This window comes from Anabrus simplex, chromosome 1, assembly GCF_040414725.1.
Source record: "Anabrus simplex isolate iqAnaSimp1 chromosome 1, ASM4041472v1, whole genome shotgun sequence".
NCBI classification, from domain to species: Eukaryota; Metazoa; Arthropoda; class Insecta; order Orthoptera; family Tettigoniidae; genus Anabrus; species Anabrus simplex.
In genome coordinates this window covers 1077451869-1077523957 of record NC_090265.1, presented here as the reverse complement: position 1 = coordinate 1077523957, position 72089 = coordinate 1077451869, and the positions used below count along the sequence as shown (strand labels likewise).

Sequence of the window (72089 nt, the reverse complement as noted above, 5' to 3'; positions counted from 1 at the left end):
CATATCACTTGTGTACTCCTCCTTCGCTGGTACTTTGGGTTCGTTTAGAGAGTATTGTATCAATGTTTAGCACTATCATTTTTTACTGGCAAGTCGCAAAGCACATTTCAAGATTTCATCGGTGAGCCGACTTCTGTGTCTAGATTTAAAAATCTGCATTAATAAGTTGATGCGAATATACTTAAAATATGTGAATTAAATGGGTGCAATCTAGGAAACCTCTCTCGTGGAAAACAAACATAAAATTCAGTCAAACTGTTTGTGTTTGTAAACTTACTTTTCATTTGAGTATCGCACTGTAAGTCAATCAGCTCTAGCTGCAGTTCTGGTCTAACAGTTTGCACATCCACTGAGAAGGACATAGCGAACACCTGCAGATCATTTTTTGATGCCTGAATATCGCGAAACCTACTCTCAAATTCGTTATATAGTGACATTAAAACCTCTTTATATTCTTCTAATGTTTTACCGGAATAGTTTGGAGCTGGACACAATTCAACGGTCAAAGTCAGAAAATGCGTTGCCTTTATTCACGAACTGACTTTCCCACAGTAGTACTTTTCGCTTAAAACCTTTAATATTGCATCCGGGAGATAGTGGGTTCGAACCCCACTGTCGGCAGCCCTGAAGATAACGGAAGATCTCTTAAGGTATGTATAATTAACAACGTGGAAACGTCGAAACGGATTACTCAAACGAATGGCGTATTGCAGGGGAACCCTATCAGTCCTTCACTATTTAATATCTACTCAGCACACATCTTGAAAATCATAAAGGAGAGCTCGAATACAACTATAATCCTTTATCCAGATGACATGGTGATCGGGTCTTCCATCAGGACAGAAGTACAAGAAGCAAATAAAGCTGGAGAATTCGGAAAACGATGTCACTCTAAACCAAGATAAAACTGCACAGATGACTTTTAGGAAAGGTGGAAAAGCAGCTGCAATCGATAAAATAGTATTTTCAGGCACTCCACTAGAGAGAGTTAACAAATTCAAATACCATGGGGTTACACTGCAAACAACAGCATTATCATATAGCTTTTACACAGAAGAAAGAACAGTGGCAGCAATCAGGACAATGTACTATATTAAAAATATTAGGAATCTGTCTATCAGCACGGCGATGGCACTGTTTAGAAGTGCAATAGCCCCGATCATAACCTACGGGATACATATTGTTGTATGTCCGGCGCTCCCTTCTCGCTCCGCCAGCCAGCTACACGCGCGCCAAGTGTCATTCTTCTAGCCTCGACGCGCAGCCCTCAGTGCGCGTGCCTGAACCATCGTATGTGTACTATAAAGAGGAACTCCCAGCCTGTCCTGATGCCCACTTGCCCCGGTGTCCAGCTCCAGAATACACCCTACGTCGAGCACGGAGGCTACTCCTCTTGAAAATGTGCTTCGACCAGGTGGACTGAATTTCTGGCAGTACGAGGTCTCACCTCTGGTCACCGCTCCTCTTCCGCTGCCCATATCCAGTCATACTATTACATACCGTTATATTTCCCTAATTAATGCAAGCTCCCTTGGTTTCGCCAAGTAAGAATTCTTCCAACATTAAACTTGCCTTTATGAACTCAACAAGGAAGGACTTTCCAAAACATTTATGTCAGTACTTCTGATAGTTTTCGACTATCGACTTTTCATATCAAGGACTATCTTTTCGAGATAGAAGTGGATGTAAATACTATAAACTTGTATATAGTGTACAAAAGATAGACTCTTTCTCAAGATTCCTAATTCATTTGCTTCAAGTTAAATTTCATTTTTATTTGTGTAAATAGGGTATTTTGCATTTGAAGCGAATAATAAAGTTGTGTTTTGTAAATCTCAACCTTGGTCACAACACAACTCTATGGCGACGAGGTAAAAAAAAAGGAACGCAACAAACACTCCAATTCATCGGCCCCAGTCACCAACTCTGTGGCGACAAGATCATAACTTGCTATTCATCCACTCCTTCACAACGAGGTACAGCAAACTCAGTGCCCTCATACACTTAGACATTGGCGACGAAGTCAATCAGTGCCCAGTGTGTCGCCCACTCAACAGACATTCCACAGCTCTCTGACGTGCGCTCCACCTGTGTGGCACGCTCCAGCGTGTTTGCTTGCTCTCTCTCTCACTCCCAGCATATACCGGTCAAGGTCGCGCCTACAACCAGTTCTGACACACAGCTCTCCTTGCTCTTTATTGCACGCATCTCGCAATGGCTACAGCTGAGCAACTCGCTACGGTATTCCAAGCCTTACAGCAGCAACAACAACAGTTTATGTAACAACAACAGGCAGCCTTAATTCAGGCTATTCAAGCTATTTCTGTCACTACACAGCCATCAGCTATTCCTCCGTTCTCTGCTTTTGATCCGGCTAAGGAAGAATGGTCAGTTTATTTAGCACGCTTACAACAGCATTTCATCTGCCATTCTGTCACAGATGATCAACGCCGCCGAGCACTATTTCTTAGTTCAGTTGGCAATGCTACGTGTGAATTACTACGTAAATTAGGTCCAGAAGAAAACCTTTCTGAGGTACCATTCGCACAGCTCCTGGCCCGTCTCACTGAACATTATGCCAAAGCTCCTCACATAGTGGCTGCTCGCTATAATTTTTTTCAGAGCAGAAAGCAACCCCATCAGACACATACTGAATGGATAACTGAATTGCGTGGTCTAGCTAAACCCTGCCAGTTCATATGCTCCAAGGACGGTTGTGGTTCACCCTACACTGATTCTTTCATTCGGGACATGGTAATTTTACATACTCCTGAGGACAAGATACGTTCTGACGCTGTCCAGCAGAGTAACCCTTCTTTAGAAGACGTCCAGCGTATTGCTACGGTTTATGAGCTTACTACCAAGACTGCCGCAGCCATAGCTTCTCCACACGAAGTTGCTCAAGTCTCGACTCAGGCCCGCAAGTCCTCTGCTACAGTGAACCGTCCAGATAAGGCGCTCTCTACCAAGCATTCTCGCCAGGTTCCCTCTCGTAATGCTACAAGGAAGCCCAATTCTAAAAGCACCTCGAAACTCCTGCCTTCCTGCCGAGGCTGTTTCAAGCATCATGAACGTCGTGACTGTCGTTTTTTCAAAGCCACTTGTGAACGATGTAATAAACTTGGACACATTAAGACTGTATGTCGGAGTTCGCTCCGCCCTGCTAAGACTCCTGCAGCACGCCCGAAGCATATACAGCCCCGCCAAGACATGGAAGTTGATCAGATCAATCTTATTCTTCCCACAAGGAATTCTCACAAGATCATCGTTCCTCTCTCATTCTCTACTCGATCTGTCGATTTTCAATTAGACACTGGATCACCTGTCTCTATTATTAATCTGGCTACCTACCATGACTTAGGTTCCCCTTCATGCTCTCCAGCTGACATCCAGCTTGTGACGTTTAACAGAAAGAAAATTGACATTAAAGGTCAAATCCAGCTTCAGGCTAGTTATAAAGGAATTCAGAAGGCCATTCCTCTTCTCGTAGTTAACAACTACACTGCATCCAACATTATGGGCATGGATCTATTTAACTTATTTGGTTTCCAGATACATGACAACATTAACGTTGTATCCACATTGCATCCTACTTCTGACGTTACCGATCTCCTAAAGCAGTTTCCTGAAGTCTTCGACTCTCAGCTCGGAACAGCCAAAGACTATACAGCTCACATACAGCTGAAATCCGGAGCTAAGCCTCGCTTCCTCAAAGCACGTCCAGTACCCCTAGCACTTCAAGACCTGGTCACGAAAGAATTAGACAGATGGATACAAACTGGAATTGTGGTACCGGTTACTTCTAGTCAATGGGCTACTCCACTAGTGGTAATCAAGAAACCTGATGGTAATGTTCGACTTTGTGGCGATTTTAGATCTACAGTCAACGCACAACTCGACACAGATATCTTTCCTATTCCACGTCCAGAAGACTTATTCCGTCGTCTCGCTGGTGGACAATTCTTCTCTCGAGTTGATCTTAAAGAAGCATATCTCCAGCTACTTTTAGACGAAGACTCTAAGAAATTTCTAACACTCAACACTCCTCTCGGACTGCTCCAGCTCCAGCGGCTCCCATTTGGTGTTTCATCCTCAGCGGCTATTTTTCAGCGCTATTTAGCTCAACTCACTGCCTCCATTCCCGGTTGTGCTAACTACCTGGATGATATTATTGTTACGGGAAAAGATCATCAGGAACATCTAAACAATCTACGCCTCCTTCTCCAGAAATTGAAAGACAATGGCCTACGAGCGAATCTCGCTAAATGTACATTCTTTCAGCCTCAAGTTCACTACCTAGGACATATACCTGATAAGACTGGAATTCGCCCTAGTGCACAGAATGTCTCAGCTATCGTCAACATGCCAGCACCTCAGAACCTCAAGCAGCTCCAGTCCTTCATAGGCAAAGCGAACTACTATAACAAGTTCATTCCCCGCTTCTCTACAGTGGCAGCTCCATTAAACGCTCTACGTAAAAAAGGTGTTAAATTTCAATGGACTCCGCAATGCCAACAGGCATGGAAAACCATCAACAACGCCTTAATTCAAGCTATACAACTCACTCATTTTCAGCCCGACAAGCTCCTCACGCTAGCTGCTGACGCTTCAGACTACGGTGTCGGTGCCGTTCTCTCCCAGAAGGATCGTCATGGACGGGAACGCCCCATCGCTTTCGCTTCGAAAACACTTAATGACCATCAACGTCGATACTCACAGATAGAGAAAGAAGCTTTAGCCATCATCTTTGGTATTCGCCGTTTCAATGAATATCTCTATGGCAACCATTTCCTGATCATTACTGATCATAAGCCCCTCGTACACTTATTCCATCCTGGTAATAAGATCCCTGAGAATTCCCTCAGAAAGCTTCAAAGATGGTCCATGTTCCTTTCTGATTATTCCTATCAGATTGTCTATCGAGCCACATCCCAGCATTGTAATGCTGATGCCCTCTCACGCTTACCAGTTGGTCCTGATACTGCCTTCGATTCTCAAGAATCTGAATGTCTTCAGTTGGACATAGAACTTGAAGATACTGTCTCCAGTTTTCCTATTGATGCTACCTGCATAGCTAAAGCTACGGATAAGGACAGTACACTTGCTACTGTGCGTACTTACATCCGCACCGGTTGGCCTCTTCAGAGCAATCTTCCCGCCCACCTTGCACCTTATCATCGTATGCAGCATCGTCTCACGACTCGTGCTGGAGTCGTACTCCTAGAAGCAGGCACCATCTTCCGAGTGGTTATCCCACTTAGCCTACAGAAACAAGTCCTCGAATTATTACACCAAAGCCATTGGGGTATATCCCGAACGAAGCAACTAGCACGTCAACACTGCTACTGGCCCGGTATTGATGCCGCCATCGAAAAGCTCATCCGTCATTGTGAACAATGTCAACTGAATCAGAACGCCCCGTCTTCTGATCTAGCTTCATGGCCTCCTGCTACTACTCCATGGGAACGAGTTCACATCGATTTCGCAGGTCCTTTCCTCAATTCCATGTGGTTAATAGTCATCGATTCACTATCGCACTTTCCATATGTAGTGGATATGCATTCGACTACTACGACCGAAGCTACCATTCGTGCTCTACAGAAGATATTTACTACAGAAGGCTTACCTCAAGTACTCATTTCGGACAACGGACCTCAATTTACAGCTACTGCTTTTAAGAAATTTTGTACATATAATGGCATTCGTCATATCCTAGCACCGCCTTTTCACCCTCAATCTAATGGTGAAGCTGAACGCTTTGTACAAACATTTAAGAGAAGTATGAAAAAAGCTGTCTCTTCAGGCTTAACTGAAGACCAAGCATTGCTCCAACTCTTAAGCAACTACAGAACTCTGCCCGGCGCTGATAATATCACTCCTGCACAGAAGCTCCATGGACGACCTCACAGAACTTTGCTTTCTCTGTTGCAGCCTCTTCCGGCCCAGTCTCAGATCTCACCAACGAAGTTCTCAGTCAACGACAAGGTCTACACCCGGACATTCAGGTCAAACCCACTCTGGATACCTGGAGTCATCTGCAGATCTTTGGGTCATCGTCTCTACGAAATACAGACTACGGAGAAACGTATCTGCCGCCATCAAGACCAGATACGTCTGCGCTACCGCCCATGTCCAGCTATTGATTCTATTGCTCAGCCAGATAAATCTATTGCTGAACGAGCTTTAGACCATTTAATAACAATGGGTTCCTTTCAGGACGAGACAGCGCCACTCCGCCCGGTCCCAGCTCCGGACAATCCAACAGAGACATCAGCAGCTCCGGCACAGCATCGCAGCCGCCGCCAGCGCCGCCGCCGTTTCACGCCGTACCGGCGTATTTAGGAGGGGAGGGTGTTGTATGTCCGGCGCTCCCTTCTCGCTCCGCCAGCCAGCTACACGCGCGCCAAGTGTCATTCTTCTAGCCTCGACGCGCAGCCCTCAGTGCGCGTGCCTGAACCATCGTATGTGTACTATAAAGAGGAACTCCCAGCCTGTCCTGATGCCCACTTGCCCCGGTGTCCAGCTCCAGAATACACCCTACGTCGAGCACGGAGGCTACTCCTCTTGAAAATGTGCTTCGACCAGGTGGACTGAATTTCTGGCAGTACGAGGTCTCACCTCTGGTCACCGCTCCTCTTCCGCTGCCCATATCCAGTCATACTATTACATACCGTTATATTTCCCTAATTAATGCAAGCTCCCTTGGTTTCGCCAAGTAAGAATTCTTCCAACATTAAACTTGCCTTTATGAACTCAACAAGGAAGGACTTTCCAAAACATTTATGTCAGTACTTCTGATAGTTTTCGACTATCGACTTTTCATATCAAGGACTATCTTTTCGAGATAGAAGTGGATGTAAATACTATAAACTTGTATATAGTGTACAAAAGATAGACTCTTTCTCAAGATTCCTAATTCATTTGCTTCAAGTTAAATTTCATTTTTATTTGTGTAAATAGTGTATTTTGCATTTGAAGCGAATAATAAAGTTGTGTTTTGTAAATCTCAACCTTGGTTACAACACATATCATCTGGTAAAAGTTAAAAATACCGTAGGTGAATTATCAAGAATTGAAAAGGTATAAGCGATGTATATGAAAAGTGCAGTTGGAGTAGGGAAGACAGTCCCATCACGACTTCTATACGAGATGATGGGAGAAATCTACTTCATAGAGGACATCAGGATCCAACACCACCTACCTTCAACAGGACCATATCAAGAGCTACTAAGGAACCGAAATAAGAAGAGAGAGACTTGTCTAACCGAATTGTGCAATCCGCTTTCGCATAACATTTAATTGCCCTAGAGAGTGAACAGCAACTACCACTGAGAGACGGAGAAGCATTAAAATGCTGGTGTGAAGAAGAGAACAGATATTTTCAGTCTTTTACGACAAAAAAGTGAGTCCATTCAATGTGATTGCTAAAGGTTATACTGTTTTCAAGACCTTCTGTAGATATTCCATTAATATGAAAGTGACGAGTGACCTAGAAGTGCTAGTATATTTTAAAATTAATGCCTTACCAGCAGAAAAAATAAAGTTAATATTAGGATGTTAAGGATAAGACGACCTGAAATGTGACAAATAGAGAATATGTGAAATTCTGGTAAGTTACGTTGGTAGTTATGAATAGACTAGTATTGAAATGAGTGACAAAGTCTTTATTTTGGGGAACTTTCTGAGAAAATAAAGCTCTTGTTTCAGTCTTTGAAAGTAACATAAATAATTCACTTGATGTGTGAAAGTATGATGTTCCTTTGACAAAAATTATAAAGGAGTGTGTAAAATTTCTGGCCACTATTTTTATCAACTATTATACCACCTCAAATGAAAAGAAAATATCAAATGAAGTTGCCAAGAAACTTCAAAATAAGGGAACCAAGAGGAATTGTTGGATGTATGTAGTGCTAGTTTTACTCAGCTTCAATATTTTGGTGAATGATGCACAATAGGATAATGGGCGTGCTGTCAAAATGTTAATAACTGAAAACTAATTATTTGTTTGGTGTTGTATCGATTTTTTCTTAAGTCCGTATTCATGTTTTAAATGAAGTGAAAATTGTTAGGTGTTGATAACTTTATGTTAGCCGTGAGGTTAGGGTCGCAGAGCTATGAGCTTGCAGTAGAGAGATAGTGGGTTCGAAACACACTGTCGGCAGTCCTGAAGATGGTTTCCCATTATAAAACCAGACAAATGCTGCAGGTGTACCTTAATTAAAGCCAAGGCCGCTACCTTCCCAATCCTAGCCCTTTCCCATCCTTCCGTCGCCGAAACTTTCCAAAAAAGCTCTCCTAGACAAAGAGCTCGTAAAATTACTATTTCGCTTTTACGTATCAAATGCTAAGTTTTGAAAACGTTCGATAAACATTCTCAAACTACAGCATTCTCACGACTATTATTAAGTTATTCCTCGCCATGTCAGCTTTGGCCCGATACATCAGCCATGTTTTTCTGTATTGTGGTCTGAGTGTTGTAGTTGGTCTTGGCCCATACACACAGACACATGTCTGAAGAGACTGGTTTGCGCAGACTTAACTCCGACGTTGCTCACGGTAAAATTTTCTGTAAAATATTTGACAAAACTTTTGTACGACAAAACACTTTGCGCAAACGTATTGAACCGTACTGTTCATGATAAGCGATATTTAACGCAATTGTAATATTGCTCAACATGACGCCAAGTATATGGGCGTGAAGCTGTATAGCTTGGAGGGGGTTCCCTAGGAAGGGTGTGACCATGCATGAGTGAAATAGAAGATGTGTTGGAGAAAGAAAGAGAGATAAGAATTTTATTTTGGGAAGTACCATGCCACCTTAACAGCATTAAAAGCGGTAAGAGACAGGTTTACCACGTCACGGGAACTGAGTGATATCTCATCTCCCTGAGGGTTTTTCGGGTAATAAAACGATGAAAATTATCCCCAGAATTTTGTTTATTATGTTTCTCCCTGTCAGCTGCGAGTAACGTATAGAATGTGACCGAGTTTTCTGAGCTAAAGCCGATTGTATCTTCTCTAATTTTACTCCAAGACTATATTAATTAATTGTATAGGTATATCCCCTAGTATATTACGGACGATTTTCAGCGTTTAAGCCTTAAACAGCTGCAACATGAGCTACGGACCAGAACCGCTAAAACTAGCGGGAGGAAGGAAGAGTTAGTACAGCGGTAATTAGAAAATTCTAACACGCTTTATTATCCAACTAATGAATAGGAGTCAGCATGCCTTTGAGTACTGCGCATTGATAAATACATGTACATCCACAAGACTTAAATCATAAATAGATATTTAAACACGCACTTGCTCCCCTTGCTTATAAACTTCGATTCATGTACTTTTTTAAGGTTGATGGCTTACATGAAACTGTAGATACAGCCTTTGTCCACCACCAAAAGCATGTGAATATTCTTGAGTTTCCCAGTGCCGGTTCCTTTGAATATTTGACCATCAGCCATAAGGTGAAGATCACTATCACAAATTTCCATCTGATGGATTATTTCGTATTTAGAAAATCAGAAATAGATGGAGCATCTGTTTCCAACTACAAATCATTGTGTTATGCTGGATACAGACTTTTCAGTGAAAAGTTTGTTTTGTTTATAAAAGGTTAATTTCAGTCGGGTGAAATTCTAAAATGCAGTGCTGTGAAATCCGAGTACACAAAACATAAGACCTATAATGTGAAGCTTATTTTAGGAGTACCTGGTGACATTACAGGAGGTAATGTGAACATTTTGCTGGAGCAGGCCCCAAGGCATGTTATACGCACATTGCTGCTGTAAACTACGCATTAGAGCACTTCCCCAAGACTGGTATTATTCAGTGTTCAAAAACATGCAGCCAAAATTTATAAACTTATCAGCATCCCCTACCAAACGGTTGAGGCCAGTTAGCCCTATGAAAGTGGAATGTTTGCCCTTGGAACAAGTTTTGCTATTATAATCTCAGTTGCACCAGTTATAACTCTAGTCGAGGGGTATTTCTATCTGAAAGCAAGGGGGCTGTTTTCAAGGGCATTTTCTCTATCAGGCTAGATGTTCAATTCTTTAAATTGGCAGTACATGAAATTGATCCAAAGATTAAATATTCTCCCAACAGTAGTTTTATGGATTCCGAAGTTAAGGCCTAGTTCTTTGTCAGATTTGTTGGTCCTTAGCTTCATAACTGTCAAGAAGAAACACAGTCTGGGTTCAAGAGGGAATATCTGTAAATTGTATCTGTTTTCTCCCAGAACAGCAAACACCAAATTACAATGTTGGACGTCTACAAATCCTGTATAAAGCAGTATGGCATCAGGATTACGCATTTTTTGCTCAACAACCAAATTACCTGTAGTATTTTTTGAGTGCTGATGTCTTTGAAAATGAGAGCCACAAAAATGTAACATTCACTTCTTCCGGTATATTTACGATTTCTTCCCGTACTTCAAAGGAGGTGATTTCTGCATATTCCGATATTGTAGGCTTATCGTGGTAATCCAGCAATTTTCTGGTGAATGGCCCCTTTCCTTGTTTTTGTTCTGTTCGTGGTCCACGGAAAAAGCGATGGAACGGCGCCCGGTTTTAATCTTGATCTCTCACCTTTAAATAGAAACGCATAAATTCGGTGGTTGTTATCAAAATGCCTAATCAGTTTGTAGGTAGAACATATGAATTATTCCCCTTCGTAAATTGCACTTACCCAACAAAGTTTTCGTGAAGTCACCGGGTTGAAAATAATGGGAACACACTTTAATATTTTCGGTCAAATTCTTCTCACCGAAATTTTTCCTTCTAATAGCATGTAACCATTCCTTCCTCATTTCTTTATTTTGTGGAAACTGGTGAAACGAAAATGAGCTTCCCTGATTTTTTCGAAGAGGAACACTGAAATAGCTCGACATAGTCACGAAAATAACAATTTAAGCAACTTAAATTCGTGGGTATTTAGCGGCATGAGTACACAGAAGCCAAATGAAGAGCGCATTGCGCTTACACAGTACAACAGCAGTGCGCTCTATCGGTGCTAGTTCTATACGTCCCTATTATATAAATGCTGGTTAGTAATCCCTTTAGGGCCGATGACCTTCGATGTTAGGCCCCTTTAAACAACAAGCATCATCATCATCAGTAATCCCCTTTGGCAAATAAGGTAAGATTAAAGTCATGTCGTATTAGCCCATCAGGCCATTTGTTAAGATGATTTTGAAGTTATTGATGTTCATAAAGTATACAATGAATTATTTAGAGTACTTGTACAGTTTGTTATAGTACATTGCGGGTGATAAGGGAACTAGGAGTAACTTAAGGTTGTTTCTGTTTAGCGTTATGTCAGAATTTTCCTTAGGCATGGTCACATAAATTTTTGCTGCAAATAGAAATCATCAGAACGAAAGCTTGTCATTCTCAGACATCGGGAAGGATAGAAAGATTAAATTAATGTAGAATCTGCATGAGGCATGCGCATGATTTATCTGCATGTTCACTATGATTAAGGCCTGTTGAGGAGACTAGTATCACGTTGCAAGTAATGTGGTCAAAATTTCTGACCGAGTTTCACACTACCAAGAACTAGACTCGAACCGGTGTCTTGAGTGCATGATGATGCGCCATATGTGTAGAACGCTGTATTTTTATGAGAAGATAATACGTGATAGTATTTTGGATTAAATGAATTAGACCCAAGAATTGATCTGGTAAATGAGCCTGATATTTTGAAAGGGAATTGGTTCCTTGCTTGTTGCAAGAAGTGTGTGAAGGCTCAAATGTTCGTCATGATGAGACGAAAGTGTAAGCCCTTGTTTGGTTTCGAGAGCAGAGAGGCGGCTGAGATTAGATCAGAGTCGGGGTTTGTTTACTATTTTTTGTTAGTATGGGAGCTCTCTCACCCTCCTGCCGGCTAGGTCATTGACATAGTTACTATCAGAAATAAATTTGGGCACAACTCTCAATAATTGATTAGAAAAGTTTATAAAAAACTTTCAGTCGCAACTCAACTCTACACTGAACAACACACTGTGCATTCACTCAGAACAAAAACCAAAAGAAACCTAGTTTCAGTCATAGAGTAAATATAAATTTAGCGCGGTTGTGGTGCGAGAAGGTTGGCAACACAATCTCTGGATAAAACAATTGAATAGTCAAAAACACTACCATAGATATGAAAAATACTACAGACACTACGAACTATATTTTCACATTGTGTCAAATTTTTTATGACACTAAATACAGAAGAAAAATTATTAATTCCAATACCTCCCCTTGTCATAAAAATTTGACCGCAAACACAAATAAAAAATAAGCATCACACGTAGATAAACATGTGGACGCTAATCAACAAGTCCTAAAAAGTTCCTAAATTTAGAGGTTCCCTCCCCTGACAATGCCTTTGTGAAAACGTCTGCCACATTTTCATCTGATGATACATACACAAACTTTACCAATCCCTTGGCCACAATGTCCTTTACAAATAAATAGTGAACATCCATATGTTTAGTTTTCTCAGACACAACATGAGTTGAGCTCACATGCATAGCAAATAGATTATCACCAAACATTTGAATCGGCACTTTAACGTAATTACAATCATCAAACTCATTGAATTGAAAAAGTTACGCAACCATAACATTTCCTTTGTGCACACCACCATTGATACAAACTCAGCCTCCACAGTTGACGTAGCAAGAATCTATTGTTTCTTGCTAGACCATACAACTGGACAACCAGCAAATTTGCACACATACCCAGAAATAGATTTCCTGTCCTCAGAGCATAATCAGCATCGCAATAAACACTCACTGAATCATCACTAGCTTTGTAGCAAAACTTCACATCTCTTGTTTTCTTCAGATATCTAAACACCTTCTTTATTCTTTGCCAATCTTTTACATTAGGGTTTTGAGAATACTAGCTCAGTTTGCAGGCCGCAAAGGATATGTCCGATCTTGTATTGTTGGCTATATAAAGTAGATTGCCAACAGCCATTTGATACAAAGTCTGATTACAACTATCAGCCTCTCTTGAAATCCTCTTGTCCCCTACATCCAACGGAGCAACACATCCTTTGGGATTTTCTAAGTTATACTCATGTATCAGATTATCAATCTGATCAACATACACTGTCTCATTGGTTACAGTCATAGATATCGATAAAAAACTCTTAATTTGACGAAGATCCTTGAAGTCTGGCTAGCGACACAACTCTGACTTAAACCACTCCAAAACTTCAACACTACCAATAGCTATCATATCATCAACATACACTCCAAATAGCATATTTTTACCGAAGTGCACAAACAGATCTTTTAAGACCGATTGACTTCAAGACACCATCAAAACAAATGTTCCAGTATTTTGAACTTTGGTGTAAACCATACATGCTTTTCCTTAACTTGTAGATACAGTTGGGTCTTCTTTCAAAACCACTTGGTTGCTCCACAAACACTTCCTCCTAAATGTTACTCTTTAGAAATGCCGTATCTACATAATAATGTTGAATATTCCAACCTTTGACAACCGCAAGAGCAGTCAAGATTCCGACAGTCTGACGCCTCAAAACAGGACTATAAGTTTACTTTAAGATTTTTTATCACTCAACTCACCAACACAATCTCATTTCGCAATATCTTTCTCACCATTTAATTGAAAATCACTCCCACTATTCTCGTTGTCGGGCATGACCCGCCGCGTGAGTGCTAAGGGTTAAGACCGATTGACTTCAAGACACCATCAAAACAAATGTTCCAGTCCTTTGAACTTTGGTGTAAACCATACATGCTTTTCCTTAACTTGTAGACACAGTTGGGTTGTTCTCATTACAATCAAGTCCTTCTTTGATTCTGAACACCCATTTTGACCCAATAATATTCTTTCCTTTTGGTCTCTCTACCAATTCCCAACACTCATTTTCCTCAAAATTACTTAGCTCCTTCTCCATTGCTGATTTCCATTTTTCACATTCAGGACCAGTCAAAGCTTCCTTGGCACTCTTTGGTAAACTGTCAGTTACAGCAGACATAACATGCAAGTTACATCCAATGCAATCCACACACTCTCGTCTGTTTCTGATTCTCTGTGACCTACGTAGTTCAAGAATTATGGGTTCTTCCTTCACTTCAGCGTTGATGTTATTCGCACTGCTTTCAGGACCTCTATCTGGCTCATTTATTACTTGCCCATCAATTCTTCGTACCAAGTCAGATTCATTATCAGAGTTAAATAAAATCTACGACCAATGGTTTCTCACAAAACTTAACAGGCAAGACACTAGCAGATCCTTTCTTAGTTTTCATGGGAAACACTCTCTCCTCAAATACTACATTTCTGGACAGAACAACACACTTGTTTTCCAAGTGCCACCGCCTATAACCTCTTCTATTGTCAGGATAGCCCAAAAGAACACATTCCTTTGCTCTAGACTCTACAGTAATTTCTCAGCTTTGTTATGTTCCTCATATGCCCAGGCACACCATCCAAATTCTCTCATTCTACAAATTTCCTCATCAGACAATTTTTTGTTAAACCACAACTCATAGGGTATATTGTTTTCAATAGCAGATTCCTTACACGTATTCTTAATGTAACAGGCATTATAAATCGCCTCGCCCCAAAATTTCAAAGGCACGCCTGCATTCAATAATATGCTGTTGATTCAGCCTATCTACCACTCCCATTTGCTAGTGTTCCTCTGGTAAAGACAGCCTGCAAACAATACCATTGTCAACAAAGAACTGTTTCAAGTCATTATTACAATATTCTCCTCCCCCATCTGTTTGAATACTTTTCAGTTTTTTATCTTCGATATTCTCAGCCCTTTTCTTGAATGTAATTATTTTTTCACAAGCCTCATTTTTGTGCTTTAACGCACTCACTTCACTGTATGTGGTGTAGTCATCTGTCAAGGTTAGGAAATATTTCCCCCCTGCAAAGGTTTCAGGATTTACATAACAAACATCAGAGTAAACAAGATCTAAGGGAGCTGGTGATTTTACTAGTCTATCTGGGAAAGGAGCAATTTTAGCTTTGCCTTACATGCACACTTCACACTTCTCACTACCTTTTTGCTTGCTAATCAAATCACTGTCTGGCAAATTTTCAGCGTACCCAAAACAGTCATGCCATATTTCTCTTGTGACCATTTTGCAAGCAACTGAACACACAGATTCCTGTTCACCATCACTATCCCGACAGTCAGACTTCTCTAGTTCATATCAATCACAGTTGATGGTATACATGTCATCTTCTTCTCTTGCATAGGCAGTGAACAATTCTTCATCTCCATTCCATTTCTCATAAGAAGACAGCTTTCCATTGTCTATCTCAAAACGCACATTAGTTTTCTCAAGTTGCCTCACCGACAAAATATTATCAGATTCATCAGGAGCCCACAGCCCTTTGGTTAGTTTCAAAGTCCATCTACCACAGTGATCACTTATTTTCAGCACTGCCTTTCACATCACATACGACACTTTTCTTTCCAACCTGCACTGAACCTGACACATTTCTTGTAAAGTTGTTCTGCAACTCACGGTGAGGTGTAATGCGATGGTTACAACCATTGTCCACAATCCAAGTATTTGCAACACTTGATTTTTCGTCCTGTTTACATTCTTTGTCCTCGGGTACTCTCATCAAATGCACAGGATTTTTCACTTTCATAGTACTATTTTCGATCTTCTTTTCTTCTGTTTCCGGTTCTTTCTTCTCTTCATAAGTGGCAACTTTATTTTTGAATTCTCTCTGTGGCTTCTTGTTGTTATGGGAATTCCCATCTGAGCCCCTATTGTCACTTGGGTTGCCGGACAATTGCGGTCACGGACATTTGCGGTCGCCGGACATTTGCGGTCACTGAGATAAACTTGTGCCCACTCACAGAAATTCCCCAGTTGTCACAGGACATTTGCGGTCACTGCAGCAGGGGATGGCTCTCATTAGCTTAATCTCGGGGTATCCCCGCGAACCTGCCTGAGCAACTGCTCGCTCCTTGCAGATCAACATTTTTAATTGAGTGAGATTGTGTTTGTGTATTTCCTAAATTTCTCATTAAGCTTGAAAAGCGACTTAAGTATGATTATCTTGTACAAAGGAACTAAATTATAACGACGCTTACCTAAAAGCGACAAAAATAATTGACGAAGCTTTAGTTCAGTTGATTTTAAACACGCCAAAATTATTTCAATACAATAATTATGCCAATCTAAAGCCTGGATAAAGTGTGATGGGAATCAGCATTTTAAAACATATAATTTACTGTCGACCAAATTATTGTATGTACCAGTACTCGAATTTGGAGGTTGTGCCCCTCTGTGGGTCGGGGACGCAAACGAAGAATACATCCACGGTATCCCTTGCCTATCGTAAAAGGCGACTAAATGGGGCCACGGGCGCTCACAACTTGAGAGCGTGGGATGGCAGGATCGAACCTGCCAGTTGTGACCAGAAGACCAGCGCCTCAACCGTGTGAGTCACTGAGTCTAATTCTTTCCCATCGCATTTTCTCCGAAAAATATGTTAGCATGACGTTAGACTACCAGAAATAAATAAATACATAAATCAGTAAATAGATAAATGAAAATCCACAGCCTGATTCCAGTCATTTGACCGGGTCAGGGATGGAATGAATGAAGCTCCCATCTAGCAGCGAGGATAGGAATTGTGCCGGCTGCCGAAGCCTGTCGCACTCCCCTCGGGTAATGATTAATGACTGACAGATGAAATGAAATTATATTGGGGAGTGTTGCTGGAATGAAACATGACAGGGAAATCCGGAGTACCCGGAGAAAAACCTGTCCCGCCTCCATTCGTCCAGAACAAACCTCACTCGGAGTGACCGGGATTTGAACCACGGAACCCAGCGGTGAAAGTCCGGTGCGCTGCCACCTAGCCATGGAGGCCAGTAAATAAATAAATAAATAAATAAATAAAAAAAAAATAAATAAATAAATAAATAAATAAATAAATAAATAAATAAATAAATAAATAAATAAATAAATCCATTTAATTAATTAATGATGAATTAACTTTTGTTTTTCTAAAATGAAGGACTGGTGCGGAATAAAACAGTGTTTTTTTACCTTGGCCTACCTTTAATTATTCCACGATAAATAAATAAGAAACTTATTTTTTGAATTAGCCTCTGATGTTTGTATATAAAAATTCATCAAATATATCAAATGTACGAGCTTGTGAAAAATTACAAAGCCTTGGAACAAAATCTTTAGGCCTGCAAATAAAATTATTATTTTCTGTGTGTACTTCAATTTTTTTACTCATATTTCGTTTTTATATTAGCTAAATGATTGGCGTCAAGGTATTCGAATAATAGGTTCTGGGTTCGATTCAAGGACGGGTCGGGGATTTTAATCGCATCTGGTTAACGCACTACACTAACAAATACCGCAGAAAATCACCATAGTGAATGCATCCCTCCACACAGGGTTGAAATCAGGACGGGTCTCCACACAGGGTTGAAACTGGGAAGGGTATCCGGGCAAAAAACAGGGCCAAGTCAACATGTGTACAACACCGTTCACACCGCCGGCGATAGGAGAACAACAGATTGGGAATCTGCCACCTGGGCACTAAATGCAGATCAGTATTGATTGATTGATTGATTGATTGATTGATTGATTGATTGATTGATTGATTGATGATTTCGTTTTCGTGATGGTGGTGATTACTGCTTTTGTGAGAAATTAGAACGGTGCCACCATCCTCCTTTAAAAATAAACAGAAAAATTCGAATAGGTCCGACTCCCTTTTAGGGGAAAAAAGAAGGGAAAAGCCACGAAGGACGTGAAAATGAAAGACTGCCTGGGCTTGCTAAACAACGTACCGTGGGATCGGAAGAGAACAAGAGTTGACCAAGAGAGGCCGGATATGAAATATAATATATTTATTTATCATCTACAGAATTGTATATTACCAAAAAGATGACATGACTTGTTCTTCTCCTCCAGACACACCCATGTGACGATTTCATGTTGACCTTCCCTATACTTTCTGTACATACAACCAGTTGCCTTATTAGTGAATGACAAATCCATTACAGCACACACCAGTAAATACTTACACCAGGAAGTTTAGATATAGAATTGTGTTTGTGTCTGAAGGTATAATTCTCTAAACAATGGCGGCGAGAGAAAAATGTTGATCTGCAAGGAGGGAGCAGTACATAGCTCAGGCAGGTTAGTGGGGATACCCGGAGAGTAAGCTAATGAGGACCCCACTGCTGCAGTGACCGCAAATGTGCTGTGACAACTGGGGAATTTCTGTGAGTGGGCACAAGTTTATCTCAGTGACCGCAAATGTCCGTGATTTTGTGATGACCGCAATTGTCCGTGACCGCAAATGTCTGGACACCGTCACTTGTACTAGCTTCAGAGTTTCTACACTTAAACGAAGGATGTCCCTCCTTGCCACAAGTGTAACAAATTACATTTCTTCTTGACTTGGCTTCTCTTACTTTTGGACACTCTCTTGCAAAATGCCCAAGTTAACCACAGCAGTGACAGGAGCTATCAGAAGAGCTGAATTTTTCATCAAAAAAGTTGTGTTTCTTCTCAAAACCACCGAATTTTCCTTTGTTCTTTGTAACATAGCTTCTCAATTCATTTTTCTTCTCACGTTCATCCTTCTCTCTCTATGGTCTATCTTCTTCAAGCAGCAATTTACTCTTTATATTTTCTGATGATAGTTTTTCTTCATTTAACTCCATCACACGGGCAATGTGTTTGTAATTTTCTTGCTTCAAACCTCTCAGCATGTAGGCCGCCAGGTCTTGATTATTGATGTTGGATCCATGATTTCTCAGTTTTTCCACTAATTGCTCAACCCGATTCAGATATTCCAAAACAGGTTCATCATGTTTCTTGATGCAGCTTGCCAATTCGTCCATGGTACTAAAAAATTGAAAAGGAGAAATCTTGAAATGGATTGCCTTAAGTCTGTTTCAGGCATGCTTTGCTCGTTCATGTCTGGTTACATCATTCAAGTAACAGTCCTCCACCAACTCCGTCAAGTAACTAAGTGTAGTGGCATTTAGGTCCTCTTCGTCTTCAATTAAATCTTCATCATGGTCGTAACCGGAATCGATAGCAGCCCAGCATTTCTTTCTTGTTAGGAAAGCCTTTACTCGCTTGCACCACACCACATAGTTTTTCGGCCCAAGTCTCTCAATCTTAGGCGTATCCACAATTGATGCCATTTTTACTCACGACTTACTGGCGCACTGAGCCCATACCCTATCAGAAATTTGGGCACAACTCTCAATAGTTGATTAGGAAAGATTATTAAAAATTTTCAGTCTCAACTCAACTCTACACTCAACAGCACATTGCGCATTTACTCAGAGAAAAAACAAAAAGAATCATAGTTTCAGTCATAGAGTAGACATAAATTTAGCGTGGTTCCGGTGTCCCTGTGTATACAGGAAAGGGTGATAGACATAAAGCTGAAAATTACAGGCCAGTCAGTATGACATGCGTTGCATGTAAGCATTGGGAAAGCATTATTTCTGATTATATTAGACATGTTTGCGAAATTAATAACTGGTTTGACAGAAGGCAGTTTGGGTTTAGGAAGGGTTATTCCACTGAAGCTCAGCTTGTAGAATTTCAGCAAGATATAGCAGATAACCTGGATTCAGGAGGCTAAATGGACTGCATTGCGATTGACCTATCTAAGGCATTTGATAGGGTAGGTCATGGAAGACTACTGGCAAAAATGAGTGCTATTGGACTAGAAAAAAGAGTGACTGAATGGGTGGCAATATTTCTAGAAAATAGAACTCAGAGAATTAGAGTAGGCGAAGCTTTATCTGACCCTGTAATAATTAAGAGGAGAAATCCTCAAAGCAGTACTATTGGACCTTTATGTTTTCTTATTTATATCCATGATATGTGTAAAGAAGTGAATCAGAGATAAGGCTATTTGCAGATGATGTTATTCTGTACAGAGTAATAAATAAGTTACAAGATTGTGAGCAACTGCAAAATGACCTCGATAATGTTGTGAGATGGACAGTAAGCAATGATAAACGGGGTTAAAAGTCAGGTTGTGAGTTTCACAAATAGGAAAAGTCCTCTCACTTTTAATTACTGCGTTGATGGGGTGAAATTTCCTTTTGGGGATCATTGTAAGTACCTAGGTGTTAATATAAGAAAAGACGTTCATTGGGGTAATCACATAAATATGATTGTTAATAAAGGGTTCAGATTTCTGCACATGGTTATGAGGGTATTTGGAGGTTGTAGTAAAGATGTAAAGGAGAGGGCGTATAAATCTATGTTGCAGGGTGCGAAATCAGAAAGAAATGGTGGGGGAAAAAGGAACATAGGGCTGGTGTTTATTTCAGGTAGTATCCGGCGGAGGATGGGGTATAAAATTCCCCTGTAAATAAAATACCTCCTCGCTCAGAAAAATGTAAATTGTAGATCTTTTTGTTTGAATTTTGTTGTGGTAACGAGAACGATAAATATTAGAAAGTTATTCCAACCAGCTGAGAAGTTTATGATAGACTGTCCCCTTCTTATGAAAGGCCAGACGAGGCGCGATTTGTCCTGACTTATGGCTTTTTTTAGCGGAACCTTCGTCTACCAGGGCTAAGTGCTGAGGGAACAAATTTGTTGGTGTGTACACACCTTAAGTGAATATTGTTCTATTGATACCTATCGGAAACACACCCTCTCCAAGAAGTACAGGAGTGGTGTAAGCTCGAATTACTTACAGCAACGACAAGGGAGGAGAGCTTCAAGTAATTTACATTTTTGCCCGCGTTTCAGACGGACTTCTCAGAATGAAACATGAACAATAGGCTGCAGATGCGGATTGCCACTGCTGCGTTTTCTTGCTCAAGGTCTGGCAGTCATTTGATTTATTGCTGATGTTTCTATGAAAATATGCACAGTAAAAATCATTAATTTCAGTAATAAACTATACGTGTTCTACATTTTCCTCATTGTTGTATAATGAAAGAATCCCCCCGGGGAATTTGAGATAAAATCGTCGGTGGGGGGAAATCCCTCCCTTCCCCCCCCCCCGCGATTTCGCACCCTGCTATGTTAAGACCCCAACTAGAGTATGGTTCCAGTGTATGGGACCCTCACCAGGATCACTTGATTCAAGAACGGGAAAAATCCAAAGGAAAGCAGCTCGATTTGTTCCGGGTGACTTCCGACAAAAGAGTAGCGTTACAAAAATGTTGCAAAGTTTGGGTTGGGAAGACTTGGGAGAAAGAAGACGAGCTGCTCGATTAAGTGGTATGTTCCGAGCTGTCAGTGGCGAGATGGCGTGGAAGGACATCAGTAGACGAATAAGTTTGAGTGGTTTCTTTAAAAGTAGGAAAGATCGCAATATGAAGATAAAGTTGGAATTCAACAGGACAAATTGGGGCAAATATTCGTTTATAAGAAGGGGAGTTAGGGATTAGAATAACTTACCAAGGGAGATGTTCAATAAATATCCAGTGTCATTGAAATCATTTAAGAAAAGGCTAGGAAAACAATAGATAGGGAATCTGCCACCTGGGCGACTGCCCTAAGTGCAGATCAGTAGTGATTGATTGATTGATTGATTGATTGATTGATTGATTGATTGATAGATAGAAGGTTGGCAACACAATCTCTGGATAAAACAATTGAATAATCAAACAACACTACCATAGATATGAAAAAACTACAGACACTACGAACTATTTTTCACATCTTGTCAAATTTTTAACGACACTAAATACAGAAAAAAATATTAATTCTAATAGTTACTACACCCCAGGGTGTGAACGCCCATTTTTAAAATCGCATGCAATACTTTGTTCCTTTCCAGCTGAAATTTGTTTATATGACAGTGGTTTCTCTTGTCTTTTGTCTGCCTATATTTGTGTGTACATAGTGTGTGATATCCTTGTGTATTTGATTTTATATTTGATCATTAGATTGTTTGGTAACCGTGATGATTACCCAGGGGTTGTGAGTTGACGCTCATCCAATTTAGTAGAATCGTGCCACAAGTAACTTCTGTGCCTTTTTGGTTGGGATTTAACTTTGTTTCATTTTCTATGATTATGTTGTAAATATGTCCCGGATGCAAGGGAACTTTGGTGTTAAATTTATTTCTACGGAACGTCGCTAATCCTAGCATTATGATTAATGTTCTAGGTCCGATGGTGTTAATAATAATAATACTTTATTAACGGTAGGACCTGGTCACTAGTTCAAATCCGTCAGAGCATGGACATCGTCACTCAAATTCATAATGTAAGCCATGTTGGCATTTTCCGTGCCATGAGTGCATCAGATTGTAAATATATTGTCATTCAGTGTGATTGAAGAATTGACCATGCTTTTGTCAATTAAATAGTTCGAATTTCACGAAGTTCCTCATTTATAATAATAATACAGTAGTATACCTGTCCTATCAACACTCTCGTCACAAGAACCAGACACAAGTTCTCTCCAGCTGTCAGCTCGGTGCATTTTTATTATTTCGAACAGGTAAGCAGGTGAGTTATTTAACCCAACAGTTTTTGTGATTTATCCATTTACTCATTCCCTACGATAAAACTTTTAGTAACATCTTTCTTAAAGCTGCTTGTGCTCCCATCTGTAGGAGTTTTTTTTGTTTTATCCTGTCCCCTGTGTAAGCATGCCACCTGTGTTTTGTAAAAAGTGCTTTATAAAATGCCATTTAATGAAGAAATTTCCGCTGCATTAGTGTGGATTATAGTATGTACAATCATAAAAAGGAAAAGGAGGAGAACTGCTAGAAAGTATTGGGCTCGACCTGGGATTCAAAGGAGAAATGTTGGAAGAGGATTGTTGTCATTACTCCAAAATGAATTGAGATTTGAGGATCTGGAATATTATAAAAATGTTCTTCGTATGAATGAAGAAACGTTTGAAAAACTCATACAGCTTGTTGGACCAAACATCAGAAAACAGGACACAAACATGAGACAAGCTATATCTCCTAGAACAAGGCTACAAATAACACTCAGGTTTCCTTGCTACTGGGGCATCTTTCACAAACCTGATGTTTGCCACAAGAATACCATTTGGAACGCTCTCACGTATAATTCCTGAAACATGTAGGGAAATATACAATGCACTCATGAAGGATTATTTGCAGGTAAAGTCCACTTTTTACTGTACAATATTTACATTTCATTCACAGTTATCTTTTATCTCAGCTTCCATTATAATTTTTAAAATGTCATGTTTGGTTTGTAGTCGTAAAGTTTTATTTCTTATTTTCCTCACTGAGCTGGAAATAAACCTGGCAAAATCATCATCATCTTCTTCCTTTTTGCAACTAAATGACTGCAACACTGTAGCTGCAGAAGCTAAAACAACATCCTCAGGGCATGTCTTCTTCCTCTTTTTCTTAGATGATTCCCCTGTAAAATAAAGATTTTTCCTTTCAGTGTTTTATTGATAATTTCAGAATGTGAACATTAATATTAAATTAAATATTGGTAGCTACTGCAGGAACAATACCTGATTCATTTGCAGTGTCAGCATGTAGGCGTACATTCGATGCTGTACCCGGTCCTGGTATATTTGCCTCTTCTTCCCCCTCATAGACACATAACACATCATCTATAAAAAGACCTGTTGTACCTGCAGTCTCCTCTTTTGTTTCCTTTAAAAGAAAATAACATAAAATAAAATATCAATTGCAGGTTCTAAGAACTTCAGATGGATAACTACAAATTGCAAGAGATTTCCATGAGAAGTGGAATTTTCCAAACTGTCTAGATGCCTTGGATGGCAAACACATAACTTTTGGCTCCAGGGTCAAGTGGCTCACACTTCTATAATTATAAGGGCAGTACAAGCATTGTTTTACTTGCACAAGTAGATGCACACTACAGGTTCATGTATGTTGAGATTGGGACCAATGGACGAGTGAGTGATTGGGGTGTGTATTGTGTATCAATCCAGCTCATTGTGTGCTGCAATGCAGAATACTACATTGAATGTTTTTCAAACAAGCAATTTACCTCACATAGAAAATTAAGTGCCTTATGTTATGGTGGCTGATGATGCTTTCCGACTGTCCTGTAATATAATGAAGCTTTTTGGATACAGAGGACTGACTAGGGAGCAGAAAGTTTTCAATTACAGCTTACGCCGGGCAAGATGTGTAGTTGAAAATGCATTCGGAATAATGGCGAATGTTTTCAGGGTACTTTTACCAAAACAGTGCTATCAGTGGACAAAGTTGAATATATTACCCAGGCAACTTGCGCGTTACACAACTTCTTAATTGAAGAAAAGAGAGGAATATGTTTACCACCTCATAGTTTTGATGAGGAAAACACAGAAGAGGGGACTATGAATTGTGGAATAGTGAGAAAGAACCAATCCCTAAGAAGAATTGACAGACAAGGTGGAAATAGAGTTGCACAAACACCTATAAACATCAGAAACCATTTCAAGGATTCAGTGATATAGGAGCGGTTCCCTGGCAAGACCGGTGCGTGGATAACTTTAGATATTAATCACAGTGCAAAATAAATAGGCCATGTGTTCTTATAAGTGCTTATAAGTATGCGTGTCTGAGTGTGTATGCATGTATATTCTTTAAGGCCTATGTAGCCTGCTGAAATCCCTATGTGATAGCAAATTTGTGGCTTATCTAGCCTGCTGAAACTATATCTAATAGCAAATTTATCATTTCAAATCTACCTGTAATTATTAAGTTGGATAAAGTATTAATTTGTTAAACCACTGTCATACTGTGTTGTAACAGAGTAGTAGGCCCTACCATAATAATATAATAAACTATGGGATAAAGTTTGATGACAGACATGTCAACTCACTCACCTCATTAATATAATGATCCCCTTGCATGTCTTCATTTAGACTGGAGTCAAGATTAGATTTTCTATTTCTTGCAGAAACATGATCTGCAAGAAATTGCATCCTCTCATACCAGGCAAATGAAGGTTTGTAGGTGTCATCAAGCCCCATTCCACTGTGGCAGGACTTCATATATTTGTTCCTGCAATTAATATAGATATTTATTTAGAGAAACATGTTTAGTAATAAGTTTATAGTATAGTGCAGTAACAAGTAATTTATTAATCTGTGAAATAGGCCATATGTCTATTAATAGATATATTAGCTTCGCATTTATTATACACAACTGACGTATAGTAAAAAATATAAATAATAATAAAAAGGCCCATTCAATAATACGCCTATAGAGATAAAACAGCAGTAGGTCTATGTATTAATATACTAACCTCTCATTCGTGAATTGTGTTCGAAGCCCGTTGATTTTAGCCTTCACTTCATTTGGATTCGTGTTCGGCCGTATCTCGCTAACAACGTCTGCAATTTTATTCTCAGCATCCCTTCTGGCTTTCCTATTATGATAAAGTGGTGATTTCGCCACGTACATGCATGGATGCTTCTGGTATTCATCTATAAGGACACTCACAGCTTCTTTCGACCACATAGAGCCAGCCATTTTTGATGTTTACGTTGTGTTTCATGTATTGTGTACTAGATGGCAGAAAGCTTTAACATCGGCTTTCCTGATTGGTTCTTGTCTAAAATTATTTTACGAAAATGGGACATGTCTTATTCGATAAAACGTTTTATAAAACTGGAAGTTTTATCAACTTTTACCAAATTTGACCGTGAGCAGTAGGCAGACAGTTTTATAAAACGAGTTGTTCAATAAATTTGACCAACAATTTTACCGTGAGCAACAGGCGTGTATGGGGACCCTAAAACGAAGTATCACATATTCTCTTTGACTAAAAGTTTCGCGGACTGTAGATGGCCTAGAATGAATCGTTATGGGGGGCCCTGAAACGATGTATCACTTAAAAGTTTCGCGCCTTGGCCTTGAATGAATCGTTAGAATCATTATTGAAAAAGAATCGTATTGCCCAACCAAGACCAGCCGAACTCTACTAAACAAGAAGAAGAGGTAGAAGAAGGAGAAGCAGAAGAAGAAGATATGACAATATATGCTGCTCTTTGGTGCGACCATGTGACGCTTCATGATTGCGGCGTCGTGGCATGTATCAGGAAATACGCGGATGTAGCTATTTCTTTGTAGTAAAATTTGTATACAACCTTGGAGCTGAATTTCTTCAGTTAATCAGTTATGTGCGTTTTTGCTTCAATAGCTGAAGTATTGCTGGACCAACGCAGAGTGAAGGCTTCGTTTCTTTTGCTTGCATTTTGCTAGACAGCCGGGGATTGCTAACGATATTTCTCTTTACATTATCGTAAGTAGTCGGGCAAATCCGAATTTTTGACTCTAATTTTCTCGAGAGTATAACAAGAAAATATGTTATAGGAGGTATTTTATTTACTAAAGAAGAACTACATTCATTTAGCTGTTTGGAATGCACCAGTCGCGCTCTATAGACTACATTATCTTTCTTTTAATAGATGTGTAGTGTAAACAATAAGGCCTAATCATTAAATTAACGGTAGATCCTTCATTCGTACTTCAGTTCGATGTTGAGCTTCGCAGTATTCTCAGAAAATTGTAAGTTCAGCCCTACGATTCCTTATCACTAATGATAGGTGACCCTATTTGAATTTTGATAAATAAAGTCAACGCTGTTGTCAGTTGATGTTATTGTGTATCTGTTATCACTGAGAGCACTTTAAGGGAAACAAAGAGTATGATCTATTGTTGCAGTATACTTACCAACTCTTCTCTTTCTCTCTCTCTCCCTCTCTCATATGTCCACGACAACTTCCTTGAAACTTCAGGTGTCTTCCACTCCCAGCTCTGTTAGTTTGCCTGATAGCTGGTGGGCAGTTTTTTCACATTTACATTTCATAGCCATATGTGTACTTTGGTGCCCTCGTTCTTTCTTGGATTGAGATCTTAGCAGTATCGCCCAGGACTGATTGGCTAGGTCTACATACTGGAATGTCCTTGTAACTCTAACATCATTTGGACAATATTTGATGAATCTATTCAAATAAAATGAATTTATAGAGTAGGCCTAGCTAATAGAAGTATAGGCCCTCTGCCATTTAGACTGCAGTTTTGTTTGCCATTATTTACATTTTTAAGGTAAAAGCATAGCCTACAGTTTCTTCTCAGTATGAAGAATACAGTTTAGGAATGTGAATCTTTGAAATCCTATCTCGCATAATGGGTGGTGTTAATAAAAATGAGTCTAAGGGAGTGAGTGTGTCCTCGCTGAGTGCCTGAGTGTCTCCTTGCCAACGAGCTTCCACTCAGCATGTGCGGTGAATAAAAATGTAGAGTGGAAGCACAGCGTAAACTCAAGTGTCTGAAGCAGCCACTCGGTGTCACTGATCAAGGTCGTGCACGTGCCATGTAGGCCTATATAACACCTTAGACTGTGATAACACTTCAGTGACTTCCAGGTAGTTCATTGCTTAACATGGTAGACGGCTGTGTGGATTTCCAGTCCGCTTTTATCTCCATTTTAAAGGAACATACAATTATGTTTTCAAAGTCGCAGTTACCGGATAAGAAGCACAAGAAAAACAAGTGCAATAAATGCAGTTCAGTGTGAACTACTTGCTAAATTTAACTTAAACATTTCCGTCCAACAACTGTCTGTCTCATTGGCTGAACGGTCAACATTGAGACCTTCGGTTCCGAGGGTCCTGGCTGGGTCGGGTATTTTAATCGCCTCTGATTAATTCTTCTGGCCCTGGGACTAGGTGTTAGTCCCAACACTTTCCTCTTCATATTCACACAACATACTACGCTACAGAAACACACAATAGTGATTATATCCCTCCATCTAGGGTTGGCGTCAGGAAGGGCATCCGGCCGTAAAACAGGACCAAATCCACATGTGCGACACAATTCGCACCCACGACCCCACAGAGGTGGGAAAAGCAGTAGAAGAAGAAATAATTCCGTCCAACAACTCTCTCTCTCTCTCTGTCTTTCTTAGCATTAATCCCGACTTGCAGGGTCTGCTGCTTTGCTACATCTCCTCCATTTCTGTCTGTCGTTGACATCTTCTGGTGTTAAGCCAACACTGTGCATGTCTGCCCTGATGTTGTCAGTCCATCTCTTTGCCGGTCTTCCTCGTGGTCTTGTTCCCTCTGGGTTGATGTGGAGCGCTGTTTTGGCAACTGAGTCGTCCTGTTTTCTCATGACGTGGCCGTACCAGCAGAGACGGGCTTCCCTCACTTTGTCTATGATGGGCGCGACACCAAAACTTTGCCGGACGTAGAATTAAAATTGTGGGAGAAGCGGCTGATGAATCAGATGCAGAGGGAGAATAACCCTACCATAGGCAGTCTGAAATGTAGGAAATTGTAGCCTGAATGTTACGATATTAATAAATTGAGGAAAATGATATAACGTAAATAACAAAAGTTAATGATGATGAAAATAATATATATTGACAATTGAATGTAATTTTTAAGGAGCTAGATCTGCAGGGCCGGACGAGTTGGCCACGCAGTTAAGGGCACGCAGCTGTGATCATGCATCTGGGAGATAGTGGGTTCGATCTCCACTGTCAGCAGCCCTGAAGATGGTTCTCCGTGGTTTCCCATTTGCATACTAGGCAAATGCCAGGGTTGTACCTTAATTAAGGCCACGGCCGTTCCCTTCCTACTCCTATGCCATTCCTATCCCATCATCGCCATAAGATCTATCTGTGTTGGCGCGACGTAAAGCAAGTTGTAAGATCTGTAGAAGTTGTCATCCCTTCGACTTCCAACAGAGGCGTCATAACTCTGTAAACATCGGAGTTCCTCCAAATTCGGGAGTCATACTGTAGACAGAGTCAGGCTGTGATACATCTACACTGGTCGAAGTCTTCCTTTCCATTGCAAGTGGCCTGTACATTAATGCTAGGGACACCTTTTCTGTAAATGTAGTCATTGCCATGAACATGTGGCTTCTGAATTTTTACATGAGTACAGTCTACAGCTCCGACAACATAAGGGAAGCTAAAACGTTCTTGCCACTTAGCCCATGCTTCCTGCATTTAAGCAACATTTGTTGGAATTTTATCTATTAATCTGCTTTTATTTCTGTTCATGTCAAAACCTGCGAAAATGTTTTTGATGCCGTGCTCCGAGATGTCTTCAACTTCACTCTGAAACCCAGGGTCACCAACATAACGCAAGAAGATTTACATGTTTTCTTCATTTGTTAGTGCACCACCTCTTGTTTCTTTGGAGTGCACAAGGAAATGCTCCGCTGACCATTCAGCATGTTCCTTGAAAATCCACAGTCTTTGTCCAGTCATCTGACTGGGTCACAAATGGAACTAATGAAGCCCCCATCTAGCGGCGAGGATAGGAATCGTGCCGGTTGCCGAAGCCTGTCGCACTCCTTTGGGGTGATGATTAATGACTGATGGATGAAATGAAATGATATTGGAGAGTGTAGCTGGAATGAAAATGACAGCAAAAACTGGACTACCCGGAGAAAAACCTGTTCCGCCTCGACTTTGTCCTGCACAAATCTCGCATGGGATGACCGAGATTTAAACCATGGAACCCAAAGTTGAATGGCCGGCGCGCTGCTGCCTGAGCCACAAAGGCTCTTCAGCATGCTCCTTACTGGACCTATGTAACTCTCTGTAATCAAGTTGAGACGATTCTCTCTGAAGTTTATATAATTTTCTCTTAGGATTAACCACCACCATAACCTCTGCCATGCAACTGAACTTGACACTATCATTTGGAGTCACCTACTGAATTAGCTTAAGGAAACATGATCAGGCGCTTACTGGAAAAAGTGCCTGCTTTATCTTTATTCACCAGAAATCTGGAGTGCCCACTCTGTTACTCGAGCAACTGGAGTTTGTGCTCAAGGTCAGAGGTCTCCTGTGAGTGACTGCTTCCGACAGGCTGTTTTTATTCACCTCATTGCGAGTGCCTGCTCTAAATTCGCGAGTAAAGAGTCCGAGCTCATTTTTATTCACACCACCCAATATGTATTGTAGGGTGAGGTGGTGAGAGAGAGATATGTTCATTTCCAATGCTAGAGACCTACTAATTCAGCTGAGAAATACATTTACTTTTATGGCAAAATATCAGAAATGGCATTTTCCATACAACCCAAGTGAAGAGCCACTGCCATTGGCTGAAATTTATGAAATGTTGCATCACTCCCTGAATTTAAGACAGATTTTTTAATGGTAGAAATGTAGTGTCCGCTCTGCAAGGATTATTACATAATATGTTTCAGTGCTGCTGTTCTTACCTAGAAATGATTCTGGAGGAGAGATGTGTTCATTACGCCTGGCAGAGTGCAATCCACCTGTCCCTAGAAGTACATTTACTTTTATAACCTAAAGTAGTTGTGCAGGGACCATTATCCATTGCTTCTACCAAGGATCAGGGGCTTTGGCTGATGTTACCAACCACTGCAAAAGAAAAAGACTAAAGAAGCCTGTGAAGTTTGAAAGTGTCATGGCGTCAGACGCTAACCTTGCACTTTCTCAATTCCTCCTTTAATCTCAGGGCTTACGGCAAGGAATAAAGATCATTTATTAGCTTTTACATATTTTTGCACATCCAAGCCAATCTCCGTCATGAGAACAGTGGCCCCTTTGGGGCCGCACACACTTAGAGAGGCTCTTTACTATCGCCACGCCGCATACTGTCCTCACGGCAAGAAAAAAAGGGAATTTAATAGTTGTAACCTATCTTTGCACATCCAGGCCTAGCTCTGTCTTCACTTCTACTTCTCAGCGCTGCTAGTGGAAACCTAAGTATTAAACAGAAGACAGTCGCTTAGCGTACGCCGCATAGTGTTGCCTCGTGTTACTATATTGCTGAGCGGACTGTATAGCTTTTCAACAACAATAAAGGTGTTTTAATTAAATCCACCTATTCAATACTTTTATTTCCACTTATAGTGGTTACATAAATAGACTCACAGTTAAATGGGACATGTTTCGCCCTCAATTAAGGGCATCTTCAGCCTAAAAACAATCAATAAAATAACTGTATAGCTTTGCCGAAAGGCGGAAACTACCTATAATTCAAAGTTCATATTACAAGTTTTGCAAAGTTTACAAAGCAGGGTGCCAGCTGGAAAAGTCTGGGAACCACTGGTCTAGACAAATGGACTGTCAATAAGAGGTACCTATGTCTAATCAAAAGTTGGTAGGATAACCGTCAGATGTTTAAGCTACTAACTGAATCAGTTAGAGTATCGAGCTGCAGGAGTCTACCACATTCTCGTCTGCAGTACCTTCTAATACAGTTCTAATGTGACATTTGGATGGGCTGTGTATTTTTGGACCATACAATTGCACTGTCATCTAGTAGTAAAGGAGACCTGTGCTAGACAGCTTCTAGGGCAGTGAAGTAATTATGTCAGATGGATGTAGAGTGCAACTCTCAAGTTACCTAGAGTGCCACAACCACTGCCTCTCCTAAAACAATATCAGCTACCTTTGTCTAGATCAGATTAGCGACCCTGAGAATTTGAGTCAGACTTCTAATCCACAGAGGCAGTTTATGTAGAGATGAATGACGATGAAGTGGATTGTCCAGCAAGGCTTTACAGAGATGTTTTCCTCAAAATTCAATTCATAATGGCAAGGTATAAAATTCTCCCTCAGCAAAGACTGATAGTGTGTATCGCACGTGACGATGTTCGCTCCTTCCGGTTACTTATAAGTATTCCTTACAAGAAATCCATGCGAATGTGCGTTTATTTAAACCTCTATCGCAACGTGTATATCGATTGTCAATCTCTCGTTCTCGCGTGCTATGTTAGTGTTCGTTCACATCAGTCTTGTTGATTCTAGTACTAGTCGCTAAATTTGGAGTTTTTTTTTTTTTAGTAATTTAGTGACAGAATTTCAAAGATAGCAACTAGTGAATTTTCTAGAGATTTTAGGAGCCATTTGGAGATAATTCTGGCAAATTTTAATTTATTACTTGATAAAGATAACATTGCGCTTGGCATATTCGTGCGGGTGCATGATGCAATATGCTAATCTATGCATTTTGCTAAGTAAAGGCATCTGCATGACTAATTCACACGTGTGGAGCATAAGGTCATACTATTTTTGGAAGGCTTATCAGAGCTCGATCATCTCACTCACATACTTCCTGTGAGGGAATAGAGATGTGTAATTTTTAGCCTTTAGCCTCGTTTAGCAACAGGCAGGTATTGAGACAATAAGTGTTATATGTACCATAGACCTCCTGTGTTATGCAAGACATGTGGAATGAACAGTTTTGACCAATTGTATCTCTTGATTTCTCCTGAATTTTCCTGATTTTATATCAAAATCTCCTGATTTTTTTGTTTTGTAAAGTTGGCAGGTATGCAGTGTGAACGAAGCCTTGTAATGTTGAAGAGACTTCCACCAAGACAATAGCTTAAATCAATGTTAAAGGTGTTGGTAGATGATGAATCTCAAAGCATAGCTGCCACATACAGAGCAAAGAGTGTTGTTGCAAGTACACACCCCTGCTTTAGTTTATGTATGATAGGAAAAGCATCAGGGATGTTTTTCTGATGGGAACCTAACCAGACATACCGTCATGGATTACTCAAACCAGGCCAACAAATCGTTCAGGGCAACAAAAGCATCTTGATACTGCCCACATAGCAAGCCTTGGGACAGACTGAAAGGCCTTTCTCAGACCATAAAACACTAAATAGGTTGCTGCTTTTTCTCTGCATTTTTCTTGGAGTTGCCGTGCACAAAAGGTCATGTCATTTACGCTTCTTGAGACATGGAAACCACACTGGGACTAGGAGGGAATCTTTCTGGAGACAACCTGGAGATGACTAAGTGGAGTCATTACAAGAAGTTTTCCAGTTCTGGACAGCAGGGATATACTGCAGTTGTTGCCACATGTACTGCAATCACCTTCTTCAGTTTACCAGGTACTTGCTAAGTTTCCCACATTAAAAGAATTAGTGTGAAGAGTCTTGTTTTTAAGGATAAGCCTCCCCCTTGAATCAGCTCCATTCAAATGTTGTCATGTCCGAGGTGCCTATCTGAGTTTAAGAGCATCACAGAATTCCTGGTATGACCGCAGCGTTGTCATACTTGGCTGCGGAGGCGCTTGTAGCACATCTCGGAGGAACTACTCGAGTGTTAGTATTGTCGGCTGATTTCAGAGTTCCTTTTGAAGAGAAGATTGGTCCATATAGTTCTTTAATCGCTGCATAGAAGCTTCGCAGGTCTCTGGCACTGGATAACCTTAGAATTTCTTGAGCTTTCTGTTGCCACCAGTTCTTTATTTCCCTGACAAGTCTGTCATTTCTGTTTATGATCTTGAAAATGGGCTATCTTCAATTTGGAGGATTGTTCTTGCTGAGGGGATATACAAGCTTGGCATATGGCATTGATGAGGCTCATAATTTCTGCATTGTTGTCGTCAAATCAGCCTTGACTTCGAAACCAATAGATTCCTTAGCCAATTTGAGAAGAACAGTTTGAATTTTTGACCATTCTTGCTCTGTGTCATTTATGATAGTTGGCTTGGATGCCAAGCACTTGGAGATAACATTCTGGAACTGTGTTGGATCGGTCTGAAAGTTTACGGACATCAAACTTCATTCTGGATACACCTGAGTAATGCAGAGGCAATTTACATTGGAAAGAGACCATTTAGCAGATCAGAAGTTTGTGATCTGTCCAGCAGTCATCAATATTTCTTGCAGTCTTGGTGATCAGAACATCTTTCTTATCATATTGTCGAGTGATGACGTAATCAAGAATATGCCAGTGCTTAGAGCGTGGTGTTGTAACTACAAAGATGTACATGCGATGCTGTCAATTGCGTACACTATTTTATTTTCATATTATACACACCAATGAACCATTTCGAACAAACTTCTACGAAGAAGAAGAAGAGGAAGAAGACTGCTACATAAGCATGTCTACTGATTACCAACTCAACAAAATCACAACATGAGTTCACTCACTCGGCTAATGACTTCCACTGCAAGTTTTGCTAACTTCTCAACTCCAACTCCCAAGGCTGCCTTTGTATACATTGCCTGGCCAGGTTTCTAGAAAAGTATGACACAGCTTGTTTTAAGAACAATTTTTAATTTTAACTGTATCAATATGGACCTATATGATGAAGTTTGTAAATTGTACAACTTGTTTTCTCGTAATTTCTAGAGTCTCCAAGAACCTATTTAAAATGAATGGAATTTTCTCTATAACAAAATGTGTTGTTCTGGACTATTACCATGTTGCACAACATTACACTGGATTTATACATCATATTTACAGGTAATAATAAGTTATATAGTATTAATTACCTTTTCTTACATTAAATAAACTCCTTTTAATATACATACAGCAGATGTGTCGTGACAACCTCATGTTTTGTTACGATCACGATTTATACAAAATGAAGTCCGTATGTAACTACGTAAAAAAAAAAAAAAAAAAAAAAAAAAAAAAAAAAAAAAAAAAAAAAAAAATCAAGCTTGATATTTTCATTATTTACCCATGGGTTAGAGAATTGTTTCCAAGTTATACTAGTCCATTACACTTGCATCAGTGAGTGCATCCACAGGGTCTTAAAATGGTTAGGTAATTAGAACTGAGTATTGGTGATGAACAGTTCATGCTCATACATAGGCCAGTTGGTGTGGGAATGAGCTAGAGAGCATTAACTAGTTGTGTCTTTGCATCAAACCTAACTCCATAAATATGAGTCTCATCTTCCTTCATTCTCTTCCAAAAAATGGTATAGCATGATCCAAACTCCACAACTTTTCCATCACCAGACAGTCTGGTTTCACTCAAGGTGGCAACATCGTTGTCCAATCTAATGATCACGTGAGTGACAAGTCCAGTTCGTCTTTCAGGTCTGTCATTGTTACTTATATCCAGGAGAGTTCTGATATTCCATATTCCAGTTGTTCAGTAATTGATTGATTTTTTCTGACTGCAAGTGGGGCTGTGATATACTGTCAAACGGGGTTGATTTCGGACACAGAAGTGGTTGAAATAATAACAATAAGTTATTAATTTGACCACCTAATCAATACAATACATGTTTTATGCACATTTTATTGAAAATTGAAAGCAGTCTGGGTATATATATATATATATATATATATATATATATATATCGTATGGCTTTACAAGTACAAAAAAAAAAAAAAAAATCAAATGGAAATGTCCAAATTTGACAACCAGTCCAGAGCACTCGGAGTCACTAGATGTAGAAGCCTCAGATCACCGTTAAATGCTCGAAGTGGGCACTCCTTAACGATGTGTTCCATTGTCTGCTCGTCCGCTCCACAGTCGCAGTCAGCAGACGAACGGAAACCCCATTTCTTCAACATGTAGCCACACCTCCCTTGACCCGTCCTAATTCGGTTCAGCTTCGACCAGGTTTGACGCGGCAGTTGGAATCCTTCAACCTTCTTTGTTGGATCTTGAACCAAGTGAGCGTTGTTGGGTGGATGTTCATGCCAACGCTGTCGCCACTCAGAGGTCATGTCGAAAGAACTGATACTTTTAAAATCAGTCCAGGGTGGTTTGCGTGATTTCAGATGAGTTGTTGGTGGGTGTTGTAGGGCATCGTACAAGGGAGAGTTCTTATGAGAAGAGATCTTCTTGAGCAAGTTTACCCTAGCTGCTTTCCTCTTTAGATCTGGCGGGGCAATATTAGCTAAGACAGGTAACCACTGAATGGGAGTAGATCTGACAGTACCAGTGATCACTCTCATGGCTTCATTAAGCTGGACATCAATCTTTGTTGTGTGAATGCTGTTTTGCCATACAGGAGCACAGTATTCACCAGCAGAATACACAAGAGCGAGTGCAGCAGTGCGTAGGGTATTGGCGTCCGCACCCCAGCTACTTCCGGCAATCTTGCGGAGTAGATTCACTCTGGAGCCAAGTTTCTTAGATAACGTGATGCACTGTTGTTTGAATGTCAAGGACTGGTCCAGAGTGATTCCTAGATATTTGGGATTGTAGTTATGCGGTACTTCAGTTCCGTCGAAAGTCACATGTAGCTTCCTATGGGCTTCCTTATTATTTAGATGGAATGCAGTAACCTCAGTTTTATTTGGGTTAGGTTGAAGTCTCCATTTATGGAAGTAGTCATTCAATTTCGTCAGATTACTTGTCAGTACATTCTCACAGTGCATAAGACTTTTACTCTGGAAGACCAACGCTAGGTCATCTGCATACTGGATTTTCAATGAGTCAGTGTCTGGCATATCATGAATATACAAGTTAAACAGAATGGGGGCCAGAACTGATCCCTGAGGTAGGCCATTGTTTAGAGTCCTCCATCTGCTAGATTGTCCGTTCAGAAACACCTTAAAGCGTCTGTCAGAGAGCATGTTGTTTACTAGAAACGCCAGCTTTTGACATGGGATGATTTCAGTAAACTTCGACATTAAGCCATCCCTTCACACAGTGTCATAAGCTGCTGTAAGGTCAACAAAAACTGCAGCTGATCGGATACCTCGTTGAAATCCAGCTTCAACTAGAGTTGTCAATGTTAAAACCTGGTCGCAGCAGCTCCGATGTTTCCTAAAGCCACCTTGTTCAACAGGGATGGTTTGATCAATGGCCTCTTGAATGAATAAGCCTTTCTAGTAGCTTATAGGTCATGCTGAGTAGCGATACTGGCCGGTAGTGAGAAGCATCGGTTCTGTCTTTGCCTGGTTTCAGGATGGCAATTATCTTAGCCTGCTTGAAAAGCTTTGGTAATCTTCCAGTTCGTAGAATTTCATTGAAGAATTCAATGAGCCACAATTTTGTTTTAGGTCCTATGGCTTTAAGAAACTCTGGATATACGCCATCAAAGCCAACAGCTTTATTTACCTTTAGCATATTGAAGGCTATATCAAGTTCCTCAATGCTGAAGTCACCTGAGTAGTCAGGGTGTGGTGTTAGATTGGATCTCTTTATGTACAATTCATTTCTTACGATTCGTGTATGTGCCTTGTCAATTTTAGCTTTCGAATTCTTCATTAGTCAGAAAGCAACAGCATTGGCATTCACACGTGGGACTGTGCTTGACAGCCTTGGATCTGTACCAAGTTTTCTTATAAGGTTCCAGGCTTTGCGACTAGAATGTGTAAAGTTAAGTTCTGCCACTGTTTTATGCCATTTTTCTCTTCTGTTCTTATTGAGAGCTCTCAAAAGATCATCAGCTGTTGTATCATCATGAGATTCTTGATATTTAACGTACAAATCATTGCATTCTTGAGACCATCTGGGGATATATTCGTTCCGAAACTCACGTGGAATATAGTTTTTGGCATTAACTTTAATAGCACGCACAAATCGTTCATAATTGGATGGAATTGGGGGAATCCACTGAACGGTGTTATCAAGACCTTTCTGAAACAGTTCCCAGTTCACAAGTTGAAAATTCCATCGAGGTTGTGGGATGGAGGTTACTAGTGGAATTTCTGTACCATAATAAATAATGACTGGCCTATGTTGGCTGTGTGGGAAAGACTTGATGACTTTTCGTTGTGTCATATCATTATTTCCAGATTTAGATACGATGCACAGATCAGGGGAATAATCCTTTAACCACCTATCAGATCGGAATGTTCCTGGATCTTTAGCATTGTACACAAGCTGAAGATTGTACAGATCCATCCATTCATTTAGAACTGCCCCACTGTCGTCTTCATTCAGATATCCCCATACGTAACTATGGCTGTTGAAATCATCGATATACACTACTGGGTGACTGAAGGATCTTACAGAAGGATTTGGCCAGCTGACTTGTGGAGGTTTATAAATATTTACTACAGTGATGCCGGTAATCTCTACAGCCAAAACAAAAACATCTGCTGTTCTGTCTTGATAAGTTACTTTGTAGTCGGTGAGATGGGACCTGACATATGTAGCAATACCGTATTGTTCATCATTTATGGCTCCAGCCAGATCATAACCATATATCCTTCCTCTTCTGTAAAGATCTGTGTCATCCTTGGTGTGAGTCTCCTGTATTGCTATTATATCTACAGTATTCTGCAGCATCAGGCGTGAGAGATATTGACTCTTAGCAGTTGAAATCGATTCGATGTTCAAGTGACATATCCGTAAGTTGTTATCAATGGAAATTGATGAGTGTTCCGTGCTTGGTTGGTCCTGAAAAGGACTATGCGTAGATAAGTTCTCTTGCATACTTGTTGCTGTGTAGCAGCACCTTTGTGGAAGAATCAGCCAGTCAAACCGTTGCCCAGGGAACGCCCGATTGCATTAACCACAATCTTCGGGGAGGCTTCTTCCTTGTTCCCCAGCAGTCTGGGTGATTTCGTACAGTGCCTAGAAATTATCAGAGATAGAAAGGAGCTACTTCATAGAGTAATTACGAACCAAAACTGTTAGAAAAAAGTCGTACCTACGTGATATTAAAAGGGACAAGTTGTCTTATAGGACAGTATTTGATTTGTACCCTACAAAATAAACTGCAGAAAGGAAATCCGAAAAAATGGGAGGACAACCAGTGCTAAATGAGAAAGAAGAAGGAATTGCTCAGGAATGCCCGTAACCCTCCTCCAGCACAACCTGCTACTTCCCATCACCACGAATGAAATGTTTTTCCTGGAAGTTGATTTTTGGCCGTGGTTTCCTTCGAGATGAAAGTCGTACAGAAACAAGTGATAGTGCTGGCAGCAGCAGTGAAAATGAATGCGATGTTCTGGTGTTGCAAGAAGAGGCCTTCCTTCTTGCAGATTATAAATACAAGTTGAGGAACAAAGAGCATACGAGACAGTATTTTGGTATCGATGTGATGTCCAATACTTGTGCCCGTATAAAAACAGCAGAAAAGTGTTTATGTTCCCCAACATCCCTAATGAGGATAGAATAGCTAAAGAACAAATTTTGAAAATACTTCAAGCCCAAGTTGAGAAGAGAGGAATGTTTATTTTCAGAGAAAATGTATCTTAGATTTATAGGCCATGACAGTTACATGTTCATTGTATCGACTTTTTTTTTTTTTTTTTTTCCATTACGATTTGCATCGTTGGTAAGAAAATTTATTAAGATCTTTCAGTAGGATTTCTATGCAGTTTATAACTATTTCGATTTAGACAGGAGAATTTTACATTTACCTTATGAGTAAATAAAGTTCGATCAGTAAAACATGACATTTATCATTACAATGATTTTAGCCATCTAGTCATATTTTTGGACACCCTTAGAACACTTTAAATACCACAGCACTAAAGCAGAATGGACGTAGAATTAAAGTAAAGGATTTTATGTGTCCGAAATCACCTAATACGCTTTGAAACTTCGGACAGCGGTTTAAAAAGCATGTGTGTCCGAAATCACCCCGGGCATTCCTGAGGATTTCCTTCTTCTTCCTCATGACACTTCATGACAAGTTCCTAGTAAAATTCTTAAAGGGATCATCTAGTAGCTGGGACCACATATTAAGGAGACAACCAATGCATAATGTTTTGTTTTGTTTTCTCAGGAGCACATATGTTGGCGTATATTTTTCATTCCAGGGGTGTTGTAGTGGATATATTCCTCATTATTAGGATGATAAACAATACAATATAAGATTCCCTTCGTGAGTTAAGATGAAAATAACCTCAAAACCGTCCGAAATCACCCCGTTTGACGGTACTGTACGTACTATCACAAATCCATATCCCATCGCTGTGGATTTTTGAACAGCAGGCGAAATTGCCATCAGCATGATGTTAAGGTGGACTACAACTTGTCAGGAAGTGGCCCACACACTATGATTCCTGAGCCATTCACCGTGTCACATATAGCATGAGACATGCGAGATCGAGCACCGGAACTGGCATAGCCTCTTCCACAGTTCTTGAAAGGGCACAGATGATCACTATAGAAGCCTTCATCATAAGTCACCAGCTCAGATGGATTGAACATGTCCAACGCATGAATGACAATAGACTACCTTGGCAGTTGCTGTACAATGAACTCATTTCTGGCAGGAGTACTTGTGATGCCCTCTGAAACGCTACAAGGATTAGCTCAAAAAGACCATGAAGAGCACACACATCGACCCCAGTACCTAGCACACACATGATGAAGATTGCCCTCGCTGTTGTGCAACCATTTCCACTGCTTTCCAGCAATTTGAAACAGAACGTCAAAGACTGCAAACAGAGGCTCGTCTAAGAAGAAAACTCAGACAAACCCAACCATGTTCACCCCCTCTCTCAGGTGTACCAAATGTGGTTGCGTGTTCTATGCAAGAATTGGCATGTTGAGCCATTAACGTCATCTGCACAAAACTGACTAAACATGAACTGCAGGTGAAAACCGTATACTTGGATACGAGTAGCGGCCGATGACGACAATGACGACGTCTATGACAAATGTGTGCCCTCCCCCAGTACCATTATTACATTCTTGTCTTCAAATTCACTCATATTTGAGAATAATGTAGAAAAATGGAAGGTTTTCAAAATTCACAATAATACAGAAACTTACTTAATAAAAACTAGGATGTGTGGCCAAAACAAGAATTAAAATACAGCAAAATCCTAGTAAAACCCTTAAAGGGATCACCTAGTAACTGGGACCCTCATTAATCAAGGTTATCTCGTACATAAAGCTGAAAAATGAATAATAACATTTCTTATGTCATTTAAGTTAACTGTTAATTACACTCATTGACATAGCATCAGAAACACTGATCAGTTTTGTCATATGCCGCATTACTAAAACGGCATCTTGCCAATTGGAACCAGTTCAATTAATTGATCTTTATCTCCATCGTCAGCTATGGGACAGGCATGATTTTATCTAATTCAAGAATTTATGAAGCGAGTTTAAAATGAGTTTTTAATGATACAGACATGTCAAAACACCAAGGACAACATGGAACTGACTAGTAAACTTTTGTAGAACCAAGGAATGTGGAGTGTGAGGTAGAAGGGATTAATGGAATAGCAGTCATGATATTGTACTGTACAAAGGTGTAGGCTTAAAGAATACAGGTAATGGGACTAAAACTTTACAAAACCAGCAAGTAAAGGGTAAAATACTTAACAGATTAATGGCCCTAACAAGATTTGATAAATTTTCTTCCAAGCACTGCTGAAAATGAATTGAAATTATTCCATGAACCAATTGTAATAGGTGGGATTTGAGCACAACATACGGGTTAATTTTAAAAGGTTTTATATATGTTATATGTAAGATGACCGGGGGCTCAGAAAAATGCTTATGAAGCGAGGCATGTATTAATTGTGTTTCACTGTAAATAAAGCTGCCTCTGTGGATCCGTGGTAGAGTGTCGGCCTCCGGATCCCAAGATAGCGGGTTCAAACTCGGCAGAGGTAGTCGGATTTTTGAAGGGCGGAAAAAAGTCCATTCGACACTCCATGTCGTACGATGTCGGCATGTAAAAGAACTCTGGTGATACATTTGGTATTTACCCGACAAAATTAATTAAATCTCAGCCATAGATGCCCAAGAGAGATCCGGTTTACTCTAGGTCCGCTAGATGGCAGACAGAGTAAACCGGAACGTCGAAATTGACGAGCAGACAGCCAGATGGCGTCAAATCGAAATGTCTGCAAACGGTAGCTGAGGCCATACGATTATTATTATTATTATTATTATTATTATTATTATTATTATTATTATTATTATTATTATTACTGTAAATAAAGGTAATCATGTGTCAACAAGGTGTCAATATCAAGCTGCTGCTTCAAATCCAAAGTGTTGGTCTGAAGAGAAGTTTAAATAAATGTGTGTAACTAAATTAATTATTCCACTCATCAATTTATCTGAAAATTTCCTAAAACAACTTATTGTCTACCATAAGAATTGAATCCATGCTTCAGTACATATGTACTAGGGGTCATAACTGTAACGGATATATTGGGAGGTCAAGGCAGTCATCAGTCACCAGCTATAAAAAACCCACTCTTAAGTTTTAATATAGAATGTGTATTCCCGTATTTATGAGGTTGCACACTTCGTTTTTCTTCTGAGTAAATTGCCTGTGGGCTCCCCACCCTGCTATAAATCTCAGTAATTGTTGCCTCCTCCCAGGCATCTTATGGCATGGAGCATAGTCTTAGTTGCCAACAAGTATCTTAGATTTACGTTAAAAAATAGTCTGCATTCTAGAATAATATGAAGTCAACAGCAGTGGAAAGTACGCACATAGAGTATAGTGTAATAGTATTATATTATGCACAAATTGAACACAAATGTGCATTACAAACAGTTAATATCCTTCAAAATAGTTGTTGCAAAAGAGGGGGAAGGTGTTGCATACTGTTGGCAGTGTTGGTTGCATCAGTGTATACTACCTGTCGCCAATATGCTGTTACGATGGTCACCTAGTCTGTAAAGCTAATTCCAGTTGAAAACTTCTTCAGTTTTAGAATGCCTGAAGATGGTTTTCTGTGGTTTCCCATTTTCACACCAGGCAAATGCTGGGGCTGTACCTTAAGGCCACGGCTGCTTCCTTCCAACTCCTAGGTCTTTCTTCTCCCATCGTTGCCATAAGACCTGTCTGTGTCGGTGCGACGTAAAGCAACTAGCAAAAAAAAAAAGTTTTAGAATGAAATCAAAATAGCATAAACGTAGATTTGATAAATCTTTTGATATTTGGCTCCCCCACTGCTGTAGAAGATCCCTGATGGGGCCTGCATTGTGGATTGTAGCGTTATCTTGGTGGAGTATGGAGTTATCCACCAGGGCCGGACATTTCCCCTTCTGGCATTTATGATGCCGATAGTCATGACCATTATTACATTCTTTTCTTCAAATTCACTCATTTTTGAGAATAATGTGGGGAAGGTGAAGGGGAAAGTGTTGCATACTGTTGGCAGTGCTGGTTGTCATTTTTGAGAATAATGTGGGGAAGGTGTTGCATACTATTGGCAGTGTTGGTTGCATCAGTGTATACCACCTATAGCCAGAATGCTGTTACGAAGGTCACCTAGTCTGTACAGCTAACTCCAGTTATAACTTCTTCAGTTTTAGAATGAAATCAAAATCGCATAACCTCTTTCCTCTTCATCTCCTAAAATTCTTAACACAAAATTAATTACAGAACCTTGTTTCAAACCTGATGATGGTTCATAAAACAAGATCCAATAATCAAAGTACACCTAACCATAATGTTGTAAATACCATGAAGTAAAATTTTTCAGGAGAAAATAAACTTTTCATACCAGACTCTAAATGACAAGGAGACAGAACAACCTATGGATGTAGTAGACAGACACTTCATTTCTCATGGACGTGTGCCCAGGTTTTATCAATTGGAGCAATGCTGAAATTGCTCCAGGTGTAGGATGGCAGGTCATGTGTCGTGTCTACTTCTGCATCTCTGTTAACTGAGCCAGGCTGAGTGACTCAGGTGGTTAAAGTGCTAGCTTTCTGAGCCCAAGTTGGTGGGTTCGATCTTGGCTCAGTCCGGTTTGAAAGTGATCAAATACGTCAGACTCGTGTTGGCAAATTTACCGGCATGTAAAAGAACTCCTGCAGGATGAAATTCCGGCATATTGGCATCTCCAAAAACCGCAAAAGTAGTTGCATCCACTTTGAACTCTTCAAGCTCATCTACAAGTCCTGTCGTAAAATATGGAGCACTGTCAGTTCCTACCTGTGTGCGTGCAAATTATTCCTGCATAGTCTAACATTTGTATGGGCTGAGATGGATGTCCATCATGCACTCAGACCTCATTTGCTACTCATTTGCATTGGAAGGCTGCCATCCAGCATGCAACAGTTCAAATGGCAAAGTTTCTTGTAGCCCTACAAGTCATTTGGATTTCCAGTAAACTTCAGTTTTCATATATGATCACTTTTCCATTTACAACCATCTTGGAGCATGGCTGGTTGCACTCAGACTGTGTTGGGTGCTGCTACGTAGCTGCTGTGTTCACAAACATGATGTATTGGTGGCCTTTGGTAGTGTGTGCCTCAGGGTTTCCAACATTGTACTGGGTTTGGGTTTTCAAGGTTATACCAGCCTTACTGTGCTGGACGATTTAAAACTTTGCTATGATTTATGAAACAACCTATGGATAACCTCTCTCTTCTTCATCTCCTAACATTCTTAACACAAAATTAATTACAGAACCTTGTTTCAAACCTGATGATAGTTCATAAAACACGATCCTATAATCAAAGTACACCTAACCATAACGTTGCAAATACCATGAAGTAAATTTTTCAGGAGAAAGAAAAAACTTTTCATACCAAACTCCAAATGACAAGGAGACATATTCATTTATTTTCTTGTATTGTCAGAAAGTCATAGTTATGTTAACAGCTTTGACAAGTTATTTTCTAACATAACATCAACATTGAATGTAATAATGATTAAAAATCAATTTTTAACCAAAACATTGTAAGTTCTTTTTATTATGCAAGTGAGAATGTTGTATGTCCATCTTAAGTTGCACATATGAGACTTGGATTATTGAAGAGAACATAACACATTTAAATGACAAGGAACTCTGAGGAGTACATCGAAATAATCTCAAAACATTCCAAAATAGTGAAGGTTGGCACAGAAGACTGTGAAATATTTGATTGGAAATCGGAAGCAGAGAAGATACTGAAGCCTCTAAATACTTGGCATTTCAAGTTTTTCTCCGTGCAAGAGATACGTACTGAAGAGACCTACCAACAGCAAACACAATATACTCGTGAGAGGTGAGAACTTCTACATGCTAGACATAGGCTCCTTTAAATATATAACAAGAAAGGGCACCCATATTACTCAAATGGTTCTGAAACTCATCCAACCACAGCAACAAAACCTTATCAATCCTAAGAAAATAGCTGATGTCAAACGTCTCCTTGAAATTCACTTTAGTGAGAACTGGCGTCAGAATGAAAAATTGGATTTTTACAAGCTCCTAATTGACAATGTCAATCCATCCGATTTGCCTAACGAGGCAGACAGTAATGACTGTGGATGAGAACTAATGGAAGAGTCTCCAGAATTATGTGTATAGAAGATACTTTTTAATCTTTATGTAGTTCCAAAACAGGATGCAAAAAACTGGGAGTGTGAAATATTATTCACAATATGTTTTATTGAACGTGTAATAATATGTTGTAATCCACATTTTAGTTTTAAGCCTTCAAATAAATTCAGAGCTCTACTAGAAACCTGACTTTCTTTCCCATCTGAGGTGCAAAGTCAGTAAAATTCACATATGAGAAGCAAAAACAGCAATCTCCAAATTAAAAGGTTTATTATCTTGTCTCACAGTTGCTTTACAATAAAAATATTATGTACGATTGCTTTTCTGATGTCATTTCACGTAACTAAATAGTTATTGATCAAATTTTCATTCCATGAACACCTCTAAAAGTTTTTTGCTTCTACTGTAAAATTTTCCAACGAGGAGATTGCTGACTTTGCTTATAGCCAGCTCATGAAAACCTACAACCTGTTTTCCAGTCTTTGACCAGGTCAGGGATGTAACGACTGAATCGTATATAGGCTATTAGTACGATGGGGTCGCCACTCCCAAAGTGATTTATTAGTGACTGATAGATGCTACGAAATGATAATGGAGCGTGTTGCTGGAATGAAAGATAACAGGGAAAACCGGAATACCCGGAGAAAAACCTGTCCCGCCTCTGCTTTGTCCAACACAAATCTCGCATGGAGTGACTGGGATTTGAACCACGGTATCCAGCGGTTAGAGGCCGACGCGCTGCCATCTGAGCCATGGAGGCTCTCTAGGCACCTCATATAGTTCCTTAATGCAAACAGATAGAGGCCAGTTAGCTTAACATGTGAAAATAGAACTCCGAGAATTAGAGTAGATGAAGCATTATCTGATCCTGTAATGATTAACCCCAGATGGACTTGCAGTACCGTATGGTATTGGCACGTATTACTAACAGTTTTATCCTAATTATAGACAAGGGTGCCATAATTATGGCAACATTGTGCATCGAATGAAAGATTGACCTTATAAAAAACATTCAGTATAGTATTGTGTACCACGTTTAATCAACAGTGCTCTGACTTGGCGCGTTCTTTATATGAAGCGACTACGGCTGCTTGTCTGAGAGAAGTATCATTACCGGGCGAGTTGGCCATGCGTGTAGAGGCGCGCGGCTGTGAGCTTGCATCCGGGAGATAGTTAGTTCGAATCCCACTATCGGCAGCCCTGAAAATGGTTTTCCGTGGTTTCCCATTTTCACACCAGGCAAATGCTGGGGCTGTACGTTAATTAAGGCCACGGCCGCTTCCTTCCAACTCCTAAGCCTTTCCTATCCCATCGTCGCCATAAGACCTATCTGTGTCGGTGTGACCTAAACCCCTTAGCAAAAAAAAAAAAAAGTATCATTATTGATTGTACAAGAACATGTATTCAAACATTTCAATGCTTTAAGTTGGATTGTAATAGATAGAAGGCATATCAGAAATACCAATGAATACTATAACTTCCCATTAGGTTGATATGGGAGCAGAGGAAACATGCTGGTACTATACGGTACTGCAGCCCTTTACAGTAGCATTTCATGTTCTGTTTTTTCTTTATTTTTATACTAAGAAGTGAATTATTACAAAAGTTAGGTTTCACAAATGTAAGAGTAAAGTCTGTATAGATTTTTTAAATATATTTTAAAGTCTAGGATGCAGTGTGTTCAGAAATTCAAGCGTAGTAATTCAGACTAACCGTTTCCCTCTTCAGTGGCCTCGTGTCTAGAGGAAGTATTTCAGATACTGGAAGAGGATGACAAAGAGTGAAGGAATATATACACTGAGCCACTTGATGTGGAGGTACATTCTGATACAGGGAGAATGAAGGGGGTTTCATAGACAGTCTTACACAATGGTAGTTGTGTGCATTAACGGAAATAGTTTTCACCCATGAATGTGTTAACAGTGTGATGTTCCTATTGAAGAGGACATCCTGACAAGTAAAAGGCCAAAACGATTGTCTTGAGTCCCCTCAACATAGAACCAGGATGATCTCCATACTGAATCATTGCCTGTCAGACTATTCCTCACTCTGGGATCTCATCCATGATATTTGAGTGCTTCTTTGACGAGATGTAAAATTCCATGAATGGAAAAACTGGTCACTTATTGAAGTTTATCCACATTATAGACCTGTGTAATATATAGAAACAAACTTACACTGGTTTCCTCATAACTTCCCTCTGTGGGGGGGGACGGTAGAATAACACCCACGGTATTCTCTGCCTGTCGTAAGAGGTGACTGAAAGGGGCCCCAGGGGCTCTGAACTTTGGAGCATGGGTTGGTGACCACGGGGCCCTTAGCTGAGGCCTGGAATTGCTTCCACTTACTTGTGCCAGGCTCTTCACTTTCATCTATTCTATCCGACCTTCCTTGGTCAACTCTTGTTCTTTTCCGACCCTGACGCTATTAGGTTTGCAAGGGCTGGGGAGTCTTCCATTTTCATGCCCTTCGTTGCCCTTGTCTTCCTTTGGCCGATACCTTCATTTTTCGAAGTGTCGGATCCCTTCCATTTTTTCCCTCTGATTAGTGTTATATAGAGGATGGTTGCCTAGTTGTACTTCCTCTTTAAACAATAACCACCACCACCACCACCACCACCACCACTTTCCTCATAACAGCAAACTAAATGCAGCCTGATTTTATGAACAGTTGTAAACAGTAGTGTTCGAACATTTTTTTTTAAAATTTTATGTGCCTATATTTTTCTGTAAATTCATTTTCAGATTTTTTCATCCAAATAAAAGACCTCACGGGGTCACATTTAGTAATTATGCCGTCTGGGAGATAATGGGTTTGAACCCCACTGTCAGCAGCCCTGAAGATGGTTACCTTAGTTTCCCATTTTCACACCAGGCAAATGCCGCACCTTAATTAAGGCCACGGCTGCTTCATTCCCACTCCTTGGCCTTATTACATCATCGCCATAAGACCTTCTGTGTCAGTGCGACGTAAAGAAAATTGTAAAAATTAATTATGTAACTGAAGGTATTACTTACCAAACTTTGCAAAATTTGCTGTCATAAGTGACATGTGATACTGCATGATTACCTGGCTGTTATTGACAACCCATAGTGCCAGTTTTACATGAAAATAGCTTGTCTTTCTTCCCATCAATGAATACCTTCAGATTTGATAAAATAAACCAGTTAAGAGGAAAACAAAATCTCTGTCCTTCCTGGGTTAAGAGGGGCATTCTGCAAGGCAATATTATAGGACCCTTGTTTTCTTATGTGTATAAATGATAGAAGTAAAGAACTGGTATCACAGATAAGACATTTTGAGGATGTTATACTGTTTAGAATAATAAATATACCGGGCGAGTTGGCCGTACAGGCAGGGGCGCGTAGCTGTGAGCTTCCATCCGGGAGATAGTGGGTTCTAACCCCACTGTCGGCCGCCCTGAAAAGATGGTTTTCCCATTTTCACACCAGGCAAATGCTGGTGCTGTACCTTAATTAAGGCCACGGCCGCTTCCTTCCCATTCCTAGGCCATTCCTATCCCATCGTCGCCATAAGACCTATCTGTGTCGGTGCGACATAAAGCAAATAGCAAAAAAATAAAATAAAAAGTAAATAAGGTACAAAGTTGTGAGTGACTGCAAAAAGGCCTTGACAAATTTTTGAGATGGACAGCCTACGATGGTAAGGTAAACAGTGTGGAAAGTCAGTTTGTTTCATCAAGAAGAAAAGTCTCCTCTCATTTTTAATTACTGTCAACGGAATGAAAGTTCCTCATGGGGACCACTGTAAATACGTAGGTGATAATATACGGAATGATCATTTGGTTTTAACATTAACAAGGTGGTAAATAAAGATCTCTTCATATGGTTATGGGGGTGTTTTAGGGGTTGTAGTAAGGATGTAAAGGAGACTACGTAAAAGTCAGCGGTAAGATCCCAGTTAGAGTACGGTTCCAGTGTATGGGACCCTCACCAGGATTACTTGATTCAAAAAATGTTCTACAAGAAAGTTTGTTCTGGGTGAATCTGACAAAAGAGTAAGGTAAGGGTGTATTCTGCCCGAAGGCAGGTCCAAACCTCTGCAGAGGTGTGCCCGAGGTGGAGTTTATGTACGGTAGGGTGACCAGTTCCTTTCCGCTCTTCCATTACCTTACCCCCCCACCAACAGCGCGTGGCAACCCATCCAAATCTTGACCACGTCCAATGTTGCTTAACTGCGGAGATCTCACGGCATCCGGTGTTTCAATACGGTTACGGCCGTTGGCGACAAAAGAGTGAAGTTACAACAATGTTGTATATTTTGGACTGGGAAGAATTGGTAGTAAGGAGACGAGATGCTCGAGTAAGCGGTATGTTTCAAGCTGTTAGTGGAGAGATGGCTTGGAATGGCATTAGAAAACTAATAAAGGTGAATGAGTTTTAAAAAGTAGGAAAGATCATTATGTGCGGCACATTGTGCGGAAAGGGACCTATAGTGGGACTGTTCATTTCTGAGATTGTTTTAAAACTGGCATATGATACTGAGCATTTTAAAAGAGAGTTCTTGCTTCTAGGTGAAGTACTTCAGAATATATTAATTATTGGCTGTTGCTATTAAGAAAACTGTAACCGAGCTCGATAGCTGTAGTCGCTTAAGTGCGGCCAGTATCCAGTAATCGGGAGATAGTGGGTTCGAGCCCCACTGTTGGCAGCCCTGGTTTCCCATTTTCACACCAGGCAAATGCTGGGGCTGTACCTTAATTAAGGCCATAGCTGCTTCCTTCCCATTCCTAGGCCATTCCCATCCCATCGTCGCCATAAGACATGTCTGTTTCGGTGCGACGTAAAGCAAATAGCAAAAAAAAAAGAAAAAAAAAGAAAACTGTACTTTAAGAAAAACACAATTACAGCTTTCACTACTTTTCTTACCAATTGTATAAAGTTTTCATGACGACATGGGGAATGTGTAACCTAGTTTAAGAAAACCCATAGGTAGCGCAAGAAGTCAAAACAAAAAATGCAATTTTTACACCCCAGAAACTTTTGTTCAACTCTGCTATAAAACTTGCATTGCTGACTTTGGGTCCTTTTCTGTGCAACGGATCACACATGAAGATGAAATTCAAGAGGACTAATTGGGGCAAATGCTCATTTATAGAAGAGGAATTAGAGATTGGAATAATTTACCAAGGGAGATGTGGTTGGTTGGTTGGTTGGTTGGTTGGTTGGTTGGTTGGTTGGTTGGTTGGTTGGTTGGTTGGTTGGTTGGTTGGTTGGTTGGTTGGTTGGTTGGTTGGTTGGTTCATTGGTTGATAGGTTGATAGATTGATTGATTGATTTATACTTTAATCATTTACAGAGGCGGACAGAAGTATTCAAATACAACATTATGCTACTACGAAAACCAAAACATACACAACAGAAATAAACACTCCTCTTCTATGGTTTGTAATACATCGTACCTTCATGTTAATGTCACATATATGCACGTAAGTTACACAGATACATTTTCGTGCTGAAAAAGGTTCTCCCAACATTGGGACATAAGTATTCAAATACACAAAACACAGCACTCTAGTACTTGGTTGTCATACCTTTACGTTGAATCACTGCTGCCAAACGCCTCGGTGTCAGCTTGCCGGTGATGTGATGTTTCTTGATCCTATCTTCCAATACCTGCCAAATGTTCTCGATCGGGTTCAAGTCGGGTGATTGAGGTGGTGTTTTGAGAGTATGGGGTGTGTTGAAGATGGTCCATAATCTAGCAACTTCGGAGGTGTGCTTCGGATTGTTATCTTGTTGAAGATTTAGTTTTTGAGCACTTTTCTTCAGATGTTCTTGTAGTATGTTCCTATAATCATACTTGTTCATGTTGCCCTCAATGAAAGCTAGCTCACCCACACCACTTGACGCCATACATCCCCATACCATCACGCTGCCGTCCCCATGCTTGACCGTAGCTTCCATATGTTGAGGGTCCCACTCAGTATTTTTCTGTCTTCACACCTTTAATAGGCCATCACTTCGGTATATATTGAACTTTTTTTCATCTGACCATAACACACGATTCCAGAATGCATTATCCTGCGATACATATTCATTAGCAAATTCTAAACGCTTTCTCTGGTTTACTTTACTGACATACGGTTTACGTCTTGGTGTCCTGGATTGGTACCCAGTACTGTTCATAACACTACAAACTGTTCTTTCGTGAACTACCTTCCCAAGGCATTCCTCCAGATGTGCTCTAATTTCTGTTGCTGTTAGTCTGGGATTTTGCTTCACCGTTCTAAGCACCAATTATCTCGAGACGTAAGTTTTGGTGGAGCACCTTTCCTAGGCTGATTATCAACGGTATTCCTCGTTTTATAATGTTGGATGACACACCACACAGTGGACGGATTTCTGTGTACAGCTTCTCCAATTTCTTTACATGTCTTCTTTTGTTCATGCAGACACAAGATGATTTTTCTCTCCTCTAGAGTTGTCTCCTTTTCGCCCCATTTCAACTATGACCACTTGTACTCGATGTTGCTTGTGTACTGTATGGCTGGAGAGACGACTGGGGTGTTCTGAAGGTACAAATGTCAACATTGCCATCGTTTAATGGGTTGTACTGCTCGCTCATAGAGCGTGTTTGAATACTTGTTTCATCAGGTTATGGAACGTTGTTGAAGGAAATCACATGTTACAGAACACACACGTATTCTCATCGTTTGTATACTGTGTCTGTGTTTGTAACACATATTAATGCATTGGTGAAGTCACGACCTCATTCTGTTTCGATGATTTCCACAATTACAGCTGCACATCCCTATATTTGAATACTTCTGTCCACCTCTGTATGTGTCTGCAAAATTTATTTCATACTAATTACCATGATTTACATTTATTGATAAGAAACATGATTCATGAATCCCACTATATTTCTAGGCTTGGGTTAGTGGGTCCCTTGCAGTCGTAATCCTTATTCCTCTACAAGTAATTAAGATTTACTTACCTATCATTTGTGCTTTAGAGCTCTTATTGAAGTTTTACCTGCACATTTAATACCTCACCAAGTAATCTCTTCACATTTGTGTAGTGAATAAATAGGCAAAGGAGCAACAACAAAGGCACACTCTGAACTTACTGCAAGCTGTTAGGTCCTCATTTAGTTTGAGACTTAGAAGACCTATGGACGACTATGAATGGCTGTTCATAAAAAGAGGATAAGAAAACTCTCTTATATGTAGATTTCCAAGTGTAAGAGGATAAGAAAACTCTCTTATATGTAGATTTCCAAGTGTCAGCTTTTTGAGACTGTCCAACTCCCACTGTGAATGAATTGCCGACCTGCTGGGTATAAGGGAGCTCTCAGCTCAACTGTTGCACAGTGGGGCTGTGCGATGTCCCTGTTGTAACGCTAGGAACAGGTAACTGTTACCTGTGTAAAATAAATTCCAATTTTCTTCACCTTTCAGTATCTGATGTATGTAATACATGAATTACAAAAATAAGACTTAACAAAAAAATTGTACTTGTAAGACTGCAAAGGTCATATCTTTCTGAGTCTAGTTATCTCAGACTTTCCTATAAAATGTCCAGGATTTTGTAACAATGCATGGTTTCATACATTCATCAGATAAATACATGTGTGAGGGTTTTTTGTCATGTTATGCTAATTATAATTATTTATGTCAGCATTGTAATAATAATAATAATAATAATAATAATAATAATACTAATAAAATAAAGTGATACAAGTATGTTACAAATAGAAATTGGTCCTCAAAATTTTTGATCAGGTCTTCTGTCAACTTACACAGTGCAGGTGGGTGAAAAGTCTCTTGAATTCAAATTGTGTACAAGGTTGGCTATTTCTTACAAAAAGCTGTAATTTCTTCAAATCGTGACTAAATTCTTATCTCCCATCTCTAACTATAACAGTTGAAATAAATTTGCAGTTTTTGTTAGTGTTCCTGAGATGGAGGATTGCATTTTCAGGTTAGCTCTGAATAACACTGATTTCTCGTTGTGCCCTTTGTTGCCTAATGTTAATGATCAATATTAAATATCACCAAAAAGAAGTGCGTGGGGGAACACAGATGTAGAATACACCCCCGTATCCCCTGCCTGTCGTAAGAGGTGACTTAAAGGGGTGACCTACGCGCAGACATGGATTGTGGTTTGGTATCATGTGTTGGACCCCCTGTGGATGGGAGGGGCTGAATACATTCACAGCTAATACCTGCCTGTCGTAGAAGGATACTAAAAGGGTCATGTGGTCATCGGTCCCCTCTAGTTTTTTTAGGGTTAATTGTAGACCGATCCAAAATTCTTAATGTGCGTGCTGCTTGGAGATGGGCCTCTTAGATGTGCGACTATGCTCTAAAACCCGCTGGTGACCCCGCGAAGCCTTCGGGTGGGAGCGCCATGTACCCATGCAGTATTATCCGCCTGACAACACAGGTCCCTGCACAGCTGAATGCCAGAAGGTCATATTATTATTGTTTTTTAATTTTTTCTCTATATTTATTACTCTGTACTCGCTATGGGGTACATGCTATTGCGGGTGATTGGAGGAGGGGAGCCCTAGTGCTTAGTGCCTCAGTCGTCTTATATTAGGCATCGCCCAACATCGGGCCCCGGGCAGTATCTGCTATGACCAGGTGGGTATTGCCTTGGTTGCTTGGTTCAGCTACAGAGGCCCCTGATTGGAGTGGGTGACATTCAGGGAGGATGATTTCGGTCATGGCTTCGAAACCTCTTCAGCCTGCCCAAGGTGGTCCCACACTGAAGTCTTTAACATTTGATTCCTTGAGGGCTTCAACCCCCTGGGATCAAGCGCAGCATGAAGGAATGGGATCCAGCTTCCCTAGGTTTCTGGTTGTTATCAGAACTGATGGGAGTGACTTCTGGTAAAGCCTATTTTGTTTAATAGGCATATAGAAGGTGTCTACGGCAAACGGGAAGATATGAAAAAAAAAATGCGCAACGGAAGTTTGTTACTAAAGACGCGCACTGCCGTGCTAACTGATCGATTGCTCAAGTGTGACCACTTTGGCGATATTCCCATCAAAGTGCAAGAGCACAACACCTTGATTTGGTTCATGGATATCTTCCACCACGATCTCATCTTGAACACTGACGATGAGTTGATGGAAAACATGAAGCACTGTGGCGTGACACATGTCCGGTGCATTACGCACAAAGTCAGCGGCGAAGATGTTGGCACGGGTGCATTCATTGTTTCCTTAAAATTTTGTGTGTTACCAGAAAAAGTCCATGTTACAACCTATCGCTGCGATATGAGGTCGTACATCCCACCTCCCACGCGCTGCTATCAATGCCAGAGGTTCAGGCATATGGTATCTCGTTCCTTGAATCAGCATGTATGTGGTACATGTGGCAGAGGAGATCATGGCTTGGAGGAGTGCACATCCTTACAGGTGCACTAACTGCCCTGGTCTTCATTCACTCTGAGATCGGAACTGTCCGGTATATCTCGGTGAGAAGAAGATCCATGAGGTCAAGACCCTTTCCTACCAGGAAGTGCACCGCAAGTTCAATTCTATGAATGCATCCGCCAAGACGCTAGACTACACGAAGATAGCACAGTCTTCCAGGTTCGTCGTTTACATCTTCTAAACCGGTTACGATCGCTGTGCCCAAGGTGGCTGTTGCTCCTGTGAGCAAACCCGCAAAGAGTAAAAGCTTGAAGGGGGGACCACCCCACTTTCAACAACAAACAAGTCTGTGCTGGCTGGGACTCCTTAGCCGCCACAGCAGGGGGGAAGGGGGGAAAGGCCAAGTCTCCCCCTCACAAAGAGGTCGGCGAAAGCTGTTCCCAAGCCGGCGGAGGCGGCATCGTCGACCAGGGCTGGGAAGATATCTCCCAGCCCGTCTAAACAAGAAAAGAAGGCGGAGAAGCGGAGCGCCCTTCCTAGGTGCTCCCACAATTCTCCTGCAAAGGGGAAATCATGCCTTCCATCTGGAGAGTATGAATCAGTGCCAGCAGGTGCATTGAGCTTTCCTCTACATCTACGGATGTAGATTTTGATGTTACTGCTTAGGTTTTAATTATAACCTAACACACTTCCCTTTTAGTCCACACTATGGCACTGTTACAGTAGAATTGTAATGGTTATGATAGGCATCTTGCTGAGCTGCGCCAGCTAATTAGTGAGTATTCGGCAAGTATAGTCTGCGTTCAGGAAACTAATCTCAGACCAGGTCATCATACGGTCTTGAGAAATTTTCGACTATACTTGACAGAACAACATTATGCTAACCAGGCTTCTGGTGGCGTTGGCATCTTTGTCCGTTCTGATACCCACATCAAAGAGGTTCCACTAAGAACCCCGCTGAAGCTGTAGCAGTTTGCGTTCCATTGCCTGTCATAGCAAGTGTGTAATTTTTTTTTCCACCAGGCCAGCCTCTTGATATAAATGATGTAACTGATCTTACAGATCAGCTTCCACCTCCATTCCTCTTATTGGGCGATTTTAACGCTCATCACCCTACATGGAACTCTAAAACGCCTTGCCCCAGGGGAAGGGATTTGGAAACATTATGTATTTTGAATACAGGTGAACCGATACATTTCAGTGTACATTATGGCACATACCCTTGCATAGATGTTCGTCTATGCAGCCGAATGCTGGTTTCCCTGTTTCGGTGGAATACACGCAATGATCTCTGACAGTGACCATTTCCCCATTGTTGTTACTTTGTTGAAACAGAAATCTGTCAAGGCTCCTCCTCAATGGATTCTTAAACGTGCTGATTGGCCAAAGTTCACATCATTAGCTGTCTTTAACGATGTGACCAGGCGGAGCATAGATGGTGATATAAATTACATAACACAAGTTATTCTTGCTACTGCTGAGGAGTCCATTCCATCCTTTTCAAGGACTTCTCGCCGAAAACTCGTTCCTTGGTAGAACGAAGAAACTGCAGCAGCTATGGCTGTTGCGCTCATAAACACTATCGTAGGCAGTCTACTGTAGCCAATTTGGTAACATTTAAAAAATTCCGTGCTAAGGCACAAGTTCTTATTTGAGAGAACAAGAAAGCTTCATGGGAGAGATATGTGTCATCTATGATGTCACAGACCCCATTATCTCAAGTGTGGACTAAACTTTGATGTATTTCGGGTGTACAAGGATCATCTTCAGTACCGGTAATTTCCATTGCAGGCAGTATTGTCACTGAACCACTCTTGATTGCTAACTATCTAGCCAGTCATTTTGCGGATATGTCTGGCTCCAGGAATTACCATCGTAATTTCCTCGCTCTGAAGCGGGAGGCAGAACGTCATCTTCTCAGTTTTGCCACTCAAGTTTCAGAGGACTATAACGTACTCTTTATGGAGTGGAAACTCCGCAGCGCCTTGACGCTTTGCAAGAACATGTCTCCTGGACCAGACAATGTCCATAACCAGATGTTGAAACACCTCGGTGAGGATAGTCTGATGTATCTCCTTCGTGTGTTTAACCGAAGGGTGAGAAACGCTGTGCCCCAGGGGAAGGGAGTTGGAAACATTAGTAAGAGTGCTGGATTTATGTATTTTGAATACAGGTGAACCGACACTTTTCAGTGTGTGGCGAGAGGGCATAGTAATTCCTCTCCTCAAGCCTGACAAAAATCCTAGGTATGTAGGAAATTAGACCTATTTGTCTTACTAACTGTTTGTGTAAGCTATTTGAGAGGATGGTAAATCGCTGACTTGTGTGGTGTCTTGAGGAAAAAAGGACTTTCGTCAGAGTACCAACGTGGTTTTCAAGCCGTTCACTCAATCGCTGACCACTTGGTACACCTGGAGAGTTCTATCCAGGATGCATTTCTCCAAAAACAGCATTTGGCGGCTGTTTTCTTTGAGTTAGAAAAGGCGTATGACACCACATGGTGATATGGTATCCTTTCAGTCCTGCATCAATGGAGACTCCAAGGTAACTTGCCGGTATTTGTTGCAAACTTTTTGTCCCTCTGTCTATTCCGTGTCTGAGTAGGGAGGGCATACTCACAATACCACGTTCAGGAAATGGAGTCCCACAGGGATTGATTCTTAGTGTCACTCTGTTCGCGAATGCCATAAATGGTATTGTTGCTGCTACTGGTTCAGCAGTAATACCGTCGATATATGTGGACGATTTTGCTCTGCACAATACCTCGTACAATATGGCATTCACAGAGCGACAATTACAACAAGTTATTAGGAGAGTGGAACAGTGGACTTTAGAACATGGCTTTCAGTTTTAAACCGCAAAGACCTCTGTTGTACACTTTTGCTGGAGGCGCATCTTCACTCCCATCCTGTGCTTTTCTTAGGGAATGTCACTCTTCCTGTAGTTGACACAGATTTCTTGGGCTCCTTTTCAATAGCAAATTATCGTGGGAGCCACGCGTGTGGCAGTTAAAAGTGCAGTGCACTAAGAAGTTGAATATTTTGAAGTTTCTTAGCGGCACTACTTGGGAGGCAAACCACACGGTGCTCGCACAATTTTGTAGGTCACATATTTTATCCAAGTTAGACAATGCCAGTGCAGCATGTGGATCAGCAAGGCTAAGCGTCCTTGTGAAACTGAATAGCATCCGCCACAGCAGGGTCAGGTTGGCAACGGGAGCTTTTCGTACAAGCCCTGTTACTAGCCTGCTCGCCGAATCTGGTGTGCTGCCTGTACACTTGAGGTGCCAGCAAATGCTTCTGTCCTATGCTGCAAATTTGCGACAGATGCTTCTTTACCCAAGCTATCCTTGTGTATTCCACAATGGAAACAGTTGGCTGTATGCTGCTTATCCTTGAGCAACGCGGCCAGTTGGAATATGCTTTGATAGCAGCCACAGATCGTTTATTGTACCTTCGGTTCCCTGTCTTGTCAGACACAAAGTGGGATACCTCCATGGATAATATGACAACCTGAAATAATCCTAGATCTGCACACTGGCCCAAGGGAAAACACGGACCCCTCGATTTATCGGAGGCTCTTCCTGTCCGTTGTTGGCTGGTATCCAGATTCAGTCGTCATTTATGTGATGGTTCAAGGGTAGAAACAAAAGTGGGCTGTGCATTCGTTGTCAACAATACAGGTTTCTTTTTCCTTTACCAGAAGTCTGTAGTGTGTACACAGCAGAGCTCTAAGCTATCTGTGAAGCTCTGCGGTACACGCTGTCCGATGAGCGCCGGCACTTTCTGCTGTGTACTGACTCCTTGAGCTCACTACAGTCTATTGATACATGTTTCCCTTGGCAACCTCTGGTGCAGTGGATCCAGGACCTGCTGGCCGGGTGTTTGGATGGCGGCACCAGAATCGCGTTTATGTGGTTCCCAAGCCACATGGGTGTAGAGGGAAACAAGTTAGCTGAGAAGGCTTCTAAGGAGGCTGCTACATGGCCCCCGTTGCCTAACAAGGTTCCAGCAATGATATTCACTCTCAGCCGAGATATTTGGTTGCATCCTATTGGGAGATGGAGTGGTAGGCTACTCCACTTCCAAATAAGTTGAGAGCGATAAAAGTATTAACTAAGGTATGAAGGTCTTCCCTTCGGGCTTCTCCGAGGGAAGCAGTGGTATTATGTCGTCTTCGGATCGGCCACAATATAGAACGCACTCATATTTACTAAAAGGAGAACCCCCTCCGGTATGCACTTGCGGCGATTATCTTACTGTGATACACATCCTTACAGAGTGCGTGGACCTGGCCGATCTGCGCTGTAGTCTAAAACTCCCGAATACCATCTCCCTCATCCTACGAGATGACGAGCAGTCAGCAGACCTTGTCATCCGTTTTATGAGGGATAGTGGTTTGTTTTATCGCATATAAATGTAGTGTTTAGTATTAGTCTTTGTATTATTGTTTACTACACTTTATTAAATTGACTCTGTTTTAGTTTGTGTTTGTATATTTTAATGTGTTTTTTAAAATATTAATTTGCATGATATATTATTGCATTTTAAGGCAGTGCGTTATTCTACCATAATCTGTCGTCCATCATTTTACCGAAAATAAGCCATTGCGAATTAGATCCACTGGTTATTTCAAATTCTCAATCCTTGTTCATTGTTGTCTGTTTTAAATTCTAGTCACTGGATACATTTAAACTTTTAATTATCATATTGTCGTTCTTCTCGTACCATTAGGGGCCGATGACCTTAGATGTTAGGCCCCTTTAAGCAACTAGCATAATCATCAACATAAAGGGGAAAAACACAAATTTCTCAATATAAAGGAAACTAACCTAACGCTAGAGAGAAGTGGCATAACTTACATAATCCAAGTTGGCTGCATACATTGTTGTCTAGTATGTGTAGAAAGGAGAAACTAAGCTTGCTTTTTACATCTGAAATGGTTACTAGTGGTTATTACTGTTCCCTTCCTAATCTATTGATAATTAATAATCAGTTTACTAATACATGTGACCGAAATATACACAGTGTGGTAGGCCTACATCCAAACTTTTAGGACATACTCCTCTCGCATAGATCATTAAAATATTTTAAGTGGACATGGGTCCAGATCTACATGGGAGACATACAGGAACAGAACGTACTAGCATACCCCACATAAAACTGTTCCTTATATGAAATGTTCCAAATGCCCTCTGTTAGCATTGATACATGCATCAACCCATCATCGCACTGAATCCTAGATGCGCTGATGTATAATTGAATACTTTACACACTCTCCATTCTGTCTTCTCATTGCCATGTTAGGTTCCCTTGACATTGGTGATCACTTTGACGAACACCATTCCTGTCCATTCTTTAATACTTGTCTGCTATAATGTTCATCTACTCTCAGTACCTTTGTACTTTGCTTTTGTAAAGTTCATTTTAAGATCTTGTAATGATGGTGGTCATTTCTCAGAATATATTGGAGGTATGTAATTTTTCAGACTTAACTATTCTTATTAGTTTATGACTAACATGTATTTGAAATTCCTGACTCATTGAATTTGTTGGTTGTTCAGATATAAGACTACTTTAGGATTTGTTAGGCTACTGAAGATCTTGAACTTAGTTTGTTTATATTAATTTGCTGCCCTATTTCTGTCTATTTGAATGCAAATTATATTTAACTTATGCTTTATTTTAATGTTTTCAGGTAACTTAGAATGTCAGACCCTGCAGAGGAGCTAGAAAAAATCAACCGGAACCTTCTTCAGCAGCTGGAGTGTCCAGTGTGTACAAATTATCTACTTCCTCCTATCGAACAGTGTCAGAATGGTCACAGCATTTGTCAGCAGTGCCGAGTCAAAGTCAGGCACTGTCCATCTTGCAAGGTGTTATTCTGTGGGATAAGGAATCGGTTTGCTGAGAATATTGCTGAAACATTGCCATATCCATGTGAAAACCAGAATGCCGGTTGTTCTGTAACTGTTCTTAGCAAATATCTTTTGTTACATCAGCATCGTTGCCAATTTAGAATGCATCATTGTCTTGCAGGGAAAGGTATGGGATGTCTTTGGAGAGGTCAGAAATCCCAGCTTGCACGACATGTTAAATCGGAACATCCTGAACTGTGTATAATGGGAAGTAAAGCTACTTTACGTGTGCCCATGTTAGGTGATCAGAATGCATCTGCGAGTTATCGTTTAATGTTTGCTCATGGTGAAATGTTCTGGCTCAGTGAAAAACATGAACAAGATAACAGCTTATCGCTGTATGTAAAATATATTGGTCCAGAGGAAAGGGCTAAGAATTACAAGTACCAAATTAGATTTGTCTCTCGTAATGGCAACCATGAATTAATAAACACTCATGTCACCCATTGTGACTTTGAAGACATCAGTGGACGTTCACAGGGTGTTAACTTAAACTATTTCCTCATACAACCATACCAGGATGATAATGCTATGCTCACTTACACTGTCAAGCTGTTGAATTGTTGGTCATCATCCTATTTAACTCTGTCAATATTCATATTCATTGTCAGTGTATTTCTCTACCTGATTACCCAGCAGGATTTCTATAGTTATTCTTGGTGTGATGAGATGTCTGATACCAAATCTGTAGCTTTGCAATTATGATACTGTATTTTTTTTTTTAATTCTACAGTCACTTTATGAATTCTCAGACAAATGTCTTGTGATGTGAAACTTTTATATTGACTGGCTGAAAGACAAAGCAGCTTTAGGAAATAATGTGTCTTTTTAGATTATTGTAAGTGAAGATTATTATTTTTAATCTTTCACATGGTTATTGTGATAAATACAAGCCAAATCTAGGAATTGGTGTTGTCTGTAAGTTAACTGCACTTCTGTTTAGAAATTTATTGATTTTACACAGTAAAATTTTCTCAGATTGATATAAATCAAGAGAGAAGTTTGAGAAATTGTTGTTGCACACAATAATCAAACTAGCGTTCTCTACAGATGTTTCTGTTAAAATAGACTCAAATAATATTAAATACATATATTTTCTATTTCTTTTTATTTTCATTTGGATCCTCCGTGAACATAACAAATTTGTACATGTGAAAATGTACGGTACTTGAATGAAAGTAGCAGAAAATACCAGGAATACCAGAGTAAACTTACTCTAACTAAGCAATTGATTATAAATTCAAGTGCCAAAAGTTTGATGAAAATGCAGTTTCATTGCCCAGATAAATCCATTGAAACCAATTGGTATCCAACCTCTGTGTAAAGTAATATCAGTTTAAGCATTGATATGTAAATGAGTGACATATTCAGAAAGTAGAAAAAGATTGTGGAGCTTATGAGACAGCATTAGAGAAGAATGATGGACTGCTTTATGTCCGATGGATGGATAACTATGGTCACAATGATCTCTTTTTCATGTGGTTTACAAGAAGTAGGTCAAGTGAAGAGATTCCCACAGCAGCAGAAGCGAAATGTAATGGTAGCTAGGCCAAGGCTGGTCACCAGAATACAACATGTTTATGGGAGGTACCTACCAGATAGATCAAAATGACATGTTTATGGGAGGTACTGACCAGATAGATCAAAATGTTGCCTGCTGTTACACTGGGATACTAGGCAAAAAATGATACTGGCTTTTGTTTATGTGGTACTGACCAGATGGATCAAAATGTTGCCTGCTATTGCAATGGGATACTAGGCAAAAAATGATACTGGCTTTTGTTTATGTGGATGCTAGATGTGGGCATTCAGAACAACTGGATTTTATACAATAAAGTAAAAATACAAAGAATTGCTCAGTTGGATTTCAAAAGAGAAATGGCTACCATGTATCTCCACAGATACCAGACTGCCAAAAAGAATTGGAAGACCAGTAGAATTCCACTTCCATTGCTAGATAGCAGCACAATCAGAATGTCAAAATTGATGGTACCACATCAGAAGGTCTGCACCACTAGCTGAGGCCATATCCAGCTAATCCCATTTATTTCTGTGGTCACTGGAGTCACCCAGGCTCATTTTGGTTTTGGCTGGGAGTTTAAGGCTTCCTGACACCATGTGATGTTTTCAGGTGAAAGTTCCAACCCTGGATTGATTGGGATTCGAACCTCAGCAGTCCAGATAGAAGGCCAGTAGCTAATCCACTGTGCTAATCATACCCCTCCCCCACAATTCTTCTTCATCATCATCATCATCATCATCTTCTTCTTCTTCTTCTTCTTCTTCTTCTTCTTCAAGGAGTCATAGTTCTTAACATTTCAGTCAAGAATTTTCTGTGCCTTGTCCTCTGAATCATTAACTGGAATACAAAAAGAACTGCTGTCTTTGTTGAATGTTCATTTGGTTGTTATTAAGTTGGTGGAAAAGTTGATGAGGGCAGATGTTTCATACTTAACAGAAGCCAGTAGTGTTACCGGTAACTGTATGTAGGAAATCTTCAGGCCTGCTGTGGTAAGTTCCTTATTAGTATTGTCAACAGCATAGAAGAGTAGCTTATAATATATAGAGTATATACAACTTCAACAAATGTGAATTATTTTAACTCATTGAGGTCGAACACCGCATGCTGTATGGGCTGTGTCATTTATTGTGGAGAATAAAGCCTGCATGGCATACGTTCTCTGGTTTTCATTCTTGTTACTACGAAAGAAATGTACTTTTTGCCTTGATCGGCACTGCAGTATAAGATTTGGTTCGTATAGTTTTTGTAAAAGATATAGATGGCAACAAACTACAATTCTACAAATCATATTCTTCCTTCCAAATCATGTCAGAGCTGTGTCGACTCGACAGCAGTGTAAACGTAATGGTAGCCGCACACAAACATAGTCTAAACAACAGGATTTGTACAGAAACCACCACCACCACCACCTCCTCTTTCATAGATTTCTCTCTTGTACAAACAATTCTGAATGGCCTTAAAATCAAATAAACTCTATGTAAGTCATATTTTATTAATTTTGAACTTAAAAAAAATGAAAAGTTACTGATTTCAATCCACTATTTCCATGGTAAGGGATCTATCAGTTGTGTGGCAGGTTTTACAGATATGAAGTAGAAAGTATGAAGTAAAATATAGGCTACTGAAATAAAAAATGATCTAAGTTCAAAAATAGTATTTAATTTAAAAATCCAAAATTAATGAAAAATGGCCAGTATGGTGGATTAAAATGTACGAAAGTGAGCAAGACCTCAGTGTGTTAAGTCAGTTGTTCTGCACAGTACTTTTAAGAGAGGCCTGAGATGTTTTCAGAGGCAATTATGTATATGCCTATAGATCTCAAAGGGCTTTATTTCTAACATTGTCAACCTCAATATCCATGCCAGTGTACATCTTTTACTAGTTTCTATAATTATCCTAATCATAGCACTTACTATAGTTTGGAGACCGAATCTTATTTTTTATAATGTTCAATGTGTTACCATTCCAGGGGAATATTGAGAAAATATCATGCGAGTTGCATTTTTAAAAAATTCATAGAGTTATAGATACTAGAACACTTGGCATATAAACTTGAATCCACCAGGCTGTGAGGCATCTGTATTGCTATTTACATCAGCAAAATTTGGATCTAAGGAATACTGAGAAAGTATACTTCTAACTTATGTTGATAATGTAAATGATAACAGCATGAGCAAATGTAAAATTTAGTCAACATTTGATATTTTTTCCTTGATGCTTTTATGACAAACAAATATTTACCACATCCCTTTCAGACCGTGTACGCACAATTGTGCAGGTTTGTATTTTATTTATGTCTGAGCTTATTTGACGTTTTCTTGGCACTAGACCAGACTGCAGTGCTTGTGCGGGACACTTAGCATGTACTTCTATCTATCTATCTAGCTATCTATCTATCTATCTAGGTGTTCTGCCTTATGGCAGGTCTTGTCATGGGATGAACCTCTTCCACTGTTGCCTGTCCTGCGCCAAGTTTTTCATGTCCGAATATTTATTTCCTTGGATATTGTCCAACATTTGATATTTTTTCCTTCCTTTTCCTCGTTTGCCTTTCACCATTCCTTCTATTCCTTCTTTCAGTAAACAGTCCCTCCTCAAACAATGTCCGATCCAGTTCATTTTTCTCCTTCTAATGGTTTGTAACATACTTCGTTCTTCTCCAACTCTTCGTAATACCTCCTCATTCCTTACCCGGTCTTCCCATTTCACTCGTTCTATTCTCCTCCATACCCACATCTCTAGTGCCTCCAATCTTCTCTCATCTTTCTTTCTCAATGTCCAAGTCTCTGCGCCATACAGCGCTATGCTCCAAATGTAACACTTGGCAAGTCTTTTCCTCAAATCTTTGTTTAGTGGTCCACAAAATAATTTTGATTTTTTCCTAAAGCCTTCTTTTGCTATGGCAATTCTTTTCTTAATTTCTGTTGTGCAGTACATATCATCTCTGATCATACTTCCCAAATACTTGAAGTTACTGACTTGCTCTATTTCTTCTCCTCTTATACTAATATGACAACTTCTACCTTTTCCTCCAATTATCATACTTTTGGTCTTCTTATTAATTCTCATTCCATATTCTTCTAGTTTCATGTTTTATTTAGTACTTGACCACCAGGGGGCAGGAAGAAGAGTTTAAAAATACAGTTCCTTAGCAAGATGGCAGGAAGCAGTAATGCCTAAAGTAAGTATTTATTTATTGCATTCATATTAATCTAGAAGCTTTACTGAATATCAGAATATAATCAATGAGGTGTGTAAATTGTGTAGCAAACGTAAATTGTGAACTTACAACATCGTACATAATACCATGAGGTTTTGAATGTTGTTACGGACATATGTGCGGGCTAGGTTTCCTTACAGGCAATGCATGCAGGAGTGCTGGGTGCTGTCACAAAAAGGACTGTGAAAGCAAAGTTCATACTCTATATGAGAAATGTAATGTATAAGATTTTAATTGTTTAAAATCGTTCCACACTGTTTATAGAACATTTGATCATGTACATGTGCATATTCACATATACTGAGTTGAATTTTTTATTTTTTGCAAGTAATGAATGAAGTCCTGACACGCACAATTTTGTGGGTTCTGTTTTTCAGCCGATAGTTCTTATTTTGTAAAATAAAATGTAAAAACATGTATTTGAGAGCATTTTAGTAAGTTTTTGATGTTTTGACACCTCCAGATTTCTTTCAGGTCTGGCGACACGTTGCTGCTGCCAAAAGGGCAGTAAAAGCAAAACTCTTCCTCAATGTAGAAAATGTAACGTTTACTTGTGTTTGAACAAAGATTTAATATTTTAAAATTATTCCCCACTGTAAAATTGAACATTTGATCATGTACATATGTATATTCACATGCATTGAGGTAAGTTTTCTTTTTTGTAAGTAGTGAATTAGGTCCTGACACACACAATTGTGCGGGTGCTTTTTTTCAGATGTTAATTTTTATTTTGTAGAATAAACTAAAAATATATGTATTTAAGCATTTTAGTCAGTTTTTGACGTTCAAACAAAAATTCACACCGCCAGTTTTCTTTCAGGTCTGAAAGGGATATAAACATAGGATTTCTGAAATGGAAATTCATGTCCGTACAGTTTGTAATCTGCATAAAAGAGGAGCCCCTGTGGCTGTGATCATATGTCACATTTCTCAGAAATGACAAATAAACACAGCCTTCAAATATAAGAAGATAGAATCATAGTTTCATAACATTCTATTTACAATTTTTTCTTGTTCTCTGTATAATATGTGATAGAATTGTGATAAGCTGCTGACTGAATTACTTCTGGGATTTTATATGATGCACATAGTCCTGAAGACTATTTGGTACCTGCAGTTCCTTAGAGTTGTTTCTTGACATTTAAAGGAACATTTTGTTATGATTAAAGAATGAGCAAATGTAAAATTTAGTCATAACCATCAGCTGTCCTGAGAATGGCTTCATGTTTCACTTCCAGGCACATGTCAGACCACCCCCTTACCCAATTTCATTCACCATCATTCATTTCATTTTCAATAGCTCCATAACTGAGGTTGACATCAGGAAGGGCATTCAGGCATAAAAATATGCTGTATAAATTCATATCACCTCTTCTCCAACACCATATCAAGAAATGGGATAAGGGGTAGACATACATATAGTAGTCCTGGTGAATCGTGTTTGAAAACTTCAGTTCCTTAGAGTTGTGCATCTACAATTTTTATTTTATATTTTATTGTTCTATTATTTAAGTTTTTATTAGTACATTTTTGCTGTGATATTACCATTAACATGAATGTTTGTTGTCCATTTTTCAAAACTATGAATTGTAAAGGGTACAGGAAATCAATATACTATATATAAAATTTGTACAACTTGAAATAATTCCTTTTATACAGGGTAACCTTGAAAAAGGCTCTAATATTTAGAGAGGAGGCAGCACGCAACAAACGAAGGAAAAAAGATTCCATGAACATTGGTCGCAAACCCAATATCTTTGGAGTAATAGTCCACTACCACTACCATCAATGAACACTCTGTCTTTCATCTACTCTTCACAACATGTACTCGATGTGACTGCCACACATTACAGTGCAGCCTTCCACCCATCCACTCTGCGTCACATGGAATTATGGATTTGTTGGAACATCCCTGGCTGTTGCCGGATTGCATCACAGGCATTGAACACGCATTCTCGTAGTATCCTTTTATGGGGAATGCATGCACCATGGTCTTAACATGTCCACAAAGTAAAAAACTAAAGAGTTGAGTTCAGACGAACGGACAGACCAACGTGTTGGCCCTCCCCTAACAATCTGTCGCTCACGAAAGATCTGTTTTAGGTGTCGCCTAACACTATGATGAAAATGGGCCAGTGCCCCATCATTCATGTACCACATTTGCAATTGTTTACGACCATTGATTTAGTAGGAATGTATTTTCGTCTTTATTGCATATGACCCTCCATAAATTATTGGAACATCGTGATCATTAATCGTAGTTGTCGCGGACCATAACTTCAAAGGTATTGGTTTGCGACCAATGTTTATAGGACCTTTCTTCCTTTGTTTGTTGTGTGCTACCTCCTCTGCAAATATTGGAACCTTTTTCAAGGAAACCCTGTATATTCTTGGGTACAGATTGCATACAGCGCTCTATGAACTTGAGTTGCAAATTCTAGGAGAGTGAGTTTCAAAGGGTTTCCTACTTCATCGAAACTTTAAATTTCATGAAATCGTACATACATACATACATACATACATACATACATACATACATACATACATACATACATACATACATCTTCATTATAGACTGTTATGCCTTTCAGTGTTCAGTTTGCAAGCCTCTGTGAATTAACTGAACACCTTCACAATCCTCTATTTGTAACTAGCTCTGTGATCTTGTTTAGTTCCTAGTGAGGTTATTTTGTCCATTTAAATATGGAAATATATGAGAAATAGGACAAATCTACTGGGGGATTTCATGCCCATTGTAGAAAATATATACCTTGATTTTGTGTTCCTTATGCAGTGACCAACACTTTTGACCATCCAAAAATGTGATTTTTAATTTTTTTAAAATTTTAAACTGAACTTTTCTCTTTATAACAGTGCAAACTTTTTGTTAATATCTCCAATACCTTTGGAATTATGACCAAAAATCTGAAGCCCTGTCACCCAAACAAGCCCTTTATTGGTAAGTTTTTTTTTTTTTTTTTTTTTTTTTTTTAGTTTGCCATAACTTTTGTTTTTCAGAACTGTTTCCCTGATAACTCTACAGGTTTTTAAGGTATTAAGATGAAATTTTGCATGCATGTATATTTCATAGAGAAGAAGATATACTAGAATTCTTGAGCTAGCTTCATTACTTAAGTTAAAATGAATGAAAAATTGACTAGGCCTACTTGAAAATAACTTCATGAAAAAATATTGACGCTTAATGGACTTCATTAATTCTAGCACATGTAGTTTCATTTCATCATTAGTTGTATCAAACCATTTGTCAATCAAGTTTTTTATTTATACTCATTTGACAAGGAACTCCAGTAGCAGAAGACACTCCGCCTAATCTTCGAAGATTTAAGTAACATAAACGACAGTATTGAAATTGTTTCTTTCCAAAGACGTTCAAGGATGACTATGGAACAGCATAATACTGCCATATATTTGTCATGCCACACTACCGACACTAACTTGTGACAAAGATCAGCACGTCTCTGAGATGTGGCCTGGCTCTTCGGTCTCGGCGGCTGACCTATCTCAGACGATATTAAATGACAGTGGGTTAACGAAATTAAATGAAGCTTGATTCTTTTCATCATACGTGCCCTGCACGTGCATTGTTGCCGGGAAGACACAACATAAACTCCGCCAAGATTAAAAGGTTGTCCAGAGAAACAAAATTTTCTGTACACTCTTTCACAACACTCGTTCATTTGTCAACTACACTTGTGGAAATTCTAAGTTCCCATGGAGGGTATTAGATATTTTTCCACCAATAGGCTTCTGATAAGTTCACCTGCATACACCCCAGTGTCAGTGGGTAGGGTCTGACACATCCCACTCTGAAGAGTCTAGTGTCAGACCTAAGACAAAACGCTGGTTAATAGAGCAAATGCCTGAAAAGCCATACATCTAATTTTTGATCTGAACTACACTTGTTTTAAATAATTCTATGTATTCGCACGTATACTCGTAGCTTCTTCTAGTTGAGTAATGGAAAGGAACTAACAAGTGCAAATGAAGACATATACAGAAAGACGAGAACATTGAAAGGAACACATAACAAATCAAATATTTTAATGGCATTGAAATTATGTGGAAGTGCTTTACATTTAAAAAAAAATCTTCATGCTTTATCTCACTTTACACCTCTGAGGCTTCTTAAATGTGACCCATTCATAGACTTTTAATTCTTCATCATGCCTTATACACTCAACACAGTTAATGAAGAAGGCATTGGTGAAACTTGAAACTGAGATAAGATAATGACACCTTGTCTCTTCTAATTCACAAAGCAAGTCCTCGACAGCCATTGTGGATCAATTCTTTCTGCAGTTTTTCAATTTGGGTATTAGTTTCAGAAGATATCCGCAGTGGAAGTATTTTCAGGCTGAAGAATTTTGTTGGACTCTTGATATTATTCCAGTTTACTAATTTAAGAACTTCAACCACAGCAGAGAACTAGGATCTTCAAAGAATAATTTTAGCACATGGGGGACATCGATCTGTTGACAAGATATAAGCTTTCAAGCCATCACACATAATGTATGTAATGCATTTGAGTGCTGGTAGTATTGTTTTCCACCTTTTTTTAAAAAATGAATGAAGGTTTTTGCATTCCTCTTTTTCAAATGAACAGAATTCTTTCGAAGACTCTGTCCTGATAGTTGAATGTGTTGAAGTAGTGGAATATCTTGTGTACAGTGGCTTCAAACTCTTAAGTGAATCTGATGCTGTCTGAATACTGTTGTGAACGGCATGTGCACAACTGGAATTTCCAGTTATTTGTCAAATTTTCTATCTCTTTTTGCAAAAAGAACTCCCTGTGGGTGGGGGGCGCAGACGAAGAATACACCCACGGTATCCCCTGCCTGTTGTAAGAGGCGACTAAAAGGGGCAACCAAGGGATGATTGTATTAAAACCATGAAACTACTTGTGATGAGTACCACCACGCGGGGAACACGATGAGTCACTTTTACTTGCGTGTAGTACCACTATGTTCAGTACCAAATGGGTTTGTGATTAGTAGCAAAAGAGTACGTTGCCGGCTTTTACAGTACCTGTGATTGGTAGCACTATATGAGCGACACCATGGTTCTGGCTTACCTATGATTAGTACCCACTATATGAGGAACACCAAGGGATAGCGCAAGTCCCTGTGGTTAGTACACTTACGTGATGAAAGCCATGGGTTTGCGTTTCCTGTAAATGGCGCCGCAATGTGCGAAACCCCATAGGTCTGTATTACATGTGCAAATTTCATTACCTGTGAGTAGTACTGTAATGTGTGGAATACCGCGAGTCTACACTACTCTTGATTAGTACCACAGCATGACAAATACCATGGTTCTACTTTCCTAGCGATAAGTACCATTATGAGTGACCGATGACTTGGATTTTGGACCCCTTTGGACTAAATGCATCATTGATTATTATTTTTGTGTTATAAATCGTAACTACTGAATTATAAGAGGACTTCACCGTCGTGTTCACAATATCACGTTTATTATTATCAACAATACACACACGTCACAGAGTAAAAAGGGCAACTATACAAATACAAAGAATACATAGATATTTCGATGTTGACGTAACCAATGTCAATCCGCGACATCCTCCCCACCCTGGTCTATCTCCAAAGGGATGACCAGCTGCACTGGCCGAGTAATGAGCGTGTTGTCAGGCTGCCGCAGAACGACCGTTCTTGCATGTCCGTCTCTTCCTGGGCGCATCTCTTCTATCCTCGTTTTCTTCCACATGTGGCGAGGTCTGACGTCTTCTTGGAGGAGGACGATGTCTCCGATCTTGGGCAAATGTGTATTGGTCTTTTGATTTTTGACCTCATGGTGACTTCTCAGTTGAAGCAGATACTCCTTTTTCCAGCGTCGTGAAAAGTCCCCCAAGACCTTTTGTTGTAATCTGTATTCCTTTACGAGATTTTTCCTCGTGCTCGGTTCTGGTCCTTCTGGGATGGACGTTAGTTTTCTTCCAACTAAAAAATGGGATGGTGTCAGGAGATCTCCCGTGTCTGTGGCCTGGGTGATTGGCCTGCTATTGAGGGTGGCTTCAACACTTGTCAGTACTGTATTGAGACTTTCTTCGTTCAGCTGGGAATGGCCGAGTACCTTTCTTAGACATCTTTTTACAGAGCCAACCACTGGCGTAGCCAAGGGGGGGGCCCACTGGGGCCGGGCCCCCCCCAAAATGTTTCCTGAAACTAGAGCGAGGATCAGCCGTTGTTTTACGTACGATACGAACAACTTAAAACTTACGCCGAAATGACGAATTAACGTAGCGACAAAGAATATACTAGCAGGGCTCAATACGGCCATTCATAATTCTCCATATTTGTACTGCTTGAATGAAAGGAAGTCACTTAGGATTGTGATGCGCGGGGATATTTCACTGTATAGGCCTCAGTACTGGGAATGTGTTGACAAATGCCAAAAGATGAGGAAAGGGGCAATTAGCCAGGGATTACTCAGTAGGGGGCCGGAACGTGACCACCGAGATAACGGGGTCCACAGCCAGAAACAGTTGAACAACATCGTGCCAGCTTTTGCAGATCAGTTCCAGGAAACTGGGGTTGTACCGAGGTTGAAAGATGTGCTGTGTTTAAGTTGCAGCGTTCGGAAGACTGTGACAGGATTGTGATCTGCACGTTAGTTTCTCATTTTGTGCCATATAATAACTTTATTTGTCACTAAGGGCAAAATAATGTGCATCCTCGGTAAGTTATGATTTTTTTTAAAAAATTCTAATAGCAAGACAGATCGCAGATGCGTACCTTAGTTCTATAGGTAGGTCCATATATTTTGTCAAATGCCCGGGGACTGATTGGAACTTCAAATGGCACCATCAAACGTGCATGTAACTATCTTGTAATTAGCGGACGTGATAACTCAGTTCCAATGGTTCTATCTTCTCATCAAGACGGCCGAGGCTTGAGTCGCAGTCGATGCATGAAACATTTTTAAAATGGGAAGTCACGTTCTATTGATACAGATTCTGCTTAAAACACTAGGTCGCGTGCCTTACCTTTCTTTAGTACTTTTGAGTAATAACCGCATCATTTATGATGGTGTATTTTGAGTATCAACCATTCTTCGGGCTTACCTTGTACCTTAAATGGTGAGTGGATGCAGTGGCGTACCCACGAAATAATATCAGTGGTCAAGTCTAGGCCAGTAGCGTGGATACAACTTTTCCGTGGAAGGGGTTGTGAAAAGATGTTTTATTTTGTATTTAT

General features: G+C 40.0%; 2 protein-coding genes across 6 annotated transcripts; one reads left to right on the top strand and one right to left on the bottom strand.

Moving 5' to 3' along the window:
* Window positions 1–23140: 23140 nt before the first annotated feature.
* LOC136858054 (uncharacterized) lies at window positions 23141–25454 on the bottom strand. Its single transcript, XM_067137294.2, has 4 exons — window positions 25228–25454; window positions 24806–24983; window positions 23474–23618; window positions 23141–23373 (listed from the first exon to the last, which is right to left on the bottom strand). Exons 1-4 carry the CDS (start codon window positions 25452–25454, stop codon window positions 23141–23143), a joined length of 783 nt encoding a protein of 260 aa, XP_066993395.2.
* A 537-nt stretch (window positions 25455–25991) lies between these two features.
* Window positions 25992–65112, top strand: LOC136858007 (E3 ubiquitin-protein ligase SIAH1A). 5 transcript variants are annotated; one of them, XM_067137195.2, is made up of 4 exons: window positions 25992–26226; window positions 32245–32822; window positions 34072–34185; window positions 59893–65112. In XM_067137195.2, exon 4 carries the CDS (start codon window positions 59903–59905, stop codon window positions 60815–60817), a length of 915 nt encoding a protein of 304 aa, XP_066993296.1. In that variant the 5' UTR covers window positions 25992–26226; window positions 32245–32822; window positions 34072–34185; window positions 59893–59902; the 3' UTR covers window positions 60818–65112. The 5 variants fall into 5 exon arrangements, with proteins under 5 accessions (XP_066993296.1, XP_066993295.1, XP_066993298.1 ...); XM_067137194.2 differs by lacking the exon at window positions 32245–32822; XM_067137197.2 differs by lacking the exon at window positions 34072–34185.
* Window positions 65113–72089: the final 6977 nt, after the last annotated feature.

Bases quoted from the DNA above. Each gene is read 5' to 3' on its own strand.
- LOC136858054 (XM_067137294.2), bottom strand. From the start codon at position 25,454: ATGGCTGGCTCTATGTGGTCGAAAGAAGCTGTGAGTGTCCTTATAGAT. The intron at 23,619-24,805 runs GTGAGTGAGTTG...TTTCTTTTAAAG, and splicing joins GGGATCATTATATTAATGAG to GAAACAAAAGAGGAGACTGC. The intron at 23,374-23,473 runs GTATTGTTCCTG...TTTATTTTACAG, and splicing joins TGACACTGCAAATGAATCAG to GGGAATCATCTAAGAAAAAG.
- LOC136858007 (XM_067137193.2), top strand. From the start codon at position 59,903: ATGTCAGACCCTGCAGAGGAGCTAGAAAAAATCAACCGGAACCTTCTT.